At 42.0% G+C, this 70,740-nt stretch overlaps 6 protein-coding genes across 7 annotated transcripts in view; 1 reads left to right on the plus strand and 5 right to left on the minus strand.

Moving 5' to 3' along the window:
- Positions 1 to 10,425: 10,425 nt before the first annotated feature.
- smyd5 (SMYD family member 5) lies at positions 10,426 to 26,185 on the minus strand. The gene is made up of 13 exons (XM_068715152.1): positions 26,092 to 26,185; positions 25,160 to 25,268; positions 24,081 to 24,220; positions 22,737 to 22,858; positions 22,560 to 22,629; positions 21,906 to 22,010; positions 14,659 to 14,721; positions 13,888 to 13,958; positions 13,660 to 13,766; positions 13,450 to 13,506; positions 13,247 to 13,341; positions 12,737 to 12,807; positions 10,426 to 12,094 (listed from the first exon to the last, which is right to left on the minus strand). Exons 1-13 carry the CDS (start codon positions 26,182 to 26,184, stop codon positions 11,947 to 11,949), a joined length of 1,251 nt encoding a protein of 416 aa, XP_068571253.1. The 5' UTR covers position 26,185; the 3' UTR covers positions 10,426 to 11,946.
- Positions 26,186 to 26,958: 773 nt separating this feature from the next.
- Positions 26,959 to 36,596, minus strand: sfxn5b (sideroflexin 5b). The gene is made up of 14 exons (XM_068715153.1): positions 36,347 to 36,596; positions 33,167 to 33,235; positions 32,847 to 32,924; positions 32,733 to 32,759; positions 32,564 to 32,618; positions 32,409 to 32,434; positions 32,210 to 32,263; positions 31,868 to 31,924; positions 31,548 to 31,613; positions 31,151 to 31,241; positions 30,743 to 30,858; positions 30,411 to 30,496; positions 28,969 to 29,086; positions 26,959 to 28,666 (listed from the first exon to the last, which is right to left on the minus strand). The coding sequence occupies exons 1-14, from the start codon at positions 36,401 to 36,403 to the stop codon at positions 28,589 to 28,591; spliced, it is 978 nt and encodes a 325-aa protein (XP_068571254.1). The 5' UTR covers positions 36,404 to 36,596; the 3' UTR covers positions 26,959 to 28,588.
- Positions 36,597 to 37,794: 1,198 nt separating this feature from the next.
- On the minus strand, positions 37,795 to 49,429 carry rab11fip5b (RAB11 family interacting protein 5b (class I)). The gene is made up of 6 exons (XM_068715154.1): positions 48,978 to 49,429; positions 46,507 to 47,042; positions 44,890 to 45,481; positions 41,852 to 44,200; positions 40,384 to 40,519; positions 37,795 to 39,087 (listed from the first exon to the last, which is right to left on the minus strand). The coding sequence occupies exons 1-6, from the start codon at positions 49,355 to 49,357 to the stop codon at positions 38,827 to 38,829; spliced, it is 4,254 nt and encodes a 1,417-aa protein (XP_068571255.1). The 5' UTR covers positions 49,358 to 49,429; the 3' UTR covers positions 37,795 to 38,826.
- A 2,544-nt stretch (positions 49,430 to 51,973) lies between these two features.
- On the minus strand, positions 51,974 to 59,786 carry LOC137875694 (BEN domain-containing protein 4). Its single transcript, XM_068715155.1, has 6 exons — positions 59,006 to 59,786; positions 55,847 to 56,446; positions 54,844 to 54,935; positions 54,600 to 54,626; positions 54,188 to 54,428; positions 51,974 to 53,349 (listed from the first exon to the last, which is right to left on the minus strand). The coding sequence occupies exons 1-6, from the start codon at positions 59,478 to 59,480 to the stop codon at positions 53,117 to 53,119; spliced, it is 1,668 nt and encodes a 555-aa protein (XP_068571256.1). The 5' UTR covers positions 59,481 to 59,786; the 3' UTR covers positions 51,974 to 53,116.
- A 1,350-nt stretch (positions 59,787 to 61,136) lies between these two features.
- Positions 61,137 to 64,632, plus strand: shisa3 (shisa family member 3). Its single transcript, XM_068715521.1, has 2 exons — positions 61,137 to 61,717; positions 63,399 to 64,632. The coding sequence occupies exons 1-2, from the start codon at positions 61,447 to 61,449 to the stop codon at positions 63,977 to 63,979; spliced, it is 852 nt and encodes a 283-aa protein (XP_068571622.1). The 5' UTR covers positions 61,137 to 61,446; the 3' UTR covers positions 63,980 to 64,632.
- A 1,420-nt stretch (positions 64,633 to 66,052) lies between these two features.
- The window catches only part of atp8a1 (ATPase phospholipid transporting 8A1), a 59,597-nt gene continuing 54,909 nt past the window's right edge, over positions 66,053 to 70,740 (minus strand). For both annotated transcript variants that reach the window (XM_068715157.1, XM_068715156.1), the window contains one exon: positions 66,053 to 68,884. In XM_068715157.1, coding sequence (XP_068571258.1) covers positions 68,787 to 68,884 — 98 coding nt within the window. In that variant the 3' untranslated portion in view covers positions 66,053 to 68,786. The remainder of the gene's footprint in view (positions 68,885 to 70,740) is intronic.

Raw genomic sequence — 70,740 nt, forward strand, 5'->3', positions numbered from 1 at the left:
ACCTTCGCCTGAGATGCTTGATAAAAGTGCCGATAAAGTGGAGGTTCAATCAACGCTGATTGAGATAATTATGTAATAGCCATTAGCTGAGGTGAAAATTGGTCTCATTATGCTGTTGAGATTTGAAAGAAGGTTGGTGACTGTACTGGGTAAAAATAAATGTTCATGAGAACATCACTGTAAGTTTCTCATCGCGACTTTTAACAGTTGAGACAGCAAGTAATCGACATCTGCTTCCGTTTGGACTCTAGTTTCCCCCGACAGTTTCTGTTCATAGGAAGCGTTAATAAGTCAACATAAAGCATTACAGAGTGAAATGATAGTGTGTGTGTGTGTGTGTGTGTGTGTGTGTGTGTGTGTGTGAGATGGTCTGCTTCTGAAGAACCAGAGTTGGTGATTGTTGGAGCAAAGACTAACCAAGACATTTTTAGTTTAAAGTTTAGTTGTTTTTTTCCTGTCGAGTTTAAAAGAAGCATGTTTTACAATCAGTTAATGAGGCAATCAATTCTGATTTAGTTCTGTGAAAGAGAGAAACTTGAATCCAAAAGGAATAGGTGTAAGAATATTTCCTCTCTCTGTATTTTGTGAGTTCATTTTGTTTATTTGTTGCATTAAAAAAAAAAGCTAATGGAGCTTGTGGAATGTAGCAAAGTCGCCACTGGAACAGCTGAAAGTACACAAGTCCAACCTTACTGGACAGCAGTTTGTTTGGCTAACAGAGCTAACAAGGCTAACAGAGCTAACAAGGCTAACAGAGTTAACAGCTACCGAAGCTTAACACATGCTACTCAGAGTTAATGTTCAGACAAACATGAAGCGTGAAGCAAAACCCGCATAGCAAAAAGGCATTTCCGTCAATCCGCTAACGCGAGATGCGCTCGCAGCCTAATCTATCCCGTTGGACGTATTAAATCGATCGATTGAAATGTCTGATTGGCTTTATTAAGTCTCATGTTGTAATTGGGTTAATTTCCCAGAACACCACTTTGTCTATTTCCCCGTACGGTGTGTGATTCCCTGGCGATTTCCTCATCTCAAGCACACGTTGATGTTAGTCAGAGAAATATGACCAAGGGGAAATCAGTGCCATGTACCAGAAAACCACAGCATTTTGTTCTTTCTGAGCTCAGATCTATTTCCCTACTGTGTGAGGTACAAGTATGAGAAGCTGCAGGCAGGCGGGCTTTACTGTCGAGATCTGTTTTTCTTCCCCGGGGGTCATAAAATGTGAATACTTTGGCATCACTATCCCAAAGAAAATGCATCCACTCTTACGGACGAGGCAAGGTAATCTGAGCCTCATGCATTACCGCGGTACAATCGTCCTGCGATACATATGAACGCAGTTATTCGGGTCCATGGGAAATGTGCCTCCGTTTGTTCTCAGGGGAGCGAGAGTGAATGGGAAGATTCAGGATCCGCTTGGCTGGAGAGGGATTACATCCCACAGAGTCTTTAGGGAGAAAGACACAGATGCTGCATTGATCCTGCTGATAAACACTGAATGGCTGTAAGCTCCAGTAAGTGTCAGGTTACCAAACGGAAACGCCAAGACAGCCCAGAATCAAGTTTAGAGCAGAATCGCACAATATGGGAATGCAGCAGAACTTATGAGTGCTATTTGCCAAAAATTTACATAATTTTCCTGTTGTGAATAAGAGACGGACCTAAATAATTCCCTGTGCAGTTTGTTGTCTCGTGGAACCTCTAGACGTGAGTGTCTGGAAAATAACTTGTTTTTAATGAAAACATTTTGATAACTTTTATTTGTTTGGCAGTATTACATATTTTGGGGGGGTGGGGGGGGTATAGCTTTTACAGTAGCTGAAGAACAGACTGTCAGAAGCCAGGGATGCATTTGGCAGACTGAGAAAAGACTTGGAGCTCCAACAACATCTCAAGAGGAACAAGGCTGATGCTGCAGAAAACATCGGTTGTGCAAGTCTTACTATTTGGGTGTGAGTCATGGAACAAAACAGTTTATTGCGTTCCATCGCAAGTGTCTACGAAGAATCCTCCGATTTCTACCGCAAGGCCAGGTCGGTGCCGAAGAGTTACGGGAAAGAGCTGAAACCAAGCCGCCGAGTGAGGAAGTGAAGACCAGAACAAACACCTCCGGCATAGCATGTGACCCGGGCACCAGAAGGAAAAAGAAGAAGAGGAAGAAAAGACTTCCTGGAGGCGCTCAGTTGAGAAAGAAAGAAAGGAGGGTGACTGGAACCCATTGAACGCGGTGCGGACCATTGACCATTGCGTTGGAAACGCCACAAGGCACGAAGAAGAAGTACTTATTTATTTATATATTATTGAACACTTTAGTCTCTAAAAAGCAGCATATCCTCTCATGTGTTGCGCTGGAACCAGCACACATTGGCATTTTTCCTTACTAGATAACTAACAAATGGTTAATTAGTTGTTGATACCTATCAATTAATCGATTGTCTCAGCGCAAATCAATTAAAAGTAATGGAGATTTGACCTTTAACTCTATCTAAGGCTTTAATGATGACCAACATTATATATCCTGGTAATTTCAGCAAGGTTAATCACACCATAAATTGTTTGTTTTTTTATATATCGACCCTTGCCTTGGAGCAGCACTATAAAAGACAAAAGCCACCTAAAGGACACAGTAAGGGACCTTCACAGAGTTCACTGAGTGGAACGAGACCCTCCTGACCACACAGGAGAGGACCCTTTATGGACAAGACAGGATGCAGCAAAGTGGTCTCACCCCTACTGCTCTCTGATTTGCGCAGCGTGAAATGACTGTCCTGTGTGTTTGTGTGAGCGGCGGCCACCCATCAGGTAGTGTCCGCGGAGAGGGGTCCAAGAGGCCCTCGTGAATTAAGGGCACATTCACAGAGTCTCCGAGGAGGTCCACTGATTGCCTGCAGCACTACTAATTGATTTAGTGCAAGGTCGGAGTCTGAATGACAGAGGGTAAAGGGAGGAATTTCCTGTTTCTGCATCTATAATTCAGTTGCTTCCTGTGTGTGTGAGAGAGAGTGTGTGCTTGTATGGAGAATAAATGGGGTATATACTCATTTATTAATTCACATGTGCCTGATTTAAATATCTGAAGTATACGCTACAGTATGTATGCTATAAGAAGCTTTAACCTGGATGGTATTTAACTTTACTGGTTATCTGGATATTGTTACAATATGTGTTTAGACATTTAAAATATCACTGAGTTTACAGTTTACAGTTGCGGAGCAACGAAACCTTTTCAAGATTGAAGACTTTTCTGTTTGCTGCCTTTAACTGAACCAGATTCAAGGATTTTAATCCATTTCTGCATTTTACTGCTGTATTTTATTTCTTACACAGCTTTTTAGTGTTTCAATGTCTGTTTTTAATGTTTCTTAATTGTTTTTCCTATTTTTCCTTGTGTTTTGATGCTTTTAATGGTTTTATGTGAAGCACTTTGAATCGCTATACAAATAAACTTTTCATTTCAACTTTTTATCCATAACTATTTGAACTGTTTCATCATTTTTAGCCGTCTATTTTAATAATCCATGCACTACTTTTAGCCTTTTCACCAACTATACATTACTTTTAGCTTACTGTTTGAAGCGTTTCATTACGTTTTAGCCAAACAATACTATTTATTTGCTACTGTAATCTTTCTCACCATGTATACAACAGTTTTAGATACTATTTTAACCATTTATCTAACTTATAACTCACCTTTTTGACATCTCTGCTTGCTTGCTAACTATAGTTTTTACACACTTTCTCTATAACATGAAGTTTAGGTCATTCAGCTTTATATTTTATATTTTATATATTATATATAAGTTCCCCTGGTTGGAAATCACTGTTGTAAATATAGACATGTTGGCCTGTACGTTTGCTTGCTCATCCATAATAGTGGGTGATGCTGTGTTTATGTGTGCTGGTCTGTTAACTGGGGCTGTGTTAAGGTATGCAAGCTGTCCAAACCAGCAGTCTGCCAACACGCCCGCTGCGCTGTCCCTTTGAAGGTCTGGTGGATTTCCCTCTGGTGTCTGAAGACTCTTCAACCAGCCACACAAACAGTCTGCCAGCTCCATGAGAGAGGCCTTTGTTTTTGTTCCCTTCCACCACAATGCCCGAGCCTTGTCGTTACAATTGAACAAACACTGCAGTGTTGCAGAGTCTGTTCTTCAATTCGTGCAGTTAGAAGATGAAGATGGACAATAACCTGAGACATGGAGCGTGGCTATTTTCATTCAAGGCACTTTAATAGCAAGAAAGTGTTTTCACAAATCCCAGAAGCAATTAAGTTTGGCAGAAATTACTCGTATGAACCCAAAACCCATTTCAGAGTGCATATTAGAGTTATTTTTTTTTCCAAAGAAGGGAAGTGGTCCCTCTTTTACTTAGTATGTGAAACAATTTCATTTTGAGAGCACCTTGCTTGAGGCTACAATGACCCTTAACTCCCAAGTATTCGAAAAAAGTCACCATTTTCATAACTTGTTTACTCTGTCGAGCTGAAGGAGGAGAGGAAAGAAGAGACTCTCTGAAACAGAGGAAGTGTATCAACAAGAGAGAGAGAGAGAGAGAGAGAGAGAGAGAGAGAGAGAGAGAGAGAGAGAGAGAGAGAGAGAGAGAGAGAGACTGGATCAGCCCAGGATTTCAAACAGCCCGAAGCAACCTGAGCGTCTCTCACTCAACCCCGCAAAGCAGCGCCCCTCCCTCCCCAAGAATAAATAAATAAAAAATACTTTGCATCACATTAAAGAGAAACATCTGTCACTTCAGGGGCCTTCATCCCATGTCACACTAAACAGGTTTATGTTAACAAAATGCTAAACATCTCCTGGGGAACCTCGGCAGAATGACGGTGCCGGGTACCGGGTTTGTTGGGTGGATCCCCTACCACAGAGGTTAGGTTCAGGCCTTAATCACATTTCCAGCTTGTGCTCGGATCCAACTTTCTGTCTTGATGGATTTTAGCACCTTTAAGCTCAATCGTGAAAACTTTTTCGGTCTCAGACAAGTGGGGCCTTCAGAGGCGCATCTCACTAGGCTGGGTCAGACTAGGCGCATGAAATTAAACACGGAGTCGTCTGGGAAATTCTGGGTAGTTTGTGGCACATGGGTGATCTCGTTGTGCGCCGTGAAAACGGTCCCATTTAAATGTTTTATGTGTTCATTTCACGAACAGACGTTGGATGTAATAGGAAGCCAGAGCTACATAATATGCGTATTGTTTGTTCCAGCCAAGACGTTGCTTCGTAATTAGATGATGTCCTGAGGTGATATTGATGACTAAGAATATCTCCTCCAATAACAGAGGCTCCGCCGTATATAGCTCATGGTTTAAGATGTGCAATAAAGTCAGATCATTATTTATTTATCCATAATATTTGGTAACAAACTAGACTGAAAGTAATCAAAAAGGTCAACCTTTGCGTATTAAATGTTGTTTATGTCTTTGTGTGGATGTAGCGCTACATGTATGAATAAAATGCTCACTGGGTTATCTCCCGCTGAAAGCATAATGAAGGGGCCTTGTGAACCCAAGGCTCCAATGTGGTCTTTTTATGTGTAATCAATGGAAATTGTTAGGAATTCAAAAATAACCACACAAAGCATTATGCATGGACTTCCTTTCCTCTCCCCATGCTGGTCAAAGTGTGTCCTGAGGGTATATGGGTGTGTGTGTGTGTGTGTGTGTGTGTGTGTGTGTGTGTGGGGGGGGGGGGGGGGGGGTTCACTTTCACACGCAGGCCTTTTCATTTGGGACAGAGTGGTGAAATTTGCAGATGAAGGATCATTTTCTTTTGACTTTAAGTACGGAGACCGTAAATCTTGAAAGTATAGGGTCCTGCCACCTGCGGGCATTTTCATCAGAGATTGATTGGAAGACGAAATCCTCACGGGGCCCACAAAACAAAACAGGGGCCGATGATCGATACGTGAAAAGCCAAAAGCATAAAATTTCCATTCCATTTTGTCATTCTGGTCAACATTTGCATCCTGCATCTTTTGTTCACAACCCTCAAACTACAATCACTGACGCCAACTATTTAATACCTCCAGCTTCTCCAATACGATGATTTTCTTTTCTTTTTTTTTATGATAGTAGCTTTTTAAGAATCTTAAAAACTGGCTTAACAACAGAGTAGTCTCTACTCATTCATGCCTTTTTGTTTTGGTAATGAAAGGACTTCATCAACCAGCTGCCCACAGGGTGTGAGAGCTGCTCTTGATGCAGAAAAGTGTCTAATCTAGCAACGCTATCTCGCTAGCCTGCTTATGATTCTGACTAGCAAGACTGAGCTTCACATAATTGGATGCAGTTTCTTCTTTCGCGGCCCCGGACTTTGAAATGCCACAGCCAAAAGAAAGCATTAGTCTCATCCTGCAAGGATGTGTTGAATGTCCTACAAGAGATGTGAAAATGAGATAGCGAGAGATAAAGCTGAATAGTCAAAGTGTTTCAAATGCCTCATTTGCACTACATGAGTCAGACCGTGTTTGGTCTCAGTGGGAATGTCTGGCTTGACCTTAGAGAAAGAATTCATCTAGGCATTCGCAGTTGATCACAGTTGACCTCGTTCGCATTGTAGCACAATGGTCTAGTTTTAATTGTCCAAGCCTCGAACTGAGAAGTTAGCATAAATTAAATGCACGCGTCCTGGAGGTCTCGAACCACCGCTGAGGGAGGCAAAGAAAAGAACTAAATAGTAACTACCCGGAAAACCCACAGCTCCTCAGTTGTGCTCCGAAAAACATTCAAAAAAGAAATCGGACGCAATAATGCTCGAAATATTCGGCTCAGTCTTTCCAGATTCAACAATGATGTTTGCTACCCGGTCCGTCCACTTTGCAGAAAAAGACTTCTTCTGCCACGTACAGAAGAGTTCACTTTTTCACATCATAGTTAAAAATGCACTTCAGTACGTACGTCAGAAAGTTCACCCATCAGAGCTAATCAGAATGCGAGTGTTTCTTTTGTCTCTTTCTGTTTTTAATGAGGAAGTAACTCACTGTGTGTCACGGTTGAGCTGCTATTGTCACCTGTAAGTGAAGCTCTGTTGTTAAAAGCTACTGAATTAGTCAGTGATGATGGCTATTCAGTGTAGTCAGTTCAGTTAAAGGATTTGTAGATATCCATTGTTCCATGTGCTGAATATTTGAGCTATATGCTAACGTTAGCGGGGAAACACGGCGGTATCTATGTTCCCCAATGTGCTAACATTTGCTAGTAAGTGCTAAACTCAACGTACGACTGAGGCGTAGGCGTAGGATTTATCCTCAGGGGAACACAGATGTGTGTTCACGATTTTGTATACCATGTAGATATTTAACGGGATAAAAGACGAAAAATCCGATATTTACCGATATCATTAGGCATTCGATGTATTATGTTTTAAAGGTTGTGTTAATAGAAAAGAGAGAATACAGGTAGCATATCTCTCTTGAGTCCTCCGTCACAAACACAGCGCTCGTGCAGATCCTGTTGTAACATTTGTGATTCTAAAGCCTCTGTTTGGATGATTCACAGCTCAATTCTTCATGTTCCATTCCACTGGCTCAGGTCACGCTGCAAGATTTATATGACGCCATTGAGGTCTTAAACATTTCTTCCTGAAGATGAATGTGACGTTACCGGGCAGCTCCCAATGTTTCTGTGCGGTACTGTTGACAATTTGTACCAATTTTATTTTTTTTATTTTTTTTCCAGAGGAAAGGATTTTCAGCAGAACTGAACCACAGAAATCTCAAACATTGATCAAAACCAGCAGGTCACTCAGCAGCCATGTTTGTGTTCCCAAACTGTATTTCTTACTCGTGTTTATTTATATGCAGGGTGAGCTAAAGTGCAATAACCTTACTTCAGGTCGGCTGATTTCACGTGAAGCGGTCGTTCGTCATTGTAGTTCTGGAGGAGCCCTCCAAGGTAGCAATGGCATGCGTTGTGGTAACTGATTTGGACAGCGCTAATGTAGGCTGGAGATTGTTTCCATATGCGGTCTGGCTTCAAGCAGTCAGTTCGCTCGGGTCTAAAAACCAGCTTCCATTTCATAGTTTGCCCACCTCCAGCATGCAATGTGAAATAGTTACACAGGTTTCACACTAGCAGTCATAACAACACGGCCCGCCTTTCACCTTGGCAGATAAATCAGCCGCAGGTTGCTGGAAATTCTTCAGTTCGATTACATTCATTTAGAATAAATGATCATTTGAAGACAGCGTTTCAAATACTATAGAACTGAAAGCAAGCGACAAAATTCAAGGAAACAGGGACATTTAAATTGGAAATCTGTTGAAAGAAAATGAAAGTCAAGTATTAATTAAAAACTGGTTCTAGCTTCTCTAATGCTTGTTTCCTTTGTTTCATGTAAAAACAGGTTGAGGACTGTTGGTTGGAAAATACAAGACATTTGAAAGCATCATCTCGCTCTGGGTCCCAGGTGTATGTTTGACTAATCTCTGACATTTTATAGACTAAGCAATACAACAATTAATGGGAAAAGTTGATGTTTTCATCTATAATTAATATAACTTTTTGTTACAGCGCTAAAATGTGCAGTTTATCTTTAAGTCAGCTGTGTGGTGGTCACATTTTTTTTTTTTTAGCCTCCTATTATCATTTGAGTCATTCCGTATCGTACAGGCCCTTCCTCAAAAATCATATTCAATTCAATTGTATAGATTTTAGGAGAAAAACTGCAGGAGCATCTCGCCTGGTGTTAAGCCTCGGATCTACTACATCTATAAAGAGAGTCACACAGACATGAGGGGGAGGATTAACATTTCGTCAACCATGGCCGAAATAATCACTTTTGCTGCCGTAGTGTCCGGGTTCACAACATCATCCATGAACCCAAAATAAACAGATTTTGCTGTGATTTCATTGTAGTAGTAAAATCCAAAATTATTCCAAAATAACCACATTATGATGTAGATTTGTTAAAAAGTCTGAATTTGAAGTTAACACCTTGTTTCCTGAATGGAGTTTGGATCGATCAGTGCTAGGCTATGCTAACATTGTAGTTGCTCCATCAACAGTCAAATCATTATTACTCACATCATTAGTTACAGACAGTCTATAGTTTCTATAAACACATGATTATACACATAGTTTCATCCGGTCTCTGTTTAAATATGAGTTTCTATCGAAGCGCTGTGGGTGAATTCCGTGTATTCGCGCCGCCCTGAGCCTTCACTCTGTATGGAAATAATGTTGTTTGCGTTCGGTGTGAACACGGCATCAAGCTGAGAGGTTTAAAAAAAAACAAAAAAAAACGTTGATACAGCAACGTGTCTTACAAGTGATATGAAGACTTCATGTTTCCTGCAGTTGACATTAACATATTGGAAAACCCTTTTATCTCTCGTCGAGTGCTCTCCCTCCCCCATCTGCATAATATGACAATGACAGTAATATGCCACTTTTAGATCATTGTGGTCTTTGAAATGTATATGAAGTGTTTTGAACTTGGTTTGTCAGAATAAAGGACTCTTTCTCTGCATAGTAATTAGTGCCCCCCCCTCTCTCTTCCCTTTTCCTTTCCTCAAACACTTGCCTCACTTCCCGCCCCCTCAGTCCTCAAATGAGCCTCTATATCGAGTCCCCTTCTCTCAAGGCAGACTCTTTGACCTCTCTGTTTTCCAGACTTGAAGCAGGCCGTGCGGCGTGATGAGGAGGCCTACATGTGTGTGTGTGTGTGTGTGTGTGCCCGAGCCAGACCCCTGGAGCGCGCCGCCGAAACCAAAATCCACGTTCCAAAGTTAGCAGCGATTCTGGCTCGGCTTCAGAGGATGACTGCCGACGGTGGGGGACCTTCAAGTCGTGGAGGATGTGTCCAGAAGTCCAGCCTCCCGCCACGCTGGGTCCCAGGTGTGCATCCTTTCATGGACATAATGTGTTCTCTCCCCCACCCCTTCATTTCTCTTTTGTGCATTCTGGGTGAATTAGCATGTGATGCAAGTGCAGCTACAACTGGGGACTGGACTAGAGGAAACGGAGAAGGTTAATGGAGAAATGTCAGCCATAGATGACTGGAGGCACTGGGGGAGAAGTATCCTTAACTTTGCAGTATACGTATTTTCATCCAGTATCTGCTGGCCCTGATTAGACTGCACTTAATGTCAGTGTGCACAGTGATTGATTGGCGGGGCATCAGCAGTAGAATACTTCATTTAATCCATTTACTAATTAATGATATGAAATGAGATGTGTGTATATCCATATGTGGGATGGTGAAAGTGCCTCAAGCAAAAAGGCTGTGTAGAGAGTGAGAGTCATAAAAAAAAAAAAAAAACACACACACAATGGTGAAACCCAAACCCCCTGGAGGAAGACAATTTGAGAAACAATTTGTGGTTAATATGCAAAGATGAACAAATATTTTACTCGTACGGTCTTCTGTAGCAAAGGCAGGAGGTGTGTAAACCAGATAAATGACTCGACAGACATCCAATTTCAATGGTTTATGCCACAGTAGTAAAAATGACAACTGCTAGGCTCCCGTTTGCCGCGGTTATATTTAAATCATACATGTGTGCACATTCTCCTGTGGAAGAAAAAATAATAAAAAAAAAATGCGATTACTCATTCCAATTTTTCCAATCTTTGTCGAGAAACTAAAAATTATTGCGATTTGCGATTACAGTCGTCGTAATAATATTGATTCACGCGTGGGCGGCGGCACTTTCACTCATGTGGAACTGCGGTTTGAAATACAGTCCTCAACAAAAGGGCAAACAGTTACTGACAAAGCAATTTTCAACTCAAGGTCTCCGGTATACATTAAGGTTCAACTTAACCCCATAGATCATCGTGTGAAAACCCAAACTATACATCACTGCCTGCGTGTCTCCCATGTGACAAGACCGTAATTACAACGGAATATAAATGAAAAGCCTCTTCAATACAATAATGCATAGTCACGTAAGAAACTTAAGTGGAGGAAAAAGACCTGAGAATCAACTGACCTTGGCTGAATCACGTTGTTTGAGAGACGTAAGGAACAAGAAATGATAACGGTTCCGAGTTTGATTGAGTGGACCCGGAGGTCAGACGCTGTGCGATCAGTGTTAGCTTCGACTCTGTTCTCCAACACATCGAGTGACGTGGGAACATTCGAACAAGTAACACAATTACCGAGGATAAAGTACCGACTACCAGCTGTAATATAAAGCTGTTCTAATCATATAACAATGGATTAAAAAGGACCGTGTAATACCACTCAGTGACCCAAGTGAACCTATAGAGAATAATCACCATCCTCTGCAATTTCCCCTCAGTCTCTGGAGCCTTTCAACTCGTCGTGATTCATTCTCACCGTTCTTATGAGTATTATTTCCAGTAATATTCCAGTTTGAATTTTGTTTTCGTTTCACCTTTGACTGCAAGGCGTAGTCCGAAATATGCTCCGACGCATCGGTAACTAAACCCGCTGATGTCACGGCGTACCGGAGTACACCTGAACGTCGCTGCGTCGCGGTGAGAAATGGAACCACGGTAGAGCAGAAGGTTTTCAAGGGCTGTTTGGGAACTATTTAATAAGGTAATATGTCACATCATAGCTGGTGGCGCTGCAGAATGTTTCACTTTTAATTACTGTAGATTTAAAATGGTGTTTTAATCCAGATTTAGTGAACGTTCTAGAGATGTCAGTCCTTAACTGTTCACCCACAAACCCTGAAAGTTGAAAATCATAGTTTTATTTCAAACCACCCAGCGCGCTGGAGTACAGCAAAAACCGACATGCATTTTCCTGCGGCCCCATCTCCAAAACAAGACAAAGAATGAGTGAAATGTGTCGGTATTTGTCAATACATTTTTTTTTTTTTTTCTCTCTCCACACGTTTGTACAGTTTCGGTGAAATGCAGATCGGGGTCTTGAACCGGTCTTTATTCCTCAGGGCTTCACGGGTTGCTTAGCGCGGCGGCAGGAAAGGGAACGGCTGAGAACAATGCGGGCAAGTCTTTCGTCAGACATCTGTCATCTCGTCTTCCATCTCGTCCCCCTCTGCCTCGCCTTCTGCTCCTTCTTCTTCCTCGTCCTCGTCCGACGTCACGTCCAGCTCATCCATCTGGGAGACGCACTTTGGACACGAGCAGACGAACAGGTAGTTCTCCCTGGGAAGAGAACATCCCGCCAGTCACGCTGTTGCACATTTGACACTCTGCTGTTCAGAAAATCGGCTTCTTCACGCCGGAAAAAACAAACGATGATGAAATGATGAAGATTGCCGTTGGTATTCATTTACACCAACGAACCTGGATTGCATCTGCACCGTCTCAAGGCCGAGAATGCTCGGAAAAAAAAAAAATCGAACACCTCATAAACATTTTAAAAACACCCCACTCGGTGTTGGGGTGTAATCCAAAAAGATGGCTCGACATCGTGTTGATATTTCCTACCGCAACTCTCTCTATGCAGGAGTGAGTCGGTTAGTCCTGTCTCGCCTGCTTCATGAAGACATGCCTGTACCACACTTTGGTTATTTCATCTCGTTTGTGTTAAGACCTTATCAATATATTCTCCTATTCATTTAACTATAGTCTCTCATTCATGTGTTTTTATTTCATTCCTGTTATATATATATAAACACGTTTGTTGTCTTTAAATGTGCTCTATAAATAGACTTGACCCACGAGTAGCCGTCAGACCTCGAGCATCCCTGCCTCATTATCGGCTTTTTATTGATCCAGGTGGACTTCTGCACCGCTTTCACCCTGCTCCAGGTGAATCGTCTGTGAGGGATTACAGGTTCTTACCTCAGAACTTTGTGTCTGCTGTGGCGGCTTCGGTCCCGCTGACAGCAGTCCAGATAACTGATGCAGACCTCCTGAGAATTGCAGGAAACACGGTAAGTAAGAACTCTGGCTGAACAATTAGCAATTCCAGATAAATCCTACAAACTGCTATTTTTCAAATTCAGGTTTATGTCATGTCCCCCCCCCCCCCCCCCCCCCCCCTCCTGCAGGAAGTCGCTGTGTCCTTCCATCTTTCTACTGGTGCACTGTTACACAAAGCGCTCCTGTCTTCGGGAGTGCTCAAAGGAGAGCTTTGCTGCGAGAGCAGCGCGGCTGCTGTGACATTACTGTGCCACGCAGACGTAAGGCTTCTCAATCTTTCTGACAGCTTGACAAACCAACCCCCGATCCTCAAAGTCTCAGCCTTCTAATACCAGCTGACAAGGGAGCACACAAAGCTACAGAGGGATGTTCTGTGCCGTCTATCCCGGGCCAGGGTTTATCACTCCGAACCCAGACGTGTCAGCTGACCTCTCCTGGGTTGATGTCACTGAGGGCGCTGAGCTGAAGCAGGAAATTGTTGTCGGGGAAGGACGCCTCTGCGTTGGGTATGCAGCTGTGGTTACCTGCAGGGGTCAAGGAAGACAGTGAAAAGGGGAGGGGTCATCGGACAGTCTCTTGACCAGAACAACTGAAGTGACAACACTCATAACATGGAGATCAGCTGCTCTTACATGAGCTTTGAAGCAGGAACAGTCCAGAGCCCTCACAGTTCAGGAAGTCTCCCGTTTCTACAGAGGTAAACAGACAAGGGAAGCACATTTCTGGCCTTTGTTGAGATCCAATCACAGCAATGTCATCGGGGACAACACCGACGATAAAACACTTAATCATGCAATTACACACAAAAATAATTAACTCCGAGACTGAGCTAGAGCCGAGACCTTTCTCGATGTCCTTGTATAGCTGGTCGATAAAAGAGTCCAATTGCTCCTTCTGCTGGGCAGGAAGCTGAAGTGCATCACAGGCGTGAACCCACCGACTCAGAGAGCTGAACAGGAGGAGAGAGAGAGAGAGAGAGAGAGAGAGAGAGAGAGAGAGAGAGAGAGAGAATTACTTGAGCCGAACGAAGATCCAGAGTTGATAAAAAGGGAAGAGTGTTGAATGTTTACCTCGTGCCAATGCCTTGTCCGTTGGTTCCCACAAGAGCAAACAGAGAGCGGAACCCCTCGGGGACGAACCACTGCAATAACATCAGAGCTCAGGGTCAGCGTCTCGAGCTGGTAGAACTTGACTCCGTGTGCTTTCACTTTACAGTTAAATCAGCAGAGAAACACGGTTCTGGATGTCACAGTGAGTTCAACGACGGGTCTCAAACAAAAAAAAAAGGTAGAGGTTTCCTACGATACCATCAGTATCAGCCGCCCTCCAACATTTAATGTTGATCATTGATCGGTCGTTAACTGCGCCAGATTCTGAAATAGGAGCTTTTTTTTAAGGTTTTCTTGAGTCTACAACGACAGTTTACTGAATAGCTCTTTAGTTTGGACCAAAACGAGCTTCAATTAGTCGACTTGTACAACAGATGTGGAGATGGCCATTGATAATTGATTTAAACGTAATAGTTTGACATTTGCAGTGAATATGAAGCCAGGTAACGGTTAGCTTAGCATACTGTATACAAGGACAGTCAGCCTGGCTTTGAAAAAAATAAAAATTAAAAACACTGAGGTGCTAACCAGCTGTTTTATTTGGGATTATGTGCTTGATTTTGACTTCCTTGGGCCCTGAGCTTTTTTTTTTTTAACCTTAATTCTTCTATTTATTAATGATCAAAAATAATTGCCGGACACTGGAGCTGTTTGCTAAGACGTTTGGTAAGACACATGGGAGAAACATGGAGTGGATGCATTTTTTTTTTTTTTTTAAATATTCTTTCTTACCCGACTAAGATGATCATCATGAAGTGCTGCTTTAAAAAAGCTCTGTAGCAAAGCCAGCTGCCCCTACAGAAACAAAGTCAGATGGATTAAAAAAAAAAACGACATAACAGAAAACAAACATCATCAGCACAGACGGCCGCAGTGGGAATTAAAGCTCTTTCTGGAGGGAGGGAGGGACACCGTCACGCTTTGCTTATTGAGCCATAAATGACTGCGATTAGCATTAGAGCATGACACTGTCTTTGAACTGCCAGACTGTACTACGCTACTACAATCGTATCGCATACTGTACTACGACTGTCTTTTTACTTATTTGTGGTATAATATACTGTGATTTATTTCAGGGCCTTTTTGTGACATTGTAACATTTTCATGGTGGACAGAGTCGGCGGCTTCAGGCAGCGACACGACGGCTCCTCTTCCTCCGCGGGCTGAGGAGGATCAACCTGGACTCTCTGCACTATTGAGAGTATCCGGACCGGCACCAACCGGTATGGCAGTTGCACAGACATTGCAGAGGGTGGTGAAAACTGCTCAGCACATCACCAGGCTGGACTTGCCCTGCATGGAGGACTTCTACAATTCGATTCCATGTGTTTTTTTACAGCCCAAAATCACAATTTTGCCTCTGAGGGCTACAGAGCCCTCAGAGGAAGAAGACAAACTGAATTATTTGCTACGTTTTTATGTTATATGTGTTATATTTCATCACTATATTTCACCTTGCACGATGTTCTTCTTTTCTACATTGAGTGAGCCTGAGATACAACATTATTATTGCCAAGGACTGCTTCTTTGTGTTTGTTGACAATAAAGAACTGAAAACATTTGACTTATTTTATTACATTTAAATGGTTAACAGTACTATGAGTCTTCTGATAACACAATACTATGACTTCTTTATGGCACACTAAACTATGACAGGGACACTGACACACCCGATGTCCATGAACTGAACTATGGTGGAGGGAGTCAGCAATTTCAGTTGCTTCAGTTTTCACAACATCGAAGACCTGACCAATACTGTGACTATGTATGTGATAGCATGCTATACTATGACTTTTTCATAATTTTTTTTGGACATGCTATACTATGACTTTTTCATAATTTTTTTGGACATGCTATACTATGACTTTTTCATAATTTTTTTTGGACATGTTATACTATGACTTTTGTATAGTTTTTTTGGGACATACTATACTATGACTATTTTTTTACTTTTTTCGACATGCTATACTATGATTGTTTATCACTTTTTTTGACATGCTATACTATGACCGTTTTTCACTTTTTTCGACGGGCTGTTTTTTCCTTTTTTTGACATGCTATACGATGACTATTTTTTTACTTTTTTCTACAGGCTATACTATGACTTTTTATAGACATACTATGCCAGTGAACCTCAACTGGTGTCCGTGGCTAAGTGGAAAGCAGGGCTGCCTTTCAATCAGAGGGCTGTCAGTTCAGGGCTGTCAGTTCAGTTTTCGACATCCTATACTATGACTGTTTTCGACATCCTATACTATGACCGTTTTCTTCATGCTATACTATGACTTTTTATAGACATACTAGGCCAGCAGTTGTTAACTGGTGTCTGTGGCTAAGTGGAGAGCAAGGCTGCCTTTCAATCAGAGGGTCGTCAGTTCAATCCCCAGCTTCTGATCTGCTCGTCTCATTTCTATGTGTCCTTCAGCAAGACACTTAACCCCAAAATACTATTTCTTTTTTTAAACATACTATACTATGACTGTTTTTCCATTTTTCGAATTGCTATACTATGACTGTTTTTTCCATTTTTCGACATGCTATACTATGACCGTTTTTCGACTTTTTTCAACATGCTATACTATGACCGTTTTTCGACTTTTTTCAACATGCTATACTATGACCGTTTTTCACTTTTTTCAACATGCTATACTATGACCATTTTTCACTTTTTTCAACGGGCTGTCTTTTCCTTTTTTTGACATGCTATACGATGACTATTTTTTTACTTTTTTCTACAGGCTATACTATGACTTTTTATAGACATACTATGCCAGTGAACCTCAACTGGTGTCCGTGGCTAAGTGGAAAGCAGGGCTGCCTTTCAATCAGAGGGCTGTCAGTTCAGGGCTGTCAGTTCAGTTTTCGACATGCTATACTATGATTGTTTATCACTTTTTTTGACATGCTATGCTATGACCGTTTTTCACTTTTTTCGACGGGCTGTTTTTTCCTTTTTTCGACATGCTATACTATGACTTTATATAGACATACTAGGCCAGTGGTTGTTAATTGGTGTCCGTGGCTAAGTGGAGAGCAGGGCTGCCTTTCAATCAGAAGGACATCGGTTCAATCCCCGGCTATATTTTGACTGTTTTTCCTTTTTTCGACATGCTATACTATGACAATTTTTTAACTTTTTTCGACATCCTATACTATGACTGTTTTTTACTTTTTTCGACATCCTATACTATGACTGTTTTTTACTTTTTTCGACATGCTATACTATGACAGTTTTTTCCTTTTTTTCGACATGCTATACTATGACCGTTTTTCACTTTTTTTGACAGGATATACTATGACCGTTTTTCACTTTTTTTGACAGGATATACTATGACCGTTTTTCGACTTTTTTCGACAGGCTATACTATGACTGTTTTCGACATCCTATACTATGACTGTTTTTTTTTACATACTATACTATGACTGTTTTCTTCATGCTATACTATGACTTTTTATAGACATACTAGGCCAGCAGTTGTTAACTGGTGTCCGTGGCTAAGTGGAGAGCAAGGCTGCCTTTCAATCAGAGGGTCGTCAGTTCAATCCCCAGCTTCTGATCTGCTCGTCTCATTTCTATGTGTCCTTCAGCAAGACACTTAACCCCAAAATACTATTTCTTTTTTTAAACATACTATACTATGACTGTTTTTCCATTTTTCGAATTGCTATACTATGACTGTTTTATCCATTTTTCGACATGCTATACTATGACCGTTTTTCGACTTTTTTCAACATGCTATACTATGACCGTTTTTCGACTTTTTTCAACATGCTATACTATGACCATTTTTCACTTTTTTCGACATGCTATACTATGACAATTTTTTTACTTTTTTCGACATCCTATACTATGACTGTTTTTTCCTTTTTTCGACATGCTATACTATGACTGTTTTTTCCTTTTTTCGACATGCTATACTATGACCGTTTTTCACTTTTTTCGACAGGATATACTATGACCGTTTTTCGACTTTTTTCGACAGGCTATACTATGACTGTTTTCGACATCCTATACTATGACTGTTTTTTTTGACATACTATACTATGACTGTTTTCTTCATGCTATACTATGACTGTTTTCTTCATGCTATACTATGACTTTTTATAGACATACTAGGCCAGCAGTTGTTAACTGGTGTCCGTGGCTAAGTGCAAGGCTGCCTTTCAATCAGAGGGTCGTCGGTTCAATCCCCTGCTATACTATGACTGTTTTTCACTTTTTTTGACGGGCTATACTATGACTATTTTTTCCTTTTTTCGACATGCTATACTATGACTATTTTTTTACTTTTTTCGACATCCTATACTATGACTGTTTTTTCCTTTTTTCGACATGCTATACTATGACCATTTTTCACTTTTTTCGACAGGATATACTATGACCGTTTTTCGACTTTTTTCAACATGCTATACTATGACCGTTTTTCACTTTTTTCAACATGCTATACTATGACCATTTTTCACTTTTTTCGACATGCTATACTATGACCATTTTTCACTTTTTTCAACATGCTATACTATGACTATTTTTTTCCTTTTTTCGACATCCTATACTATGACTGTTTTTTCCTTTTTTCGACATGCTATACTATGACCGTTTTTCACTTTTTTCGACAGGATATACTATGACCGTTTTTCGACTTTTTTCAACATGCTATACTATGACCGTTTTTCACTTTTTTCAACATGCTATACTATGACCATTTTTCACTTTTTTCGACATGCTATACTATGACCATTTTTCACTTTTTTCAACATGCTATACTATGACTTTTTTTACTTTTTTCGACATCCTATACTATGACTGTTTTTTCCTTTTTTCGACATGCTATACTATGACCGTTTTTCACTTTTTTCGACAGGATATACTATGACCGTTTTTCGACTTTTTTCAACATGCTATACTATGACCGTTTTTCACTTTTTTTAACATGCTATACTATGACCATTTTTCACTTTTTTCGACAGGATATACTATGACCGTTTTTCGACTTTTTTCAACATGCTATACTATGACCGTTTTTCACTTTTTTCAACATGCTATACTATGACCATTTTTCACTTTTTTCGACATGCTATACTATGACCATTTTTCACTTTTTTCAACATGCTATACTATGACTTTTTTTACTTTTTTCGACATCCTATACTATGACTGTTTTTTCCTTTTTTCGACATGCTATACTATGACCGTTTTTCACTTTTTTCGACAGGATATACTATGACCGTTTTTCGACTTTTTTCAACAGGATATACTATGACCGTTTTTCGACTTTTTTCAACATGCTATACTATGACCGTTTTTCACTTTTTTTAACATGCTATACTATGACCATTTTTCACTTTTTTCGACATGCTATACTATGACCATTTTTCACTTTTTTCGACATGCTATACTATGACCGTTTTTCACTTTTTTCAACATGCTATACTATGACCATTTTTCACTTTTTTCGACATGCTATACTATGACCATTTTTCACTTTTTTCGACAGGATATACTATGACCGTTTTTCGACTTTTTTCAACATGCTATACTATGACCGTTTTTCACTTTTTTTAACATGCTATACTATGACCATTTTTCACTTTTTTCGACATGCTATACTATGACCATTTTTCACTTTTTTCAACATGCTATACTATGACCGTTTTTCACTTTTTTCGACATGCTATACTATGACCATTTTTCACTTTTTTCGACATGCTATACTATGACCATTTTTCACTTTTTTCGACATGCTATACTATGACCATTTTTCACTTTTTTCGACATGCTATACTATGACCATTTTTCACTTTTTTCGACATGCTATACTATGACCATTTTTCACTTTTTTCGACATGCTATACTATGACCATTTTTCACTTTTTTCGACAGGCTATACTATGACCGTTTTTCACTTTTTTCGACAGGCTATACTATGACTGTTTTCGACATCCTATACTATGACTGTTTTTTTTCCTTTTTTCGACATACTATACTATGACCGTTTTCTTCATGCTATACTATGACTTTTTATAGACATACTAGGCCAGCAGTTGTTAACTGATGTCCGTGGCTAAGTGGAGAGCAGAGCTGCCTTTCAATCAGAGGGTCGTCGGTTCAATCCCCTGCTATACAATGACTGCTTTTTCCTTTTTTCGACAGGCTACACTATGACTGCTTTCGACAGGCTATACTATGACTGTTTTCGACATAATATACTATGACTTTTTTGACTTTTTTCGACAGGCTATACTATGACTATTTTTTCCTTTTTTCGACATGCTATACTATGACTGTTTTTCACTTTTTTCAACAGACTATACTATGACTGTTTTTCACTTTTTTCGACGGGCTGTTTTTTCCTTTTTTTGACATGCTATACTATGACCGTTTTCTTCATGCTATACTATGACTTTATATAGACATACTAGGCCAGTGGCTGTTAATTGGTGTCCGTGGCTAAGTGGAGAGCAGGGCTGCCTTTCAATCAGAAGGACATCGGTTCAATCCCCGGCTATACTATGACTGTTTTTCCTTTTTTCGACATGCTATACTATGACCGTTTTTTACTTTTTTCGACATCCTAAACTATGACTGTTTTTTCCTTTTTTCGACATGCTATACTATGACCGTTTTTCACTTTTTTCGACAGGATATACTATGACCGTTTTTCGACTTTTTTCAACATGCTATACTATGACCGTTTTTCACTTTTTTCGACATGCTATACTATGACCATTTTTCACTTTTTTTGACATGCTATACTATGACCGTTTTCAACATGTTATACTATGACTTTTTATAGACATACTATATGACCGTTTTTCACTTTTATCGACATGCTATACTATGACCATTTTTCACTTTTTTCGACATGCTATACTATGACCATTTTTCACTTTTTTCGACAGGATATACTATGACCATTTTTCACTTTTTTCGACATGCTATACTATGACCATTTTTCACTTTTTTCGACATGCTATACTATGACCATTTTTCACTTTTTTCAACATTCTATACTATGACTATTTTTTCCTTTTTTTTGACATGCTATACTATGACTTTTTAATATTTTTTTTGGACATGACTATGACTTTTTGTCAATTTTTTTTAACATGCTATACTATGACTTTTTTATAATTCTTTTCAACATGCTATACTATGACTTTTATATAATTTTTTGGACATGCTATACTATGACTTTTTGTCAATTTTTTGGACATGCTATACTATGACTTTTATAAAAAGAATGTCGACATGCTATACTATGACTTTTTTAGAAAAAAAATTCAACATGCTATACTATAACTTTTTTGGAAAAAAAATTCAACATGGTATACTGTGGTTTTTTGGGGGCTTTTTAGGATTTCTTTCAACATACTATTACATTTCATGACTTTTTTCGACATGATATACTATGAATTCATAACAACTTTTTTTGACCCATTATACTGTGACTTTTTATGATTTTTTTCAACATACTATAATATGACTTTTGGACATAAAATACAGTGAAATGTTATGATTTTTTTTGGCATACTATACAATTACTTTTTTTTGACATACTATACAATTGCTTTCCATGACTTTGTATGATATACAAAATCTTTCATGACATATCTTTACCAAGGCCTTAATATTACAAACTATACAATGACTTTCATGCCATTTTTTAGTGACATATACTGACTTTTTACTTATACTGAAGTTTTTTAAGACATTCTTTGCTATGACTTTTCTATTAAATACTTTGCTATGGCATTTTTCATGAGAATTGTATGACATACTACAATATTTCTATTAACATACATACTATACTCTGACTTCTTCATTACTTTTTAATGATATAAAACATTGACTTTTTTAGAAAATGTACAAACCCAGTATACTTTGATGCCTTTCATGCCATGAAGTAAAATATAATTTTTTTATAATTTCTTGACATAGTATACATTTTGCACCTCCTCCTAATATGACGGTAACTTACTCTGAACTTCTCTCCCAGGAGCTTATGGGCGATCTCCTCTTCCTCATTACCTGTCCGGCTGCAGAAGTGGGAAAACAGCTTCTGCCAGTGTGCTTTGTCTTTGGCCTGTATGACATAACCAATAAATAGTATTAACAAATATGCATTTCATCTTTAATATTCAGTATATCTTTGGGACACATGCATAATGTTTCAATGCCTCTTGTCTATTAAAGGATAATCAAACACTTTGTACCATATAAAGTCTAGCTTTGTTTTTATCTTATTCTTCTTATTATATTGTGCATATGCATCTATTGCTTATATAAAGATATTGATCAGAGCAGCTTTAACTTTTTCAAATGAATATGTGCGTCACGTTGTGTTTTGTTTACTGTAAGTCTATTAAAAAACGTCCTCACGCCATGTTGTCACCTCCCAAAAGTAATTTTCACATCCAGCTGACTTTACTAGGACATCTGTATTAGTCACGGCAAAGTTAATTTCAAGCTAGGTTTAGCAGCCAATCGAGAAAATGATGGAGAGCGGGCGATAAAAATCTAAATTGAATGTCCTTTACCGGCAAGATGTTTGTATTGTGTGTCTAATATGATTAGTACACACCAGAATTATTATAACCAATGATTTAGGAGATAAAAGTAATCAGAGACTCACTTGTTTGACAGCAGCTACCATTCTGGCCATCAGCATGATGCTGGAGGTCTCTGGGGGATAATGCATACTCCTGAGGAGAAGACGAGTCTTCATTGAGTGACTTACATTTAGGAATTAGAAGAATCAGCGCACTCAACGAGGGTCTGCAATGAATATATGCATAAAATGCCCTCTCACCTCCATGCATCTTTGAGCTTGTTGATGGGATGGTCCGGATCGTCCTGGGAGGAACCCAAACACAGAACTCGGTGGTACTGATCTGCTGCGGCTTGTCGACACTCGCTGCTGCAGTACATCACCTACAGAGGAAGAGCGATCAAAAAGACACTGAATATGAATCCTTTCACGCGACGGGTTCGAACATATTTAAGAAGCGTATTAAACACTTAATAAATCCGCCTTACAGCCCAGTTTCTTTAATCAATAACCGGACCTCCGGGTCTTCATCAAGCAGCAGCAAATACTGTGGGAGGTCACTGTAATCAGGACACGAGTTGTACAATTTATTAAACACTTCAGAAAGGTTTTGTGATTTGTAGCTACAATAGAGGTGACTGGACAAAACCTCCACATCATTTTGAAATTGTATTTTTCTCTACAGAGAGTGCATTTTTCAAATTAATGGTTTTCAAAGACTCCAAGGACAAATGTCTGAGAGCATCTCCCCTCAATGCAGTCTGAACAGTAAGTTCATTGTGGCTTCTTTTACTCACTACAAGTGACTACAAGTGACTACAAGTGACTACAAGGGACTAAAAGGGACTAAAAGGGACTTTTCCTTCGGTCACATCAGGAAAGACTACAAAAATATTCTCCTGAGAGAAGAAAAAGAATAAAAACAAATAAAGAAATAAAGCAATATCTTGGACACAACCTGTTCAAAGAAACAGGCCGTCACAGGTAAATTCTTATTTATTGCAACTATTATGTTGTATTTGATAATATTTGGATATTCTTGTATATTTATTGGTTATTATAACATCTGTCAATGTTCAGGATTTTCTCTACTGCTTTGGTAATACATGTTTCTGATCCGTCATGCCAATAAAGCTTATTTGAATTTCAATTTTTGGAAGTATAGTAAGTATTGTATTTCCACAAAAAAATAAAGTTTAATTCTGTGCTTTTACTGCATTTGTTCTTTTTCATTTAACATATTTAAGTGTTTCTTTTTCTAATCTTAATTATTTGGGTTTATTGTACTTCGTAACTGTGGCGAATACTTAAGTTATTAATACAATTGGAAAACCACGCCCTTAAATTAAAAAACACTTCGCTGCAGTTAAAGCTCGTCTGTTCATATGTGGCCGACACAGATATGTAATATTTCAAAAACAAAGAAACCGCCATGGACAAACAGTTGTCTCAGATTTCACTTTGGTTAATAAAAAATAAATACAGCGGTTTACTGATCCATAGTACCAACACCGGCCTCTAGAAATAGACCAGCCGGCTTACAGTCGATACGTTTCTCGTCTTGAATCGATCTGAACGCTTTACTTTCACTGCGTTTCGACTAACCTGGCATTGAGGGCAGGCTTGGTGCAGCTCTGGTCGGACGTGGCAGAGCTCAGGATGAGGAAGGCTGAGTCCAGGGATGCCGCTGAGTCGCCTCGCATTCTCCTCTGCAGTCTCCAGAGCGCGCAAGCAGTAGTCGCAGGCTGCAAAAGGACAACAGCGCAAGAGGAGAGCAGACGAGGTAAAGCATTACTGCAGATCAAAGCCTGGTAAATTTAAAAAAAAAAAACATGTTTTTGGACTGTCTAGAATATAATTCTATATATTATTAATGCCTATCATATTATCAGCCTCATTCCTGGTTATTTAATGCTAGATGCAGTTTTAAAAAAGTCCAGGAAGTGGCTCTCTGTATATTTATCTTTTACTCTGCGGAGAAACTGATTGGCTGCATTCTGCCACCCCTCCAGGTCCTGCACGCCTCTCGGACCCTGAGGTCCGCATGCAGGACCGAAACCTCACGAGCTGGTCTGAACAACAAGGCCTCACAGACGCGCTACATTAACGTAAAGCCTCCACATCTTTTAAATAATAATCTCCATCCATAATTACACATATTCATTACACTCTATATCACCGTGAACAAACATTTCTTGGACAATATTTTTGGACATTTCTGCACAAAAACTGTTAAACACTTCATGGTTTTATTCATGTGTCTTGACTGTTGCAGTTACTCTGTTTATAATATGCTCCAAGGCATGCTATACTATGACTTTTTTATAAAAAAATTTCGACATGCTATACTATGACTTTTTTTATAATTTTTTTTGACATGCTATACTATGACTTTTTTATAAAAAAAAATGTCAACATGATATACTGTGACTTTTTTATACATTTTTTTGGACATGCTATACTATGATTTTTTTATAATTTTTTTGGACATGCTATACTATGACTTTTTTATAATTTTTTTGGACATGCTATACTATGACTTTTTTATAATTTTTTTTTGGACATGCTATACTATGACTTTTTTTTGGACATCCATCATTACACATATTCATTACACTCTATATCACTGTGAACAAACATTTTCGTCGTTGTCGTCGTGTGTTAAAATGCAGTCGACATCTCACCTCTGTATTTATACAAAGCATTCCACAGGAACTGAGCAGAGACCAGAGGCCGCTCGAGAAAAATGGCGTCCCCCTTCTTGATGCTCTTTTTGGCAAAGAGACCCTTCCCCTGAAACATGAACAAACAAACAAACATTTCTTTAAAACAAACACACACACACACACACACACACACACACACACACACACACACACACACACACACACACACACACACAACAGTCTTTGCTTCATTTAAACACACCTGCAGCAGAATCTCTTCTACTTAAGCATCAGAGATAGAAATGTACAGATGCACATAAGCATTTATACATTTCCTTATAAAATATTGTTTGTTTGCCCTTATCCTCATCCTGCATGACGTATGCATTATGGTTGAATGCATTTCTCATCAGCAAACATTACAGTAGACAGCACTGAGTGACAATGTGATTTTGCCTCCTGAGTTAGGTTTCACCACCGGCTTTATTTCAATGCCATTTACATATGTATTGGTTTATGCCGACTTGACACAGCTGCAATACTGGCTTTCTCTCTGCACCTCCAACAAAAACCTAAAACTTCATGCATCGAGTCAGGGTGCCACGACACAATAAAGTTGCATACGCTCCATGCACATCACCCTGGAGTACAATGGTGGAGGTTGCTCCTTTAAGCTTGCACACTTCTGGTTAAAAAAAAGGACCACAGTAGACGTACTGACTGGTAGTTTTTGGACACCACCAGATCTATTATTGAGATTTTGCTCAGAAACCGGTTGATGAACCGGTCCAGCGCCTCCGGTGCTCTGTGCGCCCATCGGGCTTCATCTCTGCCCGGCTGTGATCCACGCTGACAGCCGACATGCGTCCTCCACATCTCCGCTACGGAGCTAATTTAAGCTCCAGATGTGCCTAAACGTCTTTAGTCCGGCCGACTCTGTGCCGCCTTACCTTCACGTTGTTTATAAATCTAACATCCACGCAGGTGGAGACTTTGCCGGGGTCCACGCAGAAGGAAAACATGTCATCCACGGGAGCAGCCATGTTTCTGTCGACCTTTTCCCTTTCAACTGTGACTGTCCGACTCTGACGCGTTTATCGAGGCGTCAATGCAGCAGCGCCCTCTGGTGGTCAGCGCGAGGACTGCAGGCCTCTCACCGCTCAGCACTGGAAGCTCATTTATTCATTGTAGGTGACTTATACTACGAGTAAGCTCAGTAAAACTATTATGTGAGCTGAAATACAAATACCAGAGTATATATAGATATACAATCACTAGCTCCAGAACTGTCACATATATATATTGAAGATATCCAATAAACATTCATAAATGTGATAATTTAGCAGATCTAGAATTGAGTAAATCTGTTATTATTACATGTTATTACATGCATATCTACTAATCATTACTTCTGCCTTCACTGGTCCCAACTGGCAGATTAATCAGTTATTTTGATTTGTTTATTTTCTTGATTAACTGCTTAATAATACATTTTAAGAAAATGGGGAACATTTTACAATTTATCTATTAATATAATAGTTTTAGATTTATTTTCTGTCAATCGATTAACTGACTTGTCATTCCAGCTCTGAAAAGCACATTGTCCAATAAGGTGCAAAACAGCAAAGTAATAATAATAATTAGAATAATAAAAAATAAACTAATGTCAATGGTAAAAACAGTAAACCATGATGGTCCTTGTTAAAAGCCCTAGTGCAATATATATATATAAAATATAAGAACACTAAACAGCTGATGCAGTGTGCCGCTCACATGAACAGAAATGTCTGGAAATAAAGATTTCAACCAAAAACCAGTAGATGGGAAGATAGTATTTATTATATATTTTTTTAGATAATATAGATAAATGTTTTACATTGTTTGACTTGCAAACATTTAATAAACTTGAAGTAGAAGTATTATACAAAAAAATTAAAAATACTAGTTCATAATAAGTAGTATATTAAGTTATACTTTTATGTTTAAAATATTGTACAAAGTAAAGCATTAGGAATGCAGTAGTGGTTATAGAAACAGTAATTGAGTCAAAAGTCCTTCCAACAAGTTAGGAAAGGAAGTTAGTGTACAGTGTTTGGTTATTGTAGGAAACAAAACGTCCAGAGAGTACAACTGTACTGTATGTTGTTTCACATTATTGAGGTTAAAATAGCTGTCGCGTGAGGAACAGTGTGTAAACTATTATACGTCTACAGTACAGTCTCCACAGTGTCCCTTAGACACTTACAGTACACTGGCAGTATTGTTACCTAGTGATCCGGTCCTCATTAACTCGTCATCCTCAGCCTGCAGAGTATCTCAGAAGTGCAGCTGCAGATTAGAGTTTCTCCTCCTTCCCATTATAAATAGAAATGTTTTTGCATTTTTTTTGACAAGAAATTGTAGGACAGGAAAGCCAAAGATACTTTCTAATGGTTGCTGTATTTTGTCCAGCAGAGAGCAGTGATGAGTCGTTTTCATGGTCAAAATTATTTGATTACCTAATTGTAAGGATCCTTGTCAGAAAGCTTTAATGTCTTCTTTAAGGAAGTTAGTGTTGTCTTGTATATTGTTAGATTGTTAGTATTGGTCATCATGTTCTCACAAAGAGATGCAGAATTGCAGATTTAGGACAAAGTCCTAATCTTGGAATTAACATTTCAGTGGCATAAAATCATATTATTTAGTTTTTTTTTTACTTTTAGACTCATCCCTAATCTTTGCTTTCTTTTCTTGTGAAACAATAGAATAGTTCACCTCTTCCAGCCTCTAAAAATGATACTAGTCACAGGCAGATATAACTTAGATGTTTTATGGATCACAAGATTAAGGAGATTTGGGCTTCAAATGAAGATAAATCAAATGTTAGCTGATAAACTGACGGTGACTAACCCGTGGACAAACAACCTCCTCGCACCTCACTGTGTTTTCAACTTTATCGTTTTCGTTCTCTCGCTGCTCCCATCGGCCAAACAGGCTCCAGTTCCCAGTCTGAAGGCTCTTTAACAACAACACTGAGGCAGCTGAAGAGCCAGAGAAAGTCAGTTATTGCCGGTTCAAACTGTATTCAAACCCTTGTCATTGGGTGAAAAGCAGCCATGTGTGGGGAACACTGTTTTGTACACATTAAAATCATTTCATTAATACTAAAAAAAAACGGATTTCACAGTAAATATATTATCATTTCTATATACAGAGCTTCCTCTTTGCACACCTTGACTCAATAATTGCTGTGATCTTGAGAACCGTGAAATAAAAAAAACAACCCTGTGTTAGTACCGATGATCTACAGGCTGCGATATCGCGGCAGAAAGACTCTCAACCCGACAGGAGGAACCCAACTAGGTTCTCCTCAACAGCTAGTCACAATGCAGCCTCATTTCCGCCCTCGTGCTCTCCTCTCTCCTCTCTCCTCTCTCCTCTCTCCTCGCTCCCTCACCGCGGCGTCCATCATAAACCCTTGTTGTAGGTCAACACCTTGCAATCTGTTGCCATGGCTATCTCCGGCTCCAGGCAAGACACCTCAATCTGCAACAACAACAAAAAACAAAAAAAGCACAAAGACTGAAAGTCAAAATAGTAGCTCTACATCGCTCTGACGTTAAGCTTTGGGAATCATTTAGACTTTTAATTACACATGGGAAGAGACATCTGGAATAAGAGGTGAACGCGAGCTCGTGGGCCGGGGCTGTGCATGTCAAGTGGCGTGTGTGTAATTTGAATTTCTCCCCAGCTGCTCCCTCTTTTTCAAGCCATCTGGACCTCGAATTAGCAGTAGGAGGGGGGGTGGGTGGGTGGGGGGGGGCGGTCGAAGCGACGTTTCTCCGTACCTGAGACATCTGGGGGAACAGGCTGATGGCCACGGGCAGCGAGAGGCCGAAGGTAACCAGGCACACGAGGCTGTGGATGGGCAGCAATAACCGGCGGTTGCTCTGCAGGAAGCGCAGCCTAAGACGAGAGAGTGAGAGAGAAAGGAAACGTGAGCCCGCGGTTCTGCATCGATCCCCAGATGACTGCTGCACCGCCAGGAGTTATTTTTGGATCCGGAGAAAAGACGTGCAGAATTGGGGGGGGGGGGGGGGGGGGGCGGGTGGGTCACAATTAGTGGGTGTGAAAATGTGTCTGTGTGAAAGTTACAGTTCTGGGTTTAATGAGTCAGACTGCTCTTTATTTTCCCTTATTTCTTTATTTCATTTAAGAGACAGGAAGTCTTTTTTTCTGTATTATTACATTTGGTTCATTTCTCTTTACATTGTCTCTCTGGTTGTGGCCTACTTTCTGAATGAATATATGAGAAGCACTTTGGGGCACGACATATGTCGACTCTGGCTCGGTAAACAGAGAAACATGCAGATTATTTTTAGACCGGAATCAAACAATCAGCCCTCTAAAGACAGAGAGCAACAACGAACAACAGAGACGAGGTTGGCCAAACCATGAAATAGATCAACTACAAAATGTAATGTTGTAATTTATTAAATGAATCTGTAGCGCGCTTTGATTTAACACCATGGGTTTAAATTAGTCTTAACTCACGATGTTCTGTGTTTGGCCTTTTTAGGGCAGAGTAAAATCAAATGCTTTATTGTCCACAGCTCTAAAAAACAACAAACATGCTAAAAGGCAGAATGACATTCCTGAGTTATTATATTTTGGCATATTTGCATGAGCTCCTCTGACCTTGTTTTCAAAGACCCACAAGGTGTCGCAAGATCGACCTGAGGGGTCGTAGGATGAAGTGAGAACCAGAGAAATGAAATAATGATGTTTGTTTTGCTTTTAAGCTTCTGTTCCTCCACTGAATCAATGAATACGCTACCGCTACTATTCAGGCCTCTAGAAAGAATATAGAGACCACTGATTGGTTGGTGGCCAGAAAGGTTGAGAACCACTGATGTGTTTTTATTCTGACTAATCTCTCATTAATGCAGCATTAAAAAAACGTACCTGAACACTAACAGTAACTGAGAACTTTTTCTAGGTACGTTTTTTACGGGTTTTTTTAAGTAATATTTGAAGCAAAAATGGAAAACAACAATCAAATTTTCAAATATTTTCTGTTTGTCTTCGTATTTTATGATAGTAGACAATACTTTGTTTGGATTTGGTACAAAACAAGACATTAAAATACATGTAAAAAAAAGACTGATGCACATTTTTTATATTTTGGACATTTTATGGACCCATCGATTAACTGTGAAAATAACAATGAAAGCAAATGCAGCCCTAGTGATCTTAAAAGTGAATGCCACCTATTCATTTCTGCACGAACCTCTCTAGGTAGGACATGATGATGGGGGGCAGGACAAAGATCGGCATCGGGAGGACCACACGTGTGAAGGCGGTCTCCGTGATCGCCTGGGGAAACGGATGAGAACATTGTGCACACGCTTCATTTCCAATACTGCAATGAGTTGGATTTAATTTTCTCTTTCATGGGATCAGATGTGTGCTGAGTGACAGGAGCCGAGCACCAAATGAAGCCTTTTTTCCCCATCATCGGCCGCCATCACAGTAAGCAACAGTACGTCTGTAAACATATTCAGCGCCGTCGAGTAACAATTAGTCCGAGTATGCAAAAGAAGAAGAAACAACAACACTCACATGTTTTGCAGCAATTTTGGAGGATCCCACCACGTTCCCGTTGTTGTCCAGCACATCAATTCCTTCAGAGAGCTCATTGTGTCTCATCAGGCCCACGTTACAGATGTTTGCGCTGGCTGAGGACGGGGGGGGGGGGGGGGAAGAATTTTAGGATTTCATACATTTCCACATGAACATAATCGAGAACGAGAAAGAAGAAATACTCTAAACACACTTAAAAAACTTCAGTAAAATAAATATTCTAATAACAGAAATGACATCGCTGCAATTTACAAGCTCTGAAATGTTAGATGCATGTACGTAATTGTCTCATTTGTAACATAGAAGATAATGAAGAGTGCAAGATCAGTCCGATGTTTTGACTCTGACCACCAGAGGGCCACGTGGTGCCGACTGGTACCAACATACCTACAGCTGGGAAGGGGACCAGTCTCTGAATTATCATTCTGGTGGCTGGACTCAGCTTGTTGGCCTTCTGAATCAGCACATTCAGCCCCACCTAGTAAATACAAAAACACTTTGAAAAAGACAAGCAACATCCGACAAGATGCATAGCAGAAATGTTATTTGTATTTGCAGCAGTACTATTTGTATTACTAGCAGTGTTGGGATCCTTATTTACTGGAGCTAAAACATAAACACTAGAACTGTACAGCTTAAACTCTTTCAAAGGATAAATACTACCAGTATTACCATCATCGCTAATGATACTGTCTATACAACACAACCAGAAACATCGCGACAACTCTTCACCATACAAGTATGGTGAAAGAGGATGAAGTCATTGAGCAGGAAACCCACTCACTGCGATAGAAACAGCGCTGGTCACAGCTCCGACATAGCCTTGAAGAAACTTGGACGTTGGCGTTGGCTGAAGAAGGAGAAAAGAAATATTGTGTCACAGCTTTATGCACGCTTCCCTCTCTATAGTGGCATTTTGTATTTCATATTGGCATTTAATGTCTTAAGATGGCATTTAAAGAAACACTACACATGATATTCTGCTATATAAAAACATTAAAAGATAATCTAGAGCAGTCAAAATGAATATATATATATATATTGTATATGTTGAGAAGTATTTGAGGACTAAATATCTGAGTATCCAGAGGTAACAGTTCCCACCTTTGTGGCGTTGCGGTTTGCGAAATTCACACAGGCATTGTGACTCTGGTTCAGCCACTGTAGGAGAGAGGGAAGGAAATAAGGGATGAACAAAAGGAAAGAAAGAAGGAGGATGGAGGGAGGGAAGGAAGGAAGGAAAGGACCAAAAAAAGAGAAAGGAAGGGAAACAAAGGACAGGAAGAGAGGAAGGATGGGTAGACAGATATGCTTACATGTTGCTTTATTACAGAAAGAAGCAAACACGACAATGTGCTTACTCCAGCACTGCATGTACACAATAACAGCGCTTACCAGATGGTCAAAATGTAGAATAAATGCAATGGTTTTATGTTTTTACAGTACCTGCCATATAATGGTAGACACCACAGTCTGATTTGGAAGAAGAAGGCCAATGACCTAGATGAGACCGGGGGAATAAGAGCTTATTTTTGGGGCAAAATAAGTCCAAAGTCTCATTCCCTCTCTCCCCAAACACGACCATGTAAATGGACATCAGCACAGCCATGACTTCAAATGTATGATTATTGTATATGAGACTTACAATCGGTGTTCCAAATGGTACATAACCTGCACAGCGAAGAAATGATGTTCAGTGTATAAAAATAAAATGAAATAAAAAAATAAAAATAAAAAAAATGAGGACAGAATGGAAGTAAGTTCAACGGCTTAAGCAAAGATCTTCATCTGAGGTCGTACCTGACATTCGAAATGGCATGAAGATCTTCTCTCCTGTGTCAGGATGAATGATGGCCTGCGTGCAGAGAGCATGGCAATCATCCTCATGCTGCCAGGAGCCCACAGGCTTGCATGTATGGAGGTGCAGACAACCTGAGTCTACTTACAAGTATCCAGAGGAGGCACTTACCTGCTTGATCTTCTGGGCTTCCCACAGCTGCACAGGTAAACACATCTGGTTAGGACACCCGGTTTATTTTTTGCCTTTTTAGTCTTTATAGGAACTCTGAGTTGCATCACTCACCTGCAGATCAGACACTCCAGGTGGAAGCTCGCCACGTTTGTAGTCATCAAGTAGTTTCACGCATTCTTTCAATCGTTTCTAAAAGGAACATACGAGGAACGTAATGAGAAATATCAACGTATTTATCTGCAAAACCCCCCCGAAGAAGAAAGACAAAGTTCTCAAATATTTAGGGCTGCAACAATCAGTTATTCAGAATGTCTTTTAGTAGACGTAGTGGAAGTCGTCACATCAACGGTTCAACAGGTCGTGTGTGTGTGTGTGTGTGTGTGTGTGTGTGTGTGTGTGTGTGTGTGTGTGTGTGTGTGTGTGTGTGTTACCTCGGACACAAACAGGGTGCTGGGGTCAATGACGTCTATGAAGTGTCTCAGTCGACCGAGGAATGAGCCCTTGAGAAGACAGAAGGACAGAGTTCACTCTTAATGAAAGCACAGTGTACAGACCGCTGAATGGATCATTCCACTACAGTCCTCTGCAGTCTGAGAGGATGCTTTCATTCATGCTCATATAAACATGCGAAAACGTTGCTCTGTCTGTTGCACTCTGCTGATTTGAAAATGACCCGAATGTGTTTATAATGTTTCACAGTTAAATGTTTTATATATATACAAACAGGGATGTAGAGAGAATATTAGAAAATTAATTTCAGAGGTCATGTATTCAAATTACTCCAAACAAAACAACTAGTCTCATCAAGTAGTACATGAGACAGATGATCTGTGAATAGATCAGGCTCCTCTGCCTCCTTGCGGTTCTCCTGATGGCATCTGCAAGATTCCACCAGAGCCTGAAGACAAACAACCAATCAGAGGCGAGGAGTCTGTAACACAGCTGTCAATCATCTCGAGAAACTCGTGACCAAGCTGTGAAAGTAGGCAGCGCTGGTCACATATGAATCAAGATATTGTTACTGTATTGACAATTATTGTCTGAAATGTTTTCAGAAAACATATTTTAGTGAAATGTTTGGTTGTAAAATGATAAAAGTTTGTGACCCGGCCGCCATAGTTTTCTTTAGACAAAGCCATGCTAGCTGTTTCCTCGTTCATTGTGCTAAGCTATGCTAAGCTAAGCTAACCTGTTGCTTGTTGTAGCTTCATTTTTACTGTCGGCAAAAAAACAAAAAACAATTGCATTTCACCAAAACTGTTACTGTATCTTTAAATCTCCATGCCGGACTATGAATCCTAACTTTCTCTATTCACTAGATGAAGACCATGAGATGCAGTTGAGAGCTCTGACTCATTAGCAAAAACACCTCAGTATTTTGTTCCCAAAGGTAAAGAATGTGCAAATGCACAAATCTTTGCTAATGAGTGTTAATGAGAAATTATTAAGCAGATACTTTGAAATGCTGCCATAAAGAAAACAACCGATTATCAAAAGCAATAAAAATAAGTGACAAAGTCTCTGCTTTCACAACGGAACAACCGAGATGTAAAAGTAAAATGTGCCTTTTGAGATGAACTTTTAAATATATGTACTTACAATCTGAGTAAGTTTACATTTACCAACAAAAAACAAAAAAAAACACTTTCTTCCAAGTGAGGCTTGGAGCTGCTGGTCAAGTGCCCTGTTTTCTGTTCCCTTCACTGTCTTCATCAGCATGCCAATCGCTAACTACCAGTGCCAACAGTCTGAAAAGGCCCAACAGCAATTCATGCCAAGAGCCTCTTTGGCAAACCAGATGGGCGAAAAACATGGCAGCTTCAATCAGATTCCCTCGGAGACCGTAATCAGTTATGAAGGGCAGGAAACACAGTGGAGAGACAGAGGAACAAACCCTTCTGGATTTTAATGATCTGTTTCAGCGTCGAGTCCTAATTGAAATGACTGGAAACCAAAGCCAGTCCTCCTAAAGACAGTGAACGAACCATCTCTGCTGCACTGTAACCCCGACGTTCACACGTCTCCTCTCCTCTGACAGGCCATATGTGCTGCAGTGCTGTTTTGTAAGAGTGGGGTAGACTGAGGATCCGTGTGAGGAGCCCGCTTTAATTATGCATGAGCTTCAGCTCCCCGGAGAGTACACAACAAGGCTTCGCAGAGACGGAAGCGGCGGCGAAAAAAAAAAAAAAAAAATGCACAGACAAAACTGAGCACCGCTGACTCAAACACTGGCCTCATTCTAACGGCTTCGACGCAAGCAGCTGAAAGCAGTTGCGGCACCTTTATCGCCCCCAAACACGAACTTCAGCTTTCAGATGGGAAAATAACAAGGTTTGATGAGGAAAACAGCAGCAATAGGAGCCGGAAACCAGGAATGAATTACTCTCTTCCCTAAAATGATGGTGATCAAAGGGTGTAAATGAACTATTATTTTTGTTATATTGTCCCTCAAGCCTCCGACGTAAGAACAAGACCTCCAGACTGAAAGACGTGTCAGTTTGAAGTCATTGTTAGTGGTCCTAGTGTGGTTTTTGAGTCGCTTTCTGACTGTTTTGCAGCTGTTTTGTGTCTATTTTTGTAGTTATTAGATTAGACTTTTCAGCAAGAAATGTTAACAGCCATTTCAAACTGAGGCTCAGGCACAAAAGGTCATCGACCCCTCTGAGTCTGTGCCCAGTAGGCTCAACATTTGAGAGAAGCTGTCTCTTGTGCCTTTCACTTGATATCCTGATGCATAAGAGTTTAGAGACTTATTTACACAATCTGTTGACGGACCTCTTTAATAGCATGGTGTGGATCGTTTTTTTTTCCCTTGAGGTGCTGTTTTATTAATCGGCTGTAAATACAGAAGGAATGTAACCGGCTGCCTGCGTTAATAAGTCAACGTGAAGGTCGCATTATCTTTCAGGGCTGACCAGCGCAAATTCATTTCTGAGTGAGGACGGAAAATTGAGTAATGAGCTCCAGATAAGGAAGGACAGTCCATTAATCTCGATCACACGTGAGGCCGCGATCACTCTGCAGAAGAAGAAGAACTTGAGGGTGATGAAGAGTGATTTGTTTCAGATTTATGTGGGGGAAGAAAAAAAATGATGCGCAGATCTGGAGATTGTATAAGAAAATCTCCATCTTAAAGCCTAAAAGAAAAAAGAAAAAGAAAAAGAAAACTCTTATACATAATAATCGGGATAAACTGCCTTTAAATGCCGCTCAGGGTCCCAGTGCCCGTCCGCGGACCTCAACAGTGATATAATCTCTCGCGGAGCAGCAGCGAGGCAAAAGGGTGTGAAATGTGTCAGTGATGAGGGACGAGCGACGTGAACCTGCCGACAAAACGATTATCTCCACTCCCGCATCTGTGATCATAAACTCCAAACTGATCCCAATCGAGCCCCACAAGTTCATTATCGGCTCAAAGTTGTTGCGGTTTCATAACAAAGAACCGGGACCGCAGATCAAAGACAACTTTCGCTACAAAAGTGCGAGCATCCGGAGCGGAGCGGCGCGAGGAGGGATGGAGGGGGGGGGGCTGTTTTTCACCCGCGAGCCAGAAAAATAAAATAAAATGTCATTAACGCACGTTTTTGACTTGAAGATAGATGGAGTCTTACCTGCTCGTATCGGGGTCTCCCGAGCTGGAAGGCAGGACATGCTGCAGATTCCGCCATGACACCGAACTATGTATTTATTAATGAAGTGAATCATGAACGGATCTCCAAGTGGAGGGAACTACATGCGGTGTGTAACTCTAGTGAGCCCGCTCCTGTCTGTCGGGATGTGTAGTCTTCTGGTTTGCGTTCGCGCTGGCAAAGTTGCGCCGCATGACTACACATCCCAAAATAATCGATACGGTTGAAAGCCATATTGCATAACCGTTCGGATTGATCTCGGGGAGCGATAACAGTTCAACGCGCTCCACAGAGGTGTCAGGAGGCGTGGCCTGAGGAGAGGAGTATCGATCAGGCCGCACAAATATGTAACCTGGAGCAAAAACACATGATTATTAGTCTCCACTGGGAGACTAATAATCATTATGCTCACGTCATTAGGCGCCCTAAGGCAATATGCTGCTTCTTTTTGAATTGATTAAAGTCTATTAAATGTGCATTAGTTATTTAATTGCGCATATTAAAATACAAATAAAGAGAGAAGATATGCAATAACATAAGAAAATGCACAGGTGGGCTGAAAATAAGAATTACAATAACTAATATTTGTACTGCTTTCATACATTGTAACACACCTCATTGACTTAGTGTTGTACTAAGTTTAAGATAATTTATTAAATGATCTTGAGTTCACACATGTAAGATTATAAATACAACATATAAATCAACTGATACATGAGGATATATTACTCTAGGTTAATATACCCTGTTTTATATATAAGGTAATTGAAATTAGCTCCACTTTTACCAGCTGCAACATTAAAGTGATATACACACACACTAATGTATCACTAATTAGAATCCAGTAATGTTATATATATTTAATTTCAAAACTGGCCATTCTGCATAATGAGTACTTTTATTTGTTGTACTTTAAGTACTTTGATGCTAACACTTATAATGTACTTTTACTGAAGTAAGATTTTGAATGCAACATTCTACAGCGATATTGTTGTTTTTACTAAAGAACAGGATCTCATTACTTCTCAACTGGAGGCCACTTTTCTATTCTAACATCTTGTTTTTTTATTTCAATATAAATCTGCTCAGTCGTTCAAAAAAACAACACAGCCTGTGCTGTTATATTTAGTTTTAGAGTAGAACTTATTGTAAACCAGCATTTCACTGAAATCAAGGCTGAGAGGGAGAGCAGTGCATAAAGGACAGCCTGTCAGCATTGGTTATAAATGCAATAGACTCAATCTACAACAATATTATCTCTAATAAATCAGATAGATTAAAGTCTCTGTGGTCCACGCTGAACCAGAAGGTTTCCGCTCAAACTGTGCAGTTAGGAGCGCCCTCTGGTGGAGGGACGCGAGCAGTGCAGGAGGTTTCGCTTCTGTCTGATCGGTGACAAACCAACAACAACAACAAGGACCTCACAAACGTTGGCTCATGTGCACTTTATTGTCTTACAGTACAGTACTGCGGTCATGTAAAGCATTGCAAGTAGCTACAGTGGTACTAGAGTGGCATTAAAGAATATATCATCATGACAAAAGTATTTTATAGAAATAACTTATGATAATTATCTTTTGCATTGATGCTGTTATTTGCACAGTGAAATGCTACTATTTCAACAACAAAAAAATGCAAAATGGAAACAAACAAAAAAACTACAATATTTTGTACAAATGAAAACAAAGAAACAAAAAACAAACAATGAGACTTCATCTTCTTTAGTGTTATCGGGCTCAAACGTGATTCATGTTTAACGACGTTAATGCAGAAATGTCTCTTTTTATAGTGTTCACATTGCAGCGCAGCGTTTCATGCCGTGTTGCTGTTCTTTGTAGCATTTCCTAAATTCTACTTGAAAATATGCAATTACCTCAAGTTAACCTTGGCATTCCATAAAACAGTTTGAGATGAAAATGTCATTTTTTTGCATTCTACAGCTGTAATGTCAAGGTTCCTTGAGCTAACAGCATATTTTGACAGAGGAACTACTTTAAACCCCCAAAGTGAAACAATGTTTTCTTAAGCCTGTATATTATTGTATGCATGTGTGAAAGCGGCGAGTTTAAAGTTTGAATTGACAACAGCTGACTACCTTTAATTATTCTACAAAGCATGAGTAAAATAATCATTTGGCTTTGATAGAAGCTCTTATTTATTCCGTTTTCTGTTCGTGCCAAATTGGGATAGTAACCAGCATGCATGTTGGGTAATATCGTGACTACATCAACAAGGCAGTATTCGCCGTGAGAAGACCTGGATGATTGTGAGATCAGATTTCGTGGAGCATTAATTTGATCACTCTAGAATAGTGATCCCCAATCTTAAATAATAACCGTGTTTTGCACCCACTCTGGAGGAAACCGTATTCTCGAGGGTCTTAGTCGTGTGCAGCGCACACACACACACACACACACACACACACACACACACACACACACACACACACACTCGCTCTGTCGTCACTTGTGTCTATTGCGAACTTGAAGCAGCGTCGGTGTCTGCTCCATGATCCGCAGTAAAAGATTATCTATGTAGTCCTCCATGTCTCGAACCTGTAGCTTGACCTTCTTCAGAGCCGCCTCACATTTGTGCAGCTGCGCCGCCTGCCGCTGGGAGGCCGCCTCCTGCTTCTGCATGTCCATCTCCTGCTGCAGCAGCAGCGAGATCAGCTCCATGTTGGTCAGGTGCTGGTACTGGGCCGAGTTGTCCACTGGCACCTCCTACGGGAGAGGGAACCGGAGACAGCATGGATGTATTACAGATGCATGTATGTATAATAATTAGGATTAATATGACAATAACTTGTATTTATATAGTTATCTTAGCATAAAGATGGAGGCTGGAGGAACACTTCAGTTTATGTACAGTTGGACAAAGCCAGGCTAGCTGTTTCCCTCTGCTTACAGTCGTTATGCTAAGCTAAGCTAACTGTCTCTTGGCTGCGGCTTCATACGAAACATACAGATGAGAGTCGTATCAATTTTCTAAGAAAGCGAATATGCTTACTTCTCAAAATGTCAAACTATTCCTTGAAAACGAAAAATTGTGATTAAAATAACTGTCTTTTTACGATATTAAATGGATATTAAATGACTAACTATGGCATTAAATGACTATGGCAAATAATGAAGTCACAGAAAACATGAAGTCATCCATGCTCCAGTCCCGCAGTGTGTTTATTAACACCGAGTGCACCGCTGCTGTTAATAAATGCTCATGGAAGCACTTAATAGTCGGTGGACATAATGGTTTTCTGTGATTTAGTTTGACATGTTAATAACTTCATTCTTCCGCTGTTTGCACATCGTGAGACTCAAACAGCGTTATGGGTACACTTTGAAAATGAAACGGGATTTTTTTTTTTTTGGAGCCTGTTTGCCAGTTATTGATAGGTGACATAATGAATGGTAATGGTAGTCTGCACACCAGCGCAAATCCACAAATTACTGTAAGAACACCGTTTTTTGGGTTGTATCCTATAAAACAATAACACTGAGGGCTGTGATTTTCCACTTTTAACCACATCAGACACAATTACAGAAATGTGTAATAGATATTCCCTCAAAAGCAAAAACAGTTCATATCTTAAGAAGTACAATAGTTAGAGGTGATAAACAGTTCTGTTCATATTCAGGTTAAACTGATGGTGGCACTTTGTGTTCCTCAGTAACAGGCTGGAAACATAATTCTTTCAGGACCTGAAATCTCTTAACTGGGCCAAAGAAATAATGGAATCAGCATTTTTCTCTCCCCAGTGTTGAAAGTGAGCTCAGTCTGAAAGGGAGCCGGTAGGTTGCAGCTGCACACTGTCATGTGTGACTTATTTACTTCATGGGAGTAATAACACTTAATCACAAGGTCTGAAAGCTGCATGGTAAACTACTCAGAATATGTGTAATATGTACCCGGTGTGAAATGTGTTTTTACAGAGAAGTTGGAAATATCACCCAAAAAAGCACATCATGTTTTATTCTAGCCGCATTAGTAAGGTTAGTTGCGTTCTAGTGTCGCCGTACCTGACTCCTCTCAGGTTCGGCTGCGACCTGGTGGGCGCTACGTCCGGGGTTGATGGTAGACTTCAGCTTCTCCAGAACCGACCGACCGTCCTTCTTCTCCGATTGACTGGAGGTCAGCGGCTTCACTGGATGAGTTCTGCAAAGTAAAGAGGTCAGCGCTCGTATTTCAACACAGTACGTTCACTATTGAGTGCATAACACGACTAATCCTCTACGGTCAGGTTATATCAGCTCAGTCGGCATTTTTCACTGAACGTCACACACAGACACACACACACACACACACACACACACACACACACACACACACACTACCAAAGCAGATCAGAAAATCTAAAGGAATCTGTGAAAGAAGCAGTGAGCAATATAGAGAGGAAAACCCTCTTTGAGCATTAAAAACTGCAGCCATATCTGTCGAGTTTAAACAGGAAATGTACTAAGATGCAAGTGCAGTGATTCGCTCGCTACTGCAGGATGAAACCATCTTGGAGGGGGGGGGGGGGGGGGGGCAGAGGGTTGACTTATACAACAACAACAACAACAACAACAAGGGAATGTTTAGAAACTGAAATCTGAATTAAAAACTAAGATTAAAGCCACTTTGCGATCGCGGCAGAAAGAAGAGCTGAGTTTCTCTTGTTGCTTTTATTGTTGATACACTCTAAAAGGGGATAATTAAAGTGATTAAGTATTAAATTAAAGTCATAATTAAGTGGCTCTATGGTCCTTTGTCCTTTTGTTTCCAAGCCAACAAACATGACAAAAGCACAAATATTCTAAACATGAAGTGTCCTCCCCTGTATCTGCTGAACATATAGTAATAAACAAAAGGACTGTGCGTACAGTACCTCACAAAGAACAGGAATGATTCGTTTCCTGGGACTGAATCCTGGCATGTCCGGTCTAACTCTGGGTGCCCTGAAATATTTCATCCTCTCTACCGCAAAGTGTCTCTCCTGACCGCCTAAGAATACATCTTATGTACAAGTACTGGCCGCCGTTGAGCCAAGCGTCTGAAAATACGATTCTTCGACGTAACCTCTGAACAAGATGACACATTCTAGGTGATCTCATGTTCGTACAAACATACAGGATAAAAAAAAAGTCAGCTTTCATTTAGTGCTCCTAGGTATCTGGACATGGTGTGTCAGGTGGTGGAAGCAGAAGCAAAAAGTAGCCAAATTTAGGCAGAGCAAAGCACACGTATAGCCGACAAGAAACTGAATAATGAGATGAATAACATAGATGTGAAGCAAAGCCAAGAACGAAGCAGCAGGTATCATCCAACCACGTTGGATGTAACAAACAAAGAACTTACAAAATGCATTCAACGTCAAGCCGCGGCAACAGCAAACAAAGCAACCAGAGCAACAAAATAAAAACCATCACGTGTTTTTGTAGTGCATGGTGGAGATCTACAGCTCGTTAAAAAGCTACACATGTCATATCCTGGTGTGAGGATCCTCACCTGCTCTCCTGACGGGGCAGGCTGCTAGCTGGCTGAGCCTCCTCAGGCAAAAGTGAGTGCCGTGCATCAACCAGGGGCCGGTCGGTGGCGGAGGTGGTGGTGGTGGTGGAGTAGGAGGAGGAAGAGGAGGTGTAGGGGGCCACAGCCAGAGTGGTGCTGGGCCCCGTGCTCGAGGGGTGTATGGAGGGGCAACAGACAGGGGTAGGGTGGAGCGCAGCCTGGATGGAGGAAGAGGAGGGTTCCCGCAAAGATTGTTCAATCTTTGACTTTGACGGGGTTCTCGAGTTCGGTGCTACCTGAGCGTGAAGGTCTTCAAAAGCGATATCAGAGGGCCTTCCTGAAGATGCTGGCGATGCTGTATTGGGATCGTCGGGATGTGCGGCGCTATCTACTAGTGCCAGTGAGGAAGAGAGAGACGATTTAGAGGGCTGGTATGACGACGGTCCTTCCCTGACTTCTGAAATGTTTTGAACGAGGGACAAGAACTGTTCGAACTCTCTGTCTCCACCTTTGCCTTGACTGCTTGGGCTGCCGCTGCTGTTCTGTCGGGACACTCCTTTGGGTCTAAAACGAGCACTCACCACACCAGGAAATGTCTCCTTCTGGTTTAATGCGCCTATTTTAGCTGGCGGGTTTCCATTACCGTCAAAGTCCTTTTGTGTCTTTTTAAAATCCCCTACACTTCTTGATAAAACAGTTTCAAAATCTTCTGCATCGGACGTTTGATTTTGTGATGCGAAAGAAGCGACGGAGTCACCGTGTGTTGCCGCGTTCTTGTCTTTGCAAAGCGGAGAGACTTTGTACAGTTTGTTGGATGAAGCAGTTATTTCAAAGGAAGAGTTCATCTCAGGTATGTAAGTGTCCTTCAGAGTGAACACATCCTCAGGCGCGGTCGCTGTCTCGACACGGTAAGCGGCTATCTGCGAAGCGTCTGGCGGTCGTGGAAAAGTCCCGCCAAAAGTGGCGATGCCTTTGAGAGTGTCGACTACCTCCGACTGAGAAGAGCCGTCTGAATCGATGAAACCGAAATCGGAGTTATTCACGTTCATGTTCAGATCTCCTACGGTTAATGAGAAAGACACATTATTGTTGCTGCACGTGGTTTCAGGTGGAAAAGACTCCATCTTCTCTACTGGAGCGGTTGTACTATCAAGTGCTTTTGCATCTGGCTTTGAGGAAGTAGTAGATGGCACGTTTAAAATATCTGCTACAAATGTCTCACTGTTAAGAAGTATTTGAGGTCCTAAGTTCATAGAGGTGATCTTATTCCCTGCAGTTTCTTCGGCGCTCAACGATAAACGATTTACTTTGGGTTGTCCGTAGGTTCCTCTGCACGTGCGTCCGTACAAGTCTTGCTCAAACAACATCCCTCCCCAGCGGTCGGTTTCATCCTCCAAAGGTTCATATTTGAACTTTTTGAGCTTCTCTTCGGACATGAATCCCGGCGAAGTGACGTTTGCGCGCGGCTGAGAGGGAACGCTGAGGGATTCGGAGGTCTCGCTGCTGCTGCGAGGGTCTGGAGATACGCCGTTTCTTTTGCTTTCTCCCTCTCTTCCACGTTGCAGCGAGGCCACGCCGGTCTGCGAGAGCAGGTAGGCTTCTTTATGGACGGCCAGCTCTTGGCCTCTGTGCAGCCAGCCATCGGAGTAAATCTCGCTCGCCGAATTTCGTAAAAGTTTCCGAGGAGGCAAAGGTGGAGGCTCCTCCTCGCATGTTTGCAGCTCTTGTGCATGATTATTGGTGCTGTCACTAACTGGAAGATAACTAGGTCTGTGAGAGGTTGGACTGGTTCTCAGCGGTTTCTGAGGAAGACTCCCTTTAGGTGAGTTGAGCCTGCTGGAGGCGAAGGCGTCAAACGAGTCGTCTGATTCTCCAGCGCTCTCTGACATGGAGCGAATGGCGGAGGGGTTCGGCGTGGCTGCTTTGGGCAACAACGCAGGGAGAGATATCTGCCTAGCTACCGGCCTGGGGCGCTCCCGCTTTAGGTACGCCATGTTTGCAGCTTTAACATCGTGAGCAGGGCTGGATGATGTGCGGGGCCGGGAAGGCAGAGTGGTGTAATGAAATGGGGACGAGCCGAAAGGGGGGGACCTCTGTGACTCTTCTGCTATGAGATCTTCAAAAAAGGGGTTGCGCTGCATATGTGAGGGGAAAGGGTCGGAGGGTGAGATTGGGGTCGAGGCGGGAGAGGAAAAGGGGGTGAAGGGATTGGTGTGATTGCAGTCGTCAGGCGAGACATGACCAGAGGGGGAGGCAGAGGGAGGGGAGCGCTGAGATGATACGGGGGAGCGAGGAGGGAGGGGAGGGGGTACGTCTGAGCTGCTTTCTACCTTAGGAGAAACTTCCAGCCTGTAGAGGAAAATAGGGCACAATAGTCCTCTTAGTTAATGATGCGCCAACGTTACCAAATGGGGAACATCTTTCTTACACAGAAACAGAGAAGACAACCAAAATATTAGGTGACATTTCTTGTTACCCTAAAAAAAAAAAAAAACTCTGCGAACATCAGTAGATATCAAACTGGCCAAATGAAAGAATTATGAAAACAGGAACTTAATCGAAGAAAAAAAAAAGCAGAGCACATTTGCAAAATAATCAAGCAAAAATAAACAAAATGCATTGTAGCCATTCCAGACCATCTGCACTGGCAGCTAATCAGCTGGGTGAGCTCATACAACATGGAATGATTTTCTTCACGTCCTTCTTGCGAAAGCATTTATTTCCAAACCACCGCGATGTTGCATCTTTGAATCGAGAGAAACACTGACACATGTTGACAAAGATAATGGAAATGCTTGAGTGCCATTTGCAGGAAAAAATATAGTATGAGTATGATGATACAGCGTGGTCGTAAAAAAAAAATGGAGTACACTATGAACTGAATCTATCACATTTTCTGATGAGCATGGAGCAGAGCAAACACTGAACTCAGGACACCCGGCTGAACGCAGGCCTCCCCGTGTGCCCGATGCTGCGCCCCGGATAGAAAACGCATTCAAACACCGTGGAGCCCAAAGGAAAGTCTGTAAGCGACTCACCTCGGCTTGTTCTGGGATTCCCCGGAGCCAAACCAGCCTCTGAGCCTCCCCTCAGATGTCGAACCAGCCTGGTTCAGGTCGGACTTAGCTGGGAGAGACTCACTCCTCCCTCCAGAGAACAACGTCTTTCTTAGCTTCCTCCCTTTGTCGGGCGAAACGGCAGCGGATGAGGCGACCGGCATCTCCGCCTGCGCAGGGCGACCCCCTTGCTGATTTGGAGGAGACGATGCCCGGGCCTCCTTTTCTTCCTCCTTCTCCTCTTTCTTCATCTTGTCAAAGGACCAGCGTCGGCCCTCGCCGGAGGAACCTCTGTCCTTGGTGAGGTTCTGCAGGGATCGAGAGAGCGGGGAGCACTTCTCCAGCAGGACCAGCTTGGACTGGTGGGCTCCCGAGCTCTTCGGAGTCGACGGCTCGGAGTCGTAGACGTGGCTGCCGTTTATACACAGGGAAGACTTGGACTGAGTCATGGTCTGACCTTTCAGAGACTCCACTGCAAGATTCGATCGAGGGAAGGCTGTCGTGATCTTACTGGCTTCATCGCTGAAGGCTCGCTTGTGTGTGAGAACCTTTGTGGTGTGCTGGCTGGTGAGCACTGACGGAGGGAAGGAAGAACAAGAATGATTTCAAGTCTGTTTTTATGCAATCAGATGTAAATCTGCGAAAAGATGATACTCAATTTCTTGCTTTCAGTTTGTTTCCTTTCCTACTTTTTGCCTTACAGCAGTAGCAACTGTAACCACACCAACAGCAAGCTTTAAACACAACATGACCTTATCATCCAAGTTTGAGGTTGTTCAAGCCAACAACATTTGATTATTCACACATATGCAGCCAGTGTTGCCAACTCAGCGACTTTCTTGCTAGATTCAGGAACTTTACAGACCCTGTTAGCGTCTTTATGTCTAAAAATCTAGAAATGTATAATATTGTAAGTAATTACATCACGAGGTCTCTCCCTCTCCTTTTTGTTAAGCCCATACAACCAATAAGCTTTGCACTATGACATCACCAATATGCAAATGAGCGTAGGACATCATCATTTTTCTACTGTAAAATGTCCCACGCATATCTTGGTCACAATTCTATGGGATCCTTATCAAACAATGTTTGTTTATGTAATGTATATAAATGTGGTTGTGATAAAATAATAATAATAATAATAATAATATAAACAGACGTATAGTTAGAATCCTTTTAATCTTAAATACTGATAATTGGTATCGGCCTCAAAATCAAGTCTTAATTGAACTGGAACTATAATTTGTTGGTACAGAGGGAGTGATAACTATTTATTGGAGTCTCCCTCTGAAATTTCTCAGCAGATCCTGACCCTCATATATATATATATATATATATATATATATATATATATATATATATATGGGCCTAAAATACTTACCATGCTCATAAATACAGCACATGTGGACTAGTCTGCCTGCTATTTATCCCTGAAGATGAATTCTTTATCTCTAGTTTTGTAATGATGTTTGTAGAGGTTGTCCTACTTTCCAGAGCGGTGGTCCACCCTTTGCCTTAAAACACTGTGGGAATGTGATTTATCATCAGGCCTCAATGAAAACAGTCACCAGCCTTCATGTAAATAACGTCAAGGCCTACCTTTTTTAGCTAAATCTGTCTCTCCGTAGTGGGTGTCCACCCTCACTTTGCTCGTGTAGATGGGGGAGCTGGGAGGGTCTGACATCAGATCCAGGCTGGGCGGAGGGCCGGGGTTATCGCTGGCCATGGAGGACACGCTGCTCTCCGAAGCCAGGGACGAGCATGACCTGGTGTCGGACGACTTGCGCAGCCTCCCTTTGAAGAAATCCTTCATCTTGCTCCTCTTCTCCTCCGCTACCTCCACATCTCGCGGCTCCGCCGAGCCTCCTCCGCCCCCCTCCTCTCCAAACGGATGCCCCAGGGATCCCGACAGGGCGGCGAAGCGGCCCGGCACGATGGCCGAGGAGGACTCCACGTCCCCCCTCTTCCTCCCCGTGACGCGATCCTTGAGCTTGCCGAAAGCAGAGCGAGGTTTGTCCTTTATGGTGAGGTCGAACATGCTGGCTGTCATGTTGTTGCGAGTGAACTGGACTGTAACCTGCAGTTCACCGCGCTCCTTCTCCTTCCTGCCCGCCTTAGAGTTGAGTTTGAACCATCTGAAAGGGGACAGTCAATCTTATATCAGTGCTTTAAATAAACACGTTACTGAAGCGTGACGCAATCTGTTTAAAGCACAAGTCGGAGGTTGAATGTGTTATCTGGTCATTCCCCGGGACAAAACAAACAGCAACAAAAAAACATTGATTTCCTTTTCGCAAAGCTTTCCACGTATTACATAATCTGGAAATACTGCTCGGGGGGGGATTGCATTTATAATCTCTGACAACAAACTGTTTTTACAAGCCTCAGAGAAGGAAGTCGAAACCCAAATTCCTCGAGGTAAGAGACAATACTGTATCGAGAGACAACCAATGAAGTCCTCCCTCCGTTCCTGCCTCCTAAATCCTTTGAGTGGGACCAGAGAAAGTGTTGGGGAGCCAAAACTAACAGAAGGAATTCAGTGAGTTTCACGGAGCGTAGAGGAGGGCGGAGAGCCCACAATTAAAGCCAGATGTGCCGTATTGCTTTAGTGGCGAGTCCTGTTGCGTCACCTGTCAAACACTCACAATCAGGACAATTAGAAAAGACTCCGAAGCTACGTTCAAGATGACAATAACTTACAGTAAAATAACTTACAGGACGTAAACTGAATTCACATTCTAACTCACTTTGGAAAAAAACCAAAACCACGAAACTACACGTGTTCAATCATAGTTAATTGTCATGGACTTGCCTCGCATGGCCCCAAAAAAATAAATCAAAATAAAATGTTCCACTTCCCTGCAGTTTTCAAAACTGAATGTGATGAAGAATATGCCACTCCTCCTCACATCCTTGTACTATTTATATCAGTGCATTGATACCGAGTTCACCAATCCACTTTGACAGACTTCCAAAAGATGTTGAAATGATCCCCCACCTTCATCAGCCCCAACATTAAAGTGATGCACACATCACTTATTTTACTTTTGGTACTCTTATGCAGGACTTTTACTTGTAACATAGTTTTTCTACAATGTAGTACTGATACTTGTATTTAAATAAAAGATATCCGAGTACTTTTTCCACCCCCGTCTGTCCCGGTCTGACTCAAAAACACGACACACCACTCCTCTCCTGAGCGTGAACAGTAAACTAGTTAAATGGAGGATGTGCATTGTGCTTAAAGACGGTGGCTTTCTGGCTCGAATCACTTGTTCCACAGTGGAAACTGCATCTCATCTTGTTGATTTGCAGTGCATTGTGGGAACCGCTTTAGACTAGAGAGGACTCGCATTTAATGAGCCTGCGTGCATTTAGGGCTCCAGCTTTAGTAGCAGTTTTCTGCCGTCTGATTCCATCGTTTGACTCTCATCCTCTCTGTTATCAGCTGCTGTTGTAAAAGCACACAGCTGATCATCACAATGAAGAGATCATCAAAGCAGCTGAGAGGAGAAAACCACTCCCAAAGTAAGATACTGGAATAATGATACTTCATACAAATATCATTTAAATGAAGAACTAAAGCTGCTTGTCATTCGTACATCTACTCAAGTACTGTATTTAAGTACAGTTTGTGTGGTACTTGTACATTACTTGAGTACTTCTACTCCATTACATTTTGAAAGCTAACATTGTATAATCCACTACATGTATCTAACAGCTTTAGTTACTTATTACTCTGCAGATTTAGATTACTAATAATACATATAATCAACTAGTTTACACATGAATGCATCACTAATTATTATCAAGTAATAGGATTCTTGATGAACAGTACTTTTACTTTTGAGTATAAGCTAATACTTAAGTAATAGTACAGTACTTAAGTACTTGAAACAGAGTATTTCTACACTGTCGTATTGATACTTGTACTTAGGTAAAAGCTCTATGAGTACTTTCTCTATCTCTGTCTTACACACACACATGACACATCACTTCTGTCTCGTGTGTGTGTGAGCAGTGAACTGATATTGTTTATCATGCAGGCTTTATTAATAACCACAACATACTCATCTCGAGGACACATCCCCTCCTGAAATATCCTATCCAGAGGAATGACGGCTTGACCGAGAAACACGTCAAGTCCGATAAGCACCCGGTGCATGACCGTGAGGACCAGGTCCCCGCTCCCAGGCGGGTACGCGCCCCGGCCGCCGTCCTCCAGGATCCCGGGGAGCAGCTCGAAGCAGCACTCCTCGTTCCACTCGGGCACCTCCGCCTTCTCCACCAGCCCGGTGTTGTACTTCTCCTTCGCCACCTGGATGATGGTGTAGAGGTAGCGGCTGCCATGCTTGCCCTTGGTTCGCAGTCCTCTCGCGCGGAGGACGGTGACGTTCACGTGAGTGGGCACCCATCGCTGATCATCGTCCAGATCAATCAGTGACATCATCTTGCACAACGAGTCTTTGTGTCCCTTTATTACGCGTATAGTTTCACTTAGTGTTGTCAGTGCACTTGGAGATCACCCCCCCCCCCCCCCCTCTCTCTTTGTGTTGCGCCAGAGTTTCCGTGCTGCGCAAAAATGAAAAGCACCTCCTCTGCAGAATGTCTCCAAAGTCCGCGGAGCCTCACAGGGTTTACCCGAGGTCAGTGTCCAGACAGCAGCAGCAGCACCGGGCCCGTGTTCAACTGGAAGCTCCGCGTGCCATTCCCAAATCCAATCAATGCAAACGAAGTTATGAGAGCTGCGTGCTGGAAATCATCCCAAAAAAAAAAATTGCTCGTGCTACATGTCGCATCAGTTGGTTTTACTGTCCGAGGTCTGCTCGTTGTTGCTCACGGCCCGCCCTCCTCCAGAGCAGCAGCAGGCCCGCATACAGTGAGAGAGATGCCGCAGAATTAAAGAGAAACACCCAGAGCTGTAGCAGGTCGCACGCTGCTGTCATGAGAGGGGCTGCACGCGGAGAGGACGCGCATTCAGCAGCGCGTCCTCGTGTCAGACAGCAGGACATGAAGTCCGTGAAGATTGTGGACCGGGAATCCATCCGTGAAAAATCATTTGATGTTTTACTTCAAAAATCTTTGTTATGGTCTCCAACCAAACCTCTGGATCAAAGCGTCGTGCACGTGGAAGACTGGTGCGAGCAAAAAAATAGAGACAAAATGAAAAGCAATAGAAAGACAAATTAATTGAATTATTAAATTGATTGAAAATTGAAAAGTGATCAATTGATTGACATATATGTTATTCAAACATGAATAGACCATTAAGATCATTATGTTGTTTCAGCACATTTAGGTGCACTGCCCCTCGTGGACAGACCTGCACATTGACTTAAATTACAGTACAGCCCTTTATCGATTTTGTTTGGAGAACATGTTCTTACTGATGAACTTCATTAGGTTGCAGCTACACACCGCCACCTGGTGGAGATCAGGGACAGTTCAGGATGAGAAGAGTTAGCACAAAAGAGAGCATCAACTACAAACACGTATTAAAGACACAGTCACATCCTGTTATAAACTAATGAAACACACACCGGCCTCCATGTGATCCACAGAGCTGTCTGCTGCAACACGGAGACAGCTGCAACTTTAAATTCACTGGCATGTTGTCAAATTGTATTTATAGACTAAGCTTTGTGAAAAAGTAGTTTTGGTTTTTTAGTGATTGAAGAGAAGTCTTTCATCTTCATCTACAGCAGCTCCCACCTTCACTTACAGGTTCAACACTGAAGAATATACATTTCTATATTTGTTAAACAGGATGCATCATCTTTTGTTTGCCTTAAATTAGATATTTGCTAATTCCACCTGTTTCGTGTGACTTGATGTATTTCTGTAGAATCACCAGCAGATGCTGTCTCATAAACATGTACTGCAGTACTGTTGAGTACAGTCTTGTATTTTCAAGTTATGCTACTCCACATGTATCTGACAGCTTTACTCACTAGCTACTTTGAAGATTAAGATTTTACGAACAAAATATCAATTTATAAAATATGATGCAGGGCTGAAATGAGCTCCATCTCCACCCGATATAACATTAAAATATGAATACATCGGTAATAACGTTCAGTAATAATATTCCTTTATATATAAATAGATATATATTGATATGTGTACTGTCTTCAAATAACTGAATCTCTATACTACATCAGAAAAAAACAGATTATTGTTCACGGATCAGATCACAAACCTTGAATTGTTACTTTATATCAGAAAACATTGATTTAAAATAGGCACAGTATTAATGTCATACTTACAATAATTAGATCTAGTAATCTAGATATAGTCAAAATATAATTTAATTGTCCAAAGCATCACAATCTGGAATCATAGATGTGATGCTCTTCCTCTCCTTTTAAACTGACCGTTCTTATATCTTTAAGAATTCAAAATAAAATGTCTAGAATAATTACATTTTTCACAGCAGTTACAACAGTAGATAGACAGATCATCATCAATGTAAGCTTTCAGCTTCAGTGCTTCTTTTATTTATTATAAATTAAAAAAAAACAACAGAAGCTATTAGATTTGTAAAAATCCTACTGATGCTTCACAGTGTTGATAACAGCCACTTTGAGGGAGTAAATACAAATAAACGCTCACATTCAGAACAGCAACACAACGACAGAATCCAACTGTTTAAGGTTTCTGTGGCACTTTCCTACTTGGCTTCTTAAGAGAGAGAGAGACGCGGTGTTCCAAGAACACCTCACACGATACTGTACTTTATATTACACATTTACACAGCACTGTCGACGTGGCAAACTGACCTAATCAATCTGGTACATTCAAAACGTAGAAAACGGTGTCATGAAGTGAAGTGATCCGAGTACCAAATATAATAAATACAAAGTCAAAGAATAAAAGTGGTTCAATTCTAAGGACTTGTGTCTCAGCGACACGCGTAAAAGTGCAAATAAGAAAGAAGTGCTCGATTTTTTTTTCTCCCACTTGGGTCAACAGATAATTATTCAGAAGTGATTATTCTCCGTCATTGTGAAGAAGATAGCGACACCCCCCCCCCCCCCCCCCCCCCCCAGTGTGATGACATGACCGATAACACACAAAGCATCAACACTCTATACTGTGGAGGTCTTGAATCAAGTTTAAGGCAATATTATATGGCAACATTCATTCATCCGGAGGCAAAAAGTCTTCCCACTGATGATAAAAAAAAAAAAAAAAGAAAGTAGGTAGAATGCATTATATTTAACTTGCAGTTGAAGATTTTTTGCGTCATGATGAATAAAATAATCTGACAGAGCAAAGAAAGTGCATAAATTAGCATTAAATAGAAACAGCCTTCTTGTTATTTCTCATTGTGTTGTTGTTGTTGTTTTTTTACTGCAAATCTGCATTTTAATTATTAGCATATATACCTTCACCAGCGTTACGTCGCTGACATATACAGCACTTCAAAGGAATTTAGGAGACCTCTCGCAACCTTTGCAGATGTGAAGAATTCTCGTGTTAACATCAAAGTAACTGTTCTGCAATATGACGCAATATATATCAGCCTTTCCTCCCTCACTGGAGAGACTTTTAATGCTCGTCTCCTTTTAAAACGTGACACATCACAACTGATTCTAATAAAAAAAAAAAAAAAGAAATAAAATGGGGATGAAAAGTGCAAGACTACAGGTAACACAGAGGCACTCCCGTTGAAGGGTCGCAATTAAAGGTGCTTCGCCAATGACGCAGAGTGTGCTGGAAAAAAACGAAATGCTCCTTTGATGTGATGAAGGACGCGGTGTCAGTGACGGACATGATGAGTCTCTAACTGGGGCAACATCAACACAAATAGGTTCCTGATTACCTCGACGTATGCATGTACATTGTGAAAGAACTCACTGGGACTACATCCCCCCCCCCCCAAAAAAAAAACACAAAACAAAAGAAATGTTCCATAGATAGTGACACAACTGATCAAAACATCAAACCAATGGAAGACTCAAAAAGAACAAAAGAAAAATTGAAGATACCTTCAAATTAAAATTTTGACGAAGCAGAACTTTAGGTATAAAAATGGCAAAAGAGCTACAAACTATTCAAAAGGGACTGCAGTTATACTGTGAATGAATGACACGTCATCTGGAATGTTTTTCTTCACTCTGTAAAGTGACAGGTTAAGGTCGGCGTTTTGGGATATGTTGTTGTACAGCTACATTTCCGGCATTTGTCTCTAATTCCTCCTCCGACTTCAGTCCGACTGGCCGTTCTGGCAGCCCTTCAGGTACAGTTCGTCCTGCGACAGGTGTCCGTCGAAGCCGTCCATGTAGAGGCTGCTGGTGCTGCTGCCGCTGCTGCCCAGGAACGTGCCGACCGCCCGGCCCTGGCGAGCGTGACCCACGGCGTCGCTGAACACCTTGTTGATCTGCTCCTCTGAAGGCATCCACCAGTCTGGGTTTGAGGCACAGTGCATCCGGATGAACTCTGGCGAGAAGATGTTCAATCAAAACAAGATTTTTAAAAAAAATGTGAAAGCAAACCTTAACTTGCTCAACAGGACGGAGGTTTTGTTTTTTTTATTTGTAATGTCATAAAAAACATCACTGTCCGAATATTTCGGACCTTTTCTGTTCTTAAACCCCGATAGTTAAATCATAAGTAGATTCAATCTACAATCTCAGGTGAAATTCACAGGTACTAATTCTGAATCTTATCTTTTACACGGGCCTGAAAACACATCTGATGTGCCCTTCAAAATGGCTATAATATATATTTTTATATTAACGATATATGAAATGACAATGTGAAATTGTGTAGCCTATAGAGAATCTGCAGTGTCTCTTCTTCAATGAGCTTCATAGTGAGTTTCAGCTTATTGTTCAGCTGTCTGACCCTCAGCTTTACTGTTTTGGGTCACTCTCTCCGCCCCTTGTTTCTGCTGCCCCGAAGTGGCTGGAAAAAAAGCAGTTATTGCAGGTTTAAAATAATAAATCGTGAGGCAGTTTATAGTGGAAATGAAATAATTGTCACCACAAATGTAAATCATATTTGTTCTCCTCAGTTTCATATTGTTACGAGCCCATAAATAATGATCTCCCTTGATTGCTATACTGCTGCTTTTCAAGGCTGAAACACGGGCTGTAAAAGATGTAGTACTCTAAAGAGCACGACACTACATCATTCAAACAACACTGACATTCTATAAGGAGACATTTGCCAGAGCTTCTGGCTGTAGGACAACTGCAGGAGCTCTGCTAGTGTTTCAATTCCCCAGGGTTTCTCAATAATAATGCATCACTTTTGTTTTTCCCAGGCCGCGTACCTCTGAGGCAGCTGACTTTGACGGGGTTGAGCGGTCGTCTCTCCAGGCCTGGATCTCCCGAGTGGACCGAACGCTTCCTTTTGCCCAAACCGCAGGAGAACTTGAGCTCGTCCGTGGTGAAGACGAAGCGGATCAGGTAGCGCAGCAGCCGCCTGCCGTCTTTCTTGGAAGAGTTGACGGCTTCGTCCCACTGCTTGTTAGAGATGAAGAGAGGATAGTTCTCCAGCAGCTGTTTGCTGCCCTGCAGGGAAGAGGAGGATAGATTTAATATAGTCAGAAGGAGTTCAGGTTTAACTCCTCATGCGGCCTCACGCGGTACTTTCTTTTAGGGTGTACACCAATGTACAAATATAAAGTTTTTATTCTTTATCATCTTAAAAAACGACAGATTTTATGACTTAAAAACACAGACCTCAAAGACTGTTTGCCGTTCTTCTTCCTGCAGAGAGCGAGAGAGAGAGAGAGAGAGAGAGAGAGAGAGAGAGTTTTCTTTAATTACAAAATGTTCACACAACTTAATGGCACAATTAACACAATGACGGAGTTACTAACTTGGGATGGAAGCGATCTGATATTTTCGCACTTTAACATACGCTGATACTGATCGCACATTCTTTAAATAGCTGTGAATGAGGTACAGCGGCGTGAATCCTCACCTCGGTGAGCTGCTCCTCCGGCATCGGCTGGACCAGCTGGTTGTGAACCTCAAGAACAGTCTTGAAGTAGTCAAGGACATTTTGACAGGGAACTGCATGAAAACACACGTGACCGGAAATAAAAACACATCGTCCAAAATTACGACCCATCTGGTGATTAATTTAACAACAATAATCCAGCAGTGTGCAGATAAAGTGAGCTTATTTTAGTGCAAATTAGGTTAAGGTGACACCGAGGGAGCAGACAACTTAATAAAAATAGATGCTATTAAAAGTCTGTGATGCATTTAGAGAGACCTTCTGAAACAAGGTCTAACGATGATAAAACAGACGCATACATTTGGTATTGATCCATGCAGCAGTTTGAATTAAAGGTGCAGAAAGCAGCTGGACATTTTATGAGAATACTTTCATATAAAACTATTTTTATTTTTTTTATCGATAAAACCAGAGCGTCTCAAGTCTTTGACGTCAAAAAGTAACCTTTTCCGGCCTCTCAATGCTTTATATGAAAATGACTTGTGGATAGAGACAAATTATCTTCATAATAAAAGTCAAATTCCTCATATGAACTTCAGAGGGTTTTGTTTTGTGATGCCAGCAGCTGCAACTGAAAGTGTGCGTCAGGTAATGGAGATGCAACATGCATCCTTGATATCTTATTCATTATTCATGATGTTTGCTCCATGAATGCTCCAAAATAGAAACTACACACAATGCTGCATTTTGCAATATTCATAGGTCACCAAGTCAAGTCTCCTCGGCTTCTTCCATCAAGCCTCAAGTCGAGTCTTCAGGCGTTCAAGTCCCAAGTCTCCAGCCCTGGATTACACTATCCAGCAGGACTCTTACTCTTAACGGTGTGGCGTTTAATTTAGTGAAATTAAAGATCTGAGTGCTTCCTCTACCACTGCCAATAGCAACAAAGAGTAAAAATAAGGTACAACGGAGAACCCATAAGTTTGACTCAAACCCCGTGAAGTCCTAGCTTTCATTACTGCACCTGGGACGTTCTCCAGCTTGTTGCGGAGCTCCTCGTTCTCCTGCTGCAGAGACAGCACCTCCTGCTCCAACTCCAGGCAGCGTGGACAGCAGCTCTCCTCCTCCTCTTCCTCCTCGGGCAGCGTGGACGACGGGTGGCCGTACGACTCTGACGGAGTCGGCGAGCCCCAGCCGCCCAGGTTGTGTCTCGGAGGAGACGCCCCCGAGCCGGGCTCCGCCGACGGACACTGCTCATCGTCCAGACCGGCAGCCAGATGTTGCGGAGGAGGAGGAGGAGGAGGAGGAGGAGGCCCTGAGAGCAGATAGTTCTGTAGGGAGTCTGTGAAGATGCGGAGAACGGCAGAGGTCTGTTGTTGGTTCAAATGGCTTTGTTGGGCCTCCTCTTCTGGGTCTGTGGTGGAAGAGCTCTCTTCTGGTTTGGACTTCACCAGCGAGGAGCAGTGGATCCCCTGGACCTCCCCCGGCCCGCCTTCCAGCTTGATGTTGGTCGTGAAGGAGGAGGATGAGGAGGAGGAGGAGGGCTCCAGGAGGCGGCCGTTGTTGAGGAGGCTGAGGACTCGGCTACACTGCTGGGCGAAGGCATCCAGGATGAGACGATTCTCTGCGGCAGAGAGGAAACATCAAGAGGTCAGAGGCAGCCATCGCTCTACAACCACCGAGTCTCTGAGGGTAACGGGTCATTTTTGACCATGGAAACGGCAAGTGACAAAATAATCGCACCACTGAAACTTTTGACTGCATCACATGATCTTCCTCAGCAGACCGAGTGCGAGTCACTGCCGTATAGAACCAACTTCTGGGTCAACATGGGCGAGAAGTCAACATCTACAGTTCCACGACAATCAACAAACTCAATCTGCTGATGAAGACCATGTGATGAAGGCAAAAGCTCCGGAACAGCTACCAAATGGACCTTTTCTTTGCTGGATTTCATCCGGCCTCTGTGACCGTTACACAGATTTTCCTGTATAAATATTACTTTTGTGGATCTACTGACAAGATTTTTTTCAGCTTAAATTGTGTTTGTCCAAAACGTGTTGTGGTTTAACAACGTTTACCTCTGAAGTGTAGTAGAAGCAGAAAGAAGCAGTACCTCAAAAGTGAAGTACTTTAGTGTAGTACTGCTGAAACATAATGAAGTTTCCGACAGGAAAGCAGCGGATTCCCTGATGGAAACAAAGTGAGTGACTCTGTGTTTTGTCTTTCTCTGGTTCTGCTTCTTTCATGCCTCCCTTTTCTCTCTTTTTGTGGCAAATCTTTCCGCATGCAGAAGGCCTCTCTGCTCATAGAAATGTCAACTTGATTATGCTGATTTATTCAGATGTCAATAAACTCTGAAGTCACAGTATCTGCTGTGACCAAACCCAGCCGAGCAAAGAAAATCGGCACGGAGCTATTGTCCAGAAACAGGCCTCAGCGTACAGTTTCCCTGGTAGTCTGGGCACGTCTCAATGAGATGATCTCACACATACCTCCATGTAATGATTATGAGTCCAGTGTCCTCTCACACACTCACACACACACACACACACACACACACACACACACACACACACACATATACACACAGACAAAATGAGTTCTAGGCTGCCACTGCTGCGTTGCCACTCGCTCAGACGTATCTATCAGCCTGGCGCAGATGTGTCGCATTTATTAATATGCGTGCTGTCTCTGTTTACCCGTCGAGATGTATCTGATATCATTCGCCTTCATCCTGCACCCCCCCCCCCCCCCCCCCCCCCCACACACACACACACACACCCCCACCCGCCACCCTACTCTCTTCCCTCACCAGTTCTGTGGCAGTGTGAGCAGAGAGCCTCATAAAATTTCATTAAAAACAACACGCTCGGCAGAGGCAAATTTATGAGCCCCATTTATTTTAATCACAACTCTTTGGGAACGGCTTTTCAATGCAATTTGTGTTATTGTGTGCTGAACCGATTGCTGAGTCCAGGGGTCTGCGCAGCCTCTCTTCTCGAAAAGGGCATCAAGTTTTTTTTTTGTTATTTTCTTTTCAGCCATGAGAGGGACGTTAAGTTCCTCCCGTCGTGCAGACAGAGAGCACTTCGATGTGTCATTATCGGTAAGAATGCACGACGAGTTCAGCTGGGATTGGGATGGTGCATCTTGTGTAATATATGAGCAGGAGAAATGTGCTTTTGTGTGGTTGTTTCACGAGTGAAATCAGGATTGTGCGTATGACAGAAGGGATGCAAACAATGGGTCATCATGACGGAAATCTGGGCTTTATACTCACAGAGGATCTGTAATTCTGCTCACTCACAGATTGAAGTGGGTTATGCCTGATTTTAGATTACGTTTGCATATTCTCATGTAGGCGAGTTATTACAGTGCCACATGAGCTCGGACTGAACACTGGATTTTACTATAAAGCAACAATAGCCAGCAGCAAATTGAGCCTCATGCTTCCAGCAGTGATAAAGAGATTAATATCTGATTGGGAGGAGGCGATGTAATGTTTAATTTTCCTAACTGGCAGGATTAGGTTCATTGCTTTCATCTTAATGTTGGTTCCCATGGACCCGCCCTCCACACAGGGAACACATTTCTTCCTGAGCCTGCACAGCCCACTAATGAACCGCAGCTGAGGGGAAGAATTAGCACGGAACAATGTGTTTCAACCAGAGGGCCCTTCTTGCACACAGACATATACAGAAAAACTCACAAGTCAACACACACACACACACACACACACACACACACACACACACACACACACACACACACAGACAATTACCCAATTTCATTTTTAGCACATGCACACTGGAGATTCAATCATGACTGCTCTCATTACAGCAGCAAATCAATCACTGCTGACAGGAAGAAGAAAAAAAGAGGAAGAAACGGGAACAAAAACATGACGCTCGTGTGAACAAAGGAGATGCTTGCTATTAATGTCAATTTCTTGTGTTCCATTCAAGTTTATTGACTCTGTAGAGGCTTAATGCTCAGATATGTGGGCAGCAAAAACTCAAAAAATATACACCAGAATCCGGAAAATCTGAGGACGTGTATAGCTCAGAAAAAGTCTCACCAGCCCAACATCCAAATGACTAAAAGTAGCTTTAGAGATGGAGCAGAGCCGCACACATGACCGGGAGTCGCTCTCATCACTCTGAACAAGTTTGAAACCCACCTGAGCTGATGCCGTAGGTGCAGTCTGGGGAGAATCTGGGCTCCGCTCTGCCGCTGCTGGCGCGCCGCTGCTGGGTACCAGGAGATGCTGCCGCCGCCGCCGCCGCCGAGGTGGATGTCGGGACCCTGCTGCTGGGCCTGTTCTCACATGGGAAACGATCCTGCTGCTGCTGCTGAGGCGTCGGGTGATGCTGCTGACTGCTGCTGATAGCGACGCCGGTTTGGTGGGGCTGCTGCAGACGCTGGTTGTAGTGATGGTGGTGGGGCTGGAAACGATGAGGCTGCTCGGGATGGAAAGTGAAGTGATGTCCGTCGCCAAACAGAGGCACCTCGACCACAGCGGACCTGTCAAAGCGCGACTTGCCCGCCGAGCGCTTGCTCTGGAAGGTTTTCAGGGTGCTGTACGGACCCCGTTGTTGTCGGCACATCTTCGGGGCGCATGGCCCTTCGTCTGCGGGCTGCATCTCTCCCTCCATCCCGGCCAGGTGTCACAGCGCGGCGGACGGGCTCCGGGGGTCGGTGTCGCGGCGCGCTGATGTGACAGGCTGGCGGATCAGATCCGTCACTGTCTGGCTCGGTTTCCCTCGTACACGCCGTGTGAAGGGTGGGCTCATTTACTGACAAGCCGCCGCTCCAATCCCCAGTCGGGAGCGCCGACACTGAGACTCCCCCAGAGGGAAATACAGGCGGGACTTGTGCGCCGCTGCCTGCCTCCTTTGTAGCCCCCCCATCCACACAGAGAACAACGGGGCGCTATGGCATTTGTACAATCTGGAAATGAAAAAAAAAAAAAAAAAAAAAAACGCAGAACGAAATCCTACAAATGAAAAGGCAGAGGCCATTTTGCTACTGAGCTCAGAGCATAAACAGAGCAACATGAGCGCAAATGAAAGAAAAGGCCATCCACACCCAGACATCTCTACAGGAGCAAATAACCACATAAAGAATACAGAGACATTATTTTTGTTGCTTTTTCTAAATATTTCAAACTGTAGCTATAATTGGAACAATACAACTGAATACAAGCAATTGCTAGAAATATATTTTATAAAAAATATGATTTTATACATTTTTAGTCTTGAATTCCGCAGAAGGTTTTATTCTTCGCATCCTGACTTCAGTTTATTTTGTAAAGTGGTGAAAGCTGTGTTCCCGTTCTAATCAGAATGGCCTCATGTTTTGAGGACATTCTAAATTCCATTTACAGCAGCCGTCTGGTAGCCTGCGGGCCTAAAAGTTTGCAGCAACACATGGGGGCGCCACATCAATAGATTACAAAACAGATTTACTAAATGGAGGGATGAAAAGACCTGCTGCTAATTAACATCCATGGTTTTACTCTCATTTTCATTCAACAGGCCCAGACAGGTCTGTGTAGTTTTTGCTTACACACACAAGTGCTTCGTCAATATTGTAACTGTACATGTCTGCATTTGTAATTATTGAATAAAGTACTGATAGGCTGACATAATAAACTTTAAATGGTGATTATCATCAGTTATTACATCAAGTAGGCATATGTTCAGACAACAAGAATTTCAATTATTCTGCAGAAGTTTTAACTTCCTTAAGTTTCTTCCTCTCCTTGAATTAGCCATAAGTCTATTAATATGCATTAAAGTGAGGCTGTGCTTTTTTGTTGTGCCTGGACAAGTATTACAAACACGCCCCATAAATAGAAGTAAAATATGATACATGCTTTAAAAGAAATGGTTTTAAAAGGTTCTGTTCTGGTATCAAAACTGGAGCTGACGTCAGTCATAACAGAGCAGACTATTGTCTCACTTTAAAAGTGTCCCTCTCTGTTGTGATTCATGTTTTTACATTAAAGTAAAAGTACTTTGTTCAGTCTTAAATGTCAAAAAATGATGATTAAATACAAACTGCAGGTAGATCTTAATTCAGTACAGCTGCGGCACTCTGGGTCTGCACTCATGCAATAAGCTCGTAAAGATAATTTATGCACGCTATTTGGGCACCTTCGTGGTAATCGGCACCGCCGCGACCACCACCACCACCACCACCACCACGAGGACGCGCACGTCCGGTTAATGGGACTTACGTGCGCGCGTTCACAGCTAGAGAGTCACAAAAGCAGCAACTCTCCAGTGAGGTGGGCGCACAACTTTTGCACCGACATCAACAAACGACCCGAGGAGCCCGGAGCAGTTTGTTTGGATGAGAAGAACGTTTCTTGAAGAGAAGGTTCAATCAGGGATTTGCTCGCATTGCGATTTGGGAACTTTTTTGGTTGGAGCTCAGAACGGTTTGGATGGTGGGGAAGATGACGGCGACATAAGTTCACGTCTCCGGATCGCCGCGCTTCTCTTTCAGTGAATTCATCTCAATGAAGAGCCTCTAACCCGGACCCGACGACACTCGGCGGCCCGGAGCTGAAGCCCACCGGACGCAGGGAACCGTGAACCGCAGCGGCTCGCCGGGATGGTGTGCCTGCTCAACTGCCTGCTGCTGGGATATCTGACCTGGAATCTCCGGATATCGGACGCGCAGGGGGAGTACTGCCACGGCTGGCTGGACGCTAATGGGAATTATCACGATGGCTTCCAGTGTCCGGAGGACTTTGACACCACGGACGCCACCGTGTGCTGCGGCTCCTGCTCGCTGCGCTACTGCTGCGCGGCCGCGGACGCGCGGCTGGACCAGGGCGGCTGCACCAACGACAGGGAGGTGGACAACACCGAGTTCGCAGCGCGTAAGTTTAGTGGTTTTAAAGCTTACTGACTTAAACGTGCTTTCTCTCAAGCATTCCCGAAAGTTTAGCGTTCAGGGAAACTTCTCTAATTAGTTCAGAGTTGAAGTCGGTTGGGTGCAAACGCAAATAGCTACACAAGTTCAACATGCATGCGCATATTTAGTCTAAATGTGTGGCTTCTTGTTTAGGAGCGTTGGTTTCTACAGAGGCCAGCTGAACAAAGTCAATAAACACAAAATAATGCGTATTTCGGTGCCTTGCCCAAGGACACGTTAGTGTCCAACCACCAGAGCAGACAGACTGCTGTCATATGGAATTATGCATTATGATGCATAAATGTTACATTATACTAAATGTCTGGTTCATGAACTCAAACAAGTCACAAATAAATGTGTTCTTTGGGAAAACAAGGACAAAAAAGTGTGTGTTGAACAACTAAAGACACCTTTCATAGAAGTTGTTTTCACTTATGCAACCTTTCATATTTCCAGTTACTGTGTTTTCATGTATTTCCAGCATTAACCAAGCGAAGTGTCCAGTTTCCAGCACCTTGCTATCTCAGCTCCTGTGGCTTCATTTGACCTGAACTCACTACAGATCACTATCGGTGTAGAACTTTCTGCTGACGCAGCCCGTCAGTCACTCAACAAGTGTTCTTCAAACTAAACTCTTTACGAATCTCTGAGCAGAAATAAGCACAAAACTCACAAAACAAAACAAAAAAAGATAAGCTGGATCAGAATGCAGGAATGTATTGAAAACGTTCTTACACAAGCCGCCTCATTGTGCTGCCAAACTCCAAAAAAATTCACGTTGACTTTGGGATTTGCCAACCAAAGTATAAGCATAACTGAACGAGACAGCAAACAAATTATCTTTAACTTCTTTAAACCCTTAATAGGCTCAAAGTGTTACGTTAACCCTCTGTGAGTTGTGAAATCTTAAATAAAAGGTCGCTTTAACCCTCCGAGGTTTTATTTTTCTTCAAAGTTTTCTTTAAATTTCCCGAGCTGATAAGCTTAACTGAATGCACTGTGTGCTCACAATTTCCTAATTTCTTCCTGTCAAAATAAATAAACATTCGCTGATTTCCTCCCAAAGTGCAAAGAGTGTAACCTCAGCTGTTTGTATTTTCCAGAAGGAATGTGTCCGTTAAGTTTAGTTCACGATACTATAAAGGACTTTAAAGAAATAACTTCATTAAATAATGTTCAGTTTCACAATTTTAGTCACCATGAACATCTGTGTAGTCACCAACAAGGTCAAACTTAACTTTAACAACTCTATTTAGGATTTATAAGCACTGCATAAACACTTACGTTTTATGACGCACTATAATGTAGTCGTAAGCAGATGTAACAACTAGTTTATAGTCCTGTAAGCATCCATAAGTGGTGTATAAACATATAATGAATGACAATATAGTAAAACACAGTTGTAATCATATAAAACATGTCATGACACAACTACTAAATGTTTACATAGTGCTTGTAAATGTTAAATAGTGGAGTTAAAGTAAAATACTGAACAATATCTTTGATTTATTGAAGTTAAATGAGTTATTTGTTGGTCTCCAGGGCAGTGAAAATAGAACATCAGAACACTAACGGTGGTCCATGTTTCCCTACATGCTGCTTCCTCATTATTGGTCCTAACCTGCCCGTGTCTCCTCCCCCCTCAGAGCCCATCTACGTGCCCTTCCTAATGGTGGGGAGCATCTTCGTCGCCTTCGTCGTGGTCGGCTCCCTGGTGGCCGTCTACTGCTGCACCTGCCTGCGGCCCAAGCAGCCGACCCAGCAGCCCATTCGCTTCTCCCTGCGGAGCTGCCAGGGCGAAACCATCCCCATGATCCTCACCTCCGCTCCCCCGAGCCTCCGCGCCCCGTCGCGACAGTCCAGCACGGCCACCACCAGCTCCAGCTCGGCCGGAGGAGGCAGCTCCATGCGGAGGTTTTCTCTCGGAGGTCAGGGCCAGCAGCACGGCTGCCTGGTGTCTGCCACCGTCTCCTCGTCAGCCTCCACCCCAACTCAGGCCCCTCAGACTCTGCCTCCGCCTCCGCCTCCCCCTTACACATCCCCGCCAGCGCCCATGTCAGGAGGCATGCAGCACCAATTGGCCTCCACCCACACCCACACCCAGCTGCAGCTCCACCAGCCCTCCATGTCCTCTCAGACCTTCCTCCTGCCACAGCAGTACTTCTTCCCCCTGCAGCCAGACGCCTTCTCAGCGGCCAAGGGCTTCGCCGACTTCGGACAGAGCTGACACGGCTCCCAGCGGGGGAGGGGGGGGGAATATAGCGGGATTACAAGATTATTAATTTTTTTTTTTAGATGGTTGGATGTGAGCCACACTGCAACACACAGCTGGTGGCGTTTGGGTGGAAGGCCCAGGCCGTCTGGACGGACACAGAGAGAGCGGCAGGAGGACGAGGCCCGAGGCGTTTCCCCCCTCCTGCATCACAGGACGCATCCGAGCTCAACAGACCTGTTAGAGGCAGCAACAGTGTTGAAACTTGTGCACTTTTATCTTAAAATTGTAAACAGTCCTCACTGGCCTTACATTTTATTTTTTTATACAGGTTGTTGTTGTTGTTTTTTTTAAGCTGACAGCTCACAATACAGACTAACTCTTAATCACAAACCTTCCTCTGAAAGCTGAAACTCTGCACAAACGGCACCAACACTGTCGCTCTGAGCATTGTTACATTGTTAGAAATAGATGTTGGAAACCAGGGAAATGTTGTGTTTTTTTTGACAATCGCAAGGACCTCTGAAGGAGGGGTGGACCTGATGTACAAAGGACAGTACATTCAGGGGGAAACGTGGACTTTTATAAGATGTTGTACAGGCATTGTACCCAGAGCAGGGTCGTCATATTGATTCCCTAACTTTACAGCGAATAAAATGTTGCCTCTCCGTACCTTTTCCGTGCACTAATGAGACGTCTGTTGAATTACATTTTTGTGCTGTGAAAGAAGCCTCATCATCACTCACGACGGAAAAAAAAAAAAAAGGAAACCGGAGCGGTCGGGTCTGCACAGCAGCTCAAACTACCTGTCGCTCATTCTTGCGCCAGACTTCACAGCAGGAATGCAGCGCTGAGATCGGTCATTGTCAGTGTTCAATGAGCATGGCATGGTCACAGTGTTAAAAACAACTCGCCCCAGAAATAGAGGTTTAGGTTGCACCAACAGGTATCGCAAAAAAAAAAAGAAGAAAAAACCTCGACAAAGACCTTTCTGTTCTCCAGTTATCGGACTGTGAAATAGACTCGGCGATCGGTGTCTCGTGAAACCTGCAAAGCGGTTCAGTCCGGCGAGGTTTTTGCTGCTGCGTCGTCATCAGCGGACTGTTCGATCACGAAATACAACTCACTCGACAGATTCCACTCTTAACTTCTTCAGGGCTCGAGTGTACTCACAGCTGTCGGGTCAGACTCGAGTTCTCACGTTCCACACTCCCGCTAATAAACAGAAAAATACAAGTGTTGCGAACACGTTTTTGCTGACGTTTCCTGAATCTTTCGGATAGGTGCAATACTTTAATGTCTGAGCCAGGCTTAAAAAAAAAAAAAAAGTTTCCAGTTTCTTTTCCAAGTTCAGAGTCCTGATTATTACTGCTCACACGGAGGTCTTTTACTTTATTCTGGCTCACAGATTTTATCGAAATTAAAACTAATTTTCTGGGTCTAAAACCCCTGAAAACAATTCTCTCGTAAAACAAAATCCATCACACATTAAAGTTACTGTGATGATGAGATCAAGAACTCATTAAAGTTGTGAAATCAAACCATGTTGTTTTTGGATACTATTACTTGTCAGCAATAGCACAGTTGGTCCATTTACTTTCCTTAACTGCCTCTCTTTATAGAGCTTTTTTTGGTTATTAGTGGCGGAGTCCGCCAATCCTACAATGGATTCAAACTCGCCAGCAGATGAAAGCGTTTTTAGTTCTGCTCTGCGTTTCACCGCGCTGTATTTGTAGGGGGATCTTCAGTGCTGCGTTTGTCATTTTTGCTGACAATATGTCACCTGGTTGCTATTTCTTTATAGAGATAGACTAAACTTCAAAATGAAAAGAAAAGAGGAAATACAGGCGGAGTGAAGGGTCTCTGCAGGTACAGACACCATCACACTTATAGCACATAAGTTATGATTGAGAGGTTATTTTTGTACAATCTATAAATATTTGTTTTAGGAAAAAATCTACTATTATTGATTTATCAGACAATTATTATCTTGATTTATTGTTTGGTCTCTAAAATGTACGCCCCGCCCTTTACTGATGTGATGTTCAGCGACAAACCTCCAAACACACCGGAGAATAAGCAACCGCGTTCACATTGTTCCTCCAGGATTGTAAAGTTTATTTCAGTAGTCCTTCATGGCAGTAAAAGACAACACTTATAAGTTTGCAGTCCCAACATGCAGAACAATCATCGAAAAACAAAAATGACGGAAAAGAAACAAATATTAAAGTAAAGTTAAAGGTGCGATTTTTTTTTTTTCTCTTTTGTAAAGTGATCAACACTTGAGGGAGAATCAAAAGTAGTACAGTTAAACATTTCAGAGCACAGTTTGTGTTATCCATTCATGCAGCCCACGACTTTCACAGACAACAACGTGTGTTTTATGTTTTCTGGAAAAAAAACAAAGCAACAGTCTACATCCACATTCAGCGGTTTGGAAACTTTTGACAAGATGACGTCCGATTACGTTTTTTTTTTTTTTGTTTTACACTAAAAGACCCGGCAGAGAAAGAGAATCATTAACCCTCAGTAAAGAGCTTTCCTGTAAAAGCAGAGGTACACACTGCATGAAGAAAACAAGTCACACACATTTACACTCAAGAGACATCAGATACTGAAACCAGATAATACCAGATATCCACTGCTGGAAAGGTACATCGAGTGCATTGTGCAACGTCTCCTGTCGAAGCGAGCCGAGCGTCAGAAACTCTCACAGTCGAGGTCGAGAGTTTGATCTCACACACACACACACACACACACACACACACACACAGTCATTCTGCACACACACACACACACACACACACTCCCATGCATCAGCACACAGCAGTACAACATAGCTATACCTGGAGTCGTGCAGACGGACAACTGGAGCAAGCCACACACACACACACACACACACACACACACACACACACACACACACACACACACACACACACACACACACACACACACACATTCTCTCACTCACTCACTCACACTCACACACACACACACACACACACACACACACACACACACACACACACACACACACACACACACACACACACACACACAAAGAAACAAACCGGTAGACGCCAGAAACTCCAAATCTCACATTGAGGACACAGACATGCAATGCATACATAGAAGTTATCCACAGTAGAGGTGACACACACACACACGCACACACACACACATTCTCTCACTCACTCACTCACTCACACACTCACACTCACACTCACACACACACGCACACACGCATACATACAGCACATGCACATGCAGGCAAGAAACTGACACGCAGTCACACACACCGTCAGAGATCCGATCTCCCATAGGGAGAAGAAAGCAATCACACGGACATTAAGTAGTCAATTATAAATAAATCAAGCTGTAACAATATTAATATTAATAATAACAAGACATTTAAGAAAGCTCAGTTTTTTCCTCATTCGATCTATTCTATCCTGCCAGTTTATCAGAGGAAGAAAAAAACAAACAAAAAAAAGTTACAGACAGTTCATTACAAAGCCAGTCAATGCAAAATTCATACATCTCCAATATAAAAATACAAATCCACAAAATAACTATAGAGACAAAGTAGTTTTGATATTGTCGTGGAGTTTTCCTGGCTAATATTTCTCTCCCCCTTAAGCTAATGGCACTTATGTTAGAAGGATAAAATCTCCATTTTAAGGGAAACGCCGTCACCGCTGAGAGCTCAAACAAAGACCATCGGAGAGCCTCCCGTTCACCTCTGCAGGAACAAATCTAAAGTTTATACACGTGCCACAAGGCACTCTGTAGTTTTCACATTGTACGAGTGCAAGACTGTGGTGGGGAGACAGTGATTTAGTATTCGGTTGGTGTGTGTGTGTGGTGAGCACTGGTCTAAGCTAGCTGGCTAAACTATTCTTGGCTATCTTCTTCTTCTTCTTCTTCTTCTTCTTCTTCTTCTTCTTCGGTGGGGGAAAAGTTCTACGTAGGCACCGTCGTGATCGTTGAGACAGGAGTGATGTGTGGAATGCAATTATTTGTCGCAAGCAATGCTTCTGCTGTAAAAAACGGTGGAAACAGGACTACGGTGAGTTGCAGGGAGGCAACTTCTTAATAAAGAATTAAGAAGGAAAAATAAACAAAGAAAAAACCCAGGCACGATATCTACATAAACAAGGATGAAGGCATGAGCAAATGTAAGGCTTTACACAATATAGATGCTTCCTTAAGTGCAAAAAGAAAATATAAATATTACAATGTCTGCTCTGAAGTGGTCCGTTTAGTGCTGGAATACACTCAGGAGTGTGATTACATTTGGTTTAAAGTTTTCCGAATTCACTAGTACTTGGAAGATTGTATATACGACTGCTCTTTGGCAATCTTTCACAAGTTCAAATCCCCTAAAAAAAACCCAAAAAAACGAATCATCGTCCAGTGTTTTAAATTCTACAACAACAGTGTTTAGGAGTATGATTTTAATATAATTAAATGATTTTCAATAGAGAGGAGACGTTCGCTCCAACAGCGAAGAACTTCAGACCACAGACCGCCGCTAAGAAAGCACAGTGCTCATCGTGTCTGCTGGACACACAACTACAGCTGAGAAGTGAACACAAGTTGTACTGTTTCCTTGTTTTGTTTTGTTTTTTCCCTTTTTTTTCTTTTTTTTTTTTTCAAAAGACACTCTTCTTCTGTCCGTTTCTTATTCATGTCCAAATATCCCCTCAGTGCTGGAGGCAACGCGTTGGCACCTCCTCTTTCCTCCCGCTAAGCTTCAAATACCACCGGTAGAAGCGTCTGTCGTGGCTCCGGATTGGCCGACCAGAGGACCGGCGGCTCACCACTCGTTGGTCCTCTGTTTGGTGGTGTCGTACGCTCTGATCACGTCCGACTGAGACACCACTCCGTTCTCGTCTTGGGAGAAGGCGTAGCCGTCTGAAAAAGGGTGGAAGCAGTTAAAACTCTGAACATCGGTATGTTTATGTAATAAAAAGTAATTATAACACATCAAAAAAACACACTTAAAACAACTGAATAAACAGAATGAACCATTACAAAAAAAAACATTAAAATGTAAAGCAATAGTTCAGCATTTCGGGTAATATGTTGTTTAGCTGTTTTTGCAAAGAAAACCAATACTACTCTCAAGCCTGAAGGCCACAGCCAGAAGTCCTTTAGCTTAGCGTAGCACAAAGACAGCTAGCCTAGCTTTGTCCAAAGCTAACAAAGTCCGTCCATCGCCGCCTACGACGCTTAATATTCAACACGTCATGTCTCGTTTGTTTAATGCACATAAAAAGGAAGTGTAAAACAACAATTTGGTTCTTATATATGTGAGGCTAATTCTGCCGGGGAACAAGAGCCAGAACCGGGCTTCCAGTCTTTATGCTAAGCTAAGTAGCTGTAGCTAACGCCAGCGTGTGCTTCTCAGGTGTTGTATTCGAGTCAGAAAGAGAATCTCCGAGCGATATGTGAAGAACACTTAGCACTTGTTCTGAAGCAATTTCCATAATCCTCAAAGACTCTCCACCGTTTTTTTTTACCCGCTTCCAAAGTTTCAACAGTTTCCAGAGTCACAAGTTTAAAAAATTGCTTTGAAACATTCAGCGAACCAAATTTTTTTCTCCAGAGAAATGGCGGCTTACGTAACGTCACGCTAAGTGGCACAAAGTGTAGTTTCATATTTCGCGCACAGACATGAGAATGGTATCGATCTTCTTATCATCAGCTAGAAATCCAATAAGAATGATCCCAAAATGTCGCACTATTCTGGTGAAAATAACACTAAAATCACAGCACCCCCCCCCCCCCCCCAAACACTGTATCTATAGTACAACAGCAGCTCTGTGATCGACCACCTAAACTCTCCCACAGGGTTCCTCTTATGGCCTTTGACTCCCGACTCACCTTCAGGTGTCAAATGACCCCCCCCCCCCCCCCCCCCCCCCCCCCCCCCCCCCCCCCCCCCCCCCCCCCCCCCCCCCCCCCCCCCCCCCCCCCCCCTTCTGAGTGCATTGTGGGGGAATAACAGCGCAACATTTCAATCATTTCATCGTTATCTCGCTCTACTCAACTCAGGACACACGAGGCACACGAGGGGGAGGACAGGAAGTCAACAAACCAGAACAGGAAAAAAAAAAAAAGAGGAGGGAGAGAGGCGTCTATCGGGGGAGCTAGAGGAGGCTAGTGAACGTGGGTGAGGTGTGAATAAGGAAATGAAAAGGTATCACACTACAACGGTCTCATCCCCACCTATGAGACAAACAAAAAAAACAAACCGATCAGACACAGGACAGAAACCGAAAAAAGAGAAAAGTAAACAGAACACCAAACCCATGCTTAATTAAAGCGTCACTAAACATGTAACGCCTGAGTTTCGCTGCTGATACCAAAGCTGTACTACTTTGATACCTCACTATGCACTTAGTAGTAGAACGTAGGTTGTTCTTATGGTAAACATCAGCATTTAGAAAGACACATTGAGGTAGTTTGCAGCCGTTTGTGTCTATAATTAACTTACAGCTGAATAATATGCTATAATATACTACGCCTGCCTGAGTAATTGATGCTTAATTGTGCATCATGGATGACTTGTTAACTACTGAGCTGCTTTAGTTTGGATGTTTTTTCTTATCCTCAAAAAACATACAAGACAATAAAAACAAAAGTAAACAGACGTCTTTCTAATAAATAATATACAAAAGGAAAATGAACACAATTTAAACGAGACAAAATGAAAGAAAAGAATAAGAAAACAACATTCTTAACTGCTAAGTTTAGTTTTTTATACT

This window comes from Cebidichthys violaceus, unplaced genomic scaffold (genome assembly GCF_023349555.1).
Source record: "Cebidichthys violaceus isolate CVI_PGR_0920_01 unplaced genomic scaffold, fCebVio1.0.p SCAF_2, whole genome shotgun sequence".
Classification (NCBI taxonomy): Eukaryota; Metazoa; Chordata; class Actinopteri; order Perciformes; family Stichaeidae; genus Cebidichthys; species Cebidichthys violaceus.

Excerpts from the sequence above, each read along its gene's own strand:
- smyd5 (XM_068715152.1), bottom strand. The coding sequence starts at position 26,184 with ATGGCTGCTCCCGTGGATGACATGTTTTCCTTCTGCGTGGACCCCGGC. Across the intron at positions 22,630-22,736 it reads AAGCTCAAAGATGCATGGAG|GAGTATGCATTATCCCCCAG; the intron begins GTGAGAGGGCAT and ends TCTTCTCCTCAG. Across the intron at positions 13,767-13,887 it reads GGACAAGGCATTGGCACGAG|CTCTCTGAGTCGGTGGGTTC; the intron begins GTAAACATTCAA and ends CCTCCTGTTCAG.
- sfxn5b (XM_068715153.1), bottom strand. The coding sequence starts at position 36,403 with ATGGCGGAATCTGCAGCATGTCCTGCCTTCCAGCTCGGGAGACCCCGA. Across the intron at positions 30,497-30,742 it reads CCAAAATTGCTGCAAAACAT|GCGATCACGGAGACCGCCTT; the intron begins GTGAGTGTTGTT and ends CCGTTTCCCCAG. Across the intron at positions 29,087-30,410 it reads ATCATGTCCTACCTAGAGAG|GCTGCGCTTCCTGCAGAGCA; the intron begins GTTCGTGCAGAA and ends CTCTCGTCTTAG.
- rab11fip5b (XM_068715154.1), bottom strand. The coding sequence starts at position 49,357 with ATGATGTCACTGATTGATCTGGACGATGATCAGCGATGGGTGCCCACT. Across the intron at positions 47,043-48,977 it reads GGGATGTGTCCTCGAGATGA|ATGGTTCAAACTCAACTCTA; the intron begins GTATGTTGTGGT and ends GTCCCCTTTCAG. Across the intron at positions 39,088-40,383 it reads CCGAACCTGAGAGGAGTCAG|GAGGTGCCAGTGGACAACTC; the intron begins GTACGGCGACAC and ends CCTCTCCCGTAG.
- LOC137875694 (XM_068715155.1), bottom strand. The coding sequence starts at position 59,480 with ATGGAGGGAGAGATGCAGCCCGCAGACGAAGGGCCATGCGCCCCGAAG. Across the intron at positions 56,447-59,005 it reads CACCTACGGCATCAGCTCAG|AGAATCGTCTCATCCTGGAT; the intron begins GTGGGTTTCAAA and ends TCTCTGCCGCAG. Across the intron at positions 53,350-54,187 it reads CAAAGTCAGCTGCCTCAGAG|AGTTCATCCGGATGCACTGT; the intron begins GTACGCGGCCTG and ends TCTTCTCGCCAG.
- shisa3 (XM_068715521.1), top strand. The coding sequence starts at position 61,447 with ATGGTGTGCCTGCTCAACTGCCTGCTGCTGGGATATCTGACCTGGAAT. Across the intron at positions 61,718-63,398 it reads CAACACCGAGTTCGCAGCGC|AGCCCATCTACGTGCCCTTC; the intron begins GTAAGTTTAGTG and ends CTCCCCCCTCAG.